At 38.7% G+C, this 72,089-nt stretch overlaps 1 pseudogene; it reads left to right on the forward strand.

Moving 5' to 3' along the window:
- Nucleotides 1–23,117: 23,117 nt before the first annotated feature.
- LOC114105020 (transmembrane protein 50A pseudogene) lies at nt 23,118–54,718 on the forward strand (annotated as a pseudogene).
- The last annotated feature ends 17,371 nt before the right edge of the window (nt 54,719–72,089 follow it).

Raw genomic sequence — 72,089 nt, forward strand, 5'->3', positions numbered from 1 at the left:
GAAAAAGAAAATAGCTCAACTGAACACATGGCCTGGTTCTTCATAGCAACTTTTGTCTCACCTTGCATGTCTCAGCACTTGAAAATACTGCCCAACTACCCAAATTATGTAAATATAACAAATATTGGTCATGGGGCTGTTTGTTGCCACAGCAAAGTCCAGCCTATCCTGACTGATCTAGGGATGCAGAAAGTGACAAGGATTCAACAAATAGTGGAAGAAAACAGGGTCTCTTTTACAAGTCAAAAAATTAAGTTGCTTTCAGCTATCTGTAAATACATGAAATAGACTTATTCTGGAATGTTCTTGAAGTTCAAGACAAAATTAAACAGTAGAATCTAGATAATTTCAAAATAAATAAATTGTAAGCTTCGAGTCTATCAGACCAGCCCAATATCCACTTGAGGAAACAAGCTTCCTGACAGGGGTGCTGCAGGAGGGAAGCTGAGCTAGATGACCTCCTAGGAAATCCCTTCCTACTCTCTGTTCCAGAGCTCACTAAAGTAGCCCATTTTTCTTAGTAGTCCACTGTGGTCTAATATCTCCGGACTTTGAGAGTGGTATAACTGCAATACACCAGCATTCATATGTTCAGCTAGTCTTCATTAGGTGTCCCTCAGGGGAGGGGCAGGGGAAATGTACCTGTGTTTTCTGTCCTTAGGCAGTTATCAGAGTTTACCCTTAGTGATTCTGTCAAAAATTAGAATATTAACAAGGTTCCGATAGTAGCAAAAGACCCCCCAATATATTCATTTTTTAAAAGTACTTTGCAATTGCACTGGGACTCTTCTTGACAAATTTCCTATTAACAAGAGATACAGATATCTTCATGTTAATTCTACAAATTATTCTAAACTCCTATGGTGAGAAATGCAAATTTCTTTCCTGAGAGCTGTGATCTCTTATTTGCTTTAGATGAGACTGTGACTGCGCTGGTGTAAACACCAGACTTGGCTTCTACTGATTTACAAATTTTTTTATTAAGACCTTACCAGTCAAATAATCATTCCCTTATTCATTTCCTGCACATATCCATGAATAGCAAAGTTTGCTTTCCCTCTGTCCATGTTAGTGTAGATTTGTCTTTCCCTCCATCCATGGAAGGTTTACCCTTTCCCCTGAACATATTTTCATACATTAGGTTTTCAAGCAGATACCAGCCCTGTACGTGGTGGGCCCTCAATCAACTTAAAACAACAATATCCACGCACCTCTTAGGGAGCTCCAGGATATTAAAAGTTTTTCATTACTTTTCGAACATTCTCTCTTCCATTCAGCAAAGCCTACCCTATGGGTGTATTTTTTTCCCCCTTCAAAATGTCTTTATGCCGAATCCTTCTCTTCTCTGACTGAAATTCATCTGTGTTTATTCCTCAAGCTCTTGCACTTATATATTTTATTACAACTCCTTCATACCCTTTCCCATTCCCAAACCTAATCCTTTTCTTCTTTACCCTGAGGGCCCCTGCCAATATAACTTCAGGTGAAGCAAATGAAAACACTAGCTTTTGCCCCAGGCTTCAGGCTTCCTCTACCAAAATTAAAACGTAAAAACATTGCAATGATATTAATATTATATTCCCTGCCCTGTAAACTTTCTATAACATTCTGCGGTCTGTCAGTCAACCACAGTTATTGAGTGTCCACTCTGAAATGTAAGGTGTTGCCCTTCTAAGGAGAGAGAAAAGAAGAAAACGGCATTCCTTACTTTTCTGAAAAACTAGAATAAGTTCTAGCTTGCTCTCTGTTTCCCTGTACTTGTCATTCCTCCACCCCAGCACCTTCTTCCAACTGTTGTAGGTATTTTATCCCTCTTGGGTACCCACTCTCCTGGTTTTCCAAAGAACAATCCCTAGTACCTACAAATTGTCCAGTCCACAATAGGTTACACCAAGTCTGCTCTAAAAGGAGGTCATGATAAAGGCAGTGAACTTAGATCTTGTGATCCTCCCTGAGATGCCAGAAACGTGGTAGATACTTTATAATATCCCTTACACCATTGACTCCTCAGAGCTTCTCTGCAAGAGAATTATTGTTCCCATCTTCTGGATCTTAGAACAAAGTCAGAAAGTGGAGAAGGAAATCAGATCTGATTCTATAAAACTTCCACAGGAAACAAATTTATTTTTTACAATGGAGCCAAAGAAAATTGTGTATCTTTTTATGAAAATTCTGACTGAGGATATAGAGATTTAAAGCATGCCATGGACCATTGCATTTACAGCGTGTGTTTATTTAGACAATTCTAAGTGGTGGTGGGAGAAGCCATCAGGGTACAAGGAGGTTAGGTTAAAAATTGGAAATAACATGGAAGAAACAAAATGAAATGTAAGTTTTCAAGTACTGAAGTATTACTGGCAGAGGAATTTTAGTGAAAGAATCAAAAAATTTCATAGGAATTATCTAATAGGGATCCAGCCCACCACCAATCCTGGGTGATCTACTGAAGAGTATCGAAGGCTGTGACGACATTGTTCTTGAGGATGGTCCTCATTCCCATTGGAGATTCCTCTGCATTACTGCCCATCCTGGTGGTTCAAATTCAGTTAGCAGCCACAGCAACACAATGACTTCATGAAAGTTAAGGATTTCCCAAAATTCGGATATCTGATGCTTTTGCTATTAAATTAATCGTGCTTCCTATTTGCAACTTCAGAGGGTCAGTGTAACATCAATGTACTACCTGTCACAGTCCATGTGGGCTACTATAACAAAATAGCATAAATTAGATGTCTTACGAACAATAGTAATGTATTTCTGATGGTTCTGGAGGCCTGGAAGTCAAGGATCAAGGTATCAGCAGATTCAGTGCTTACTAGTTCATATGTAGAACTTTTGGCTGAGTCCTAACCTGGAAGAAAAGGCAAAAGATCTCTCCAGTATCTCTTTTATTAGGGGGCTAATCTCATTCATGATGATCTGCCTTTTATGATCTACTCACCCGCCAAAGACTCTCCTATTACCATCACGCTGGATTAAGATTTCAACACATTTTGTAATTTGAACTTTGAGGGGACACATTCAGGCCACAGCACCGCCCAAAGCCTAGACAGTCCAAGCCATAAACACATGGTGCTGTGTTATGACATAAGGAATTATGCAACAAAGCAGTGAGAACCACTGAGGAAATGTTCACACAGCAACTCAAAAGTGAGGGCCAGTCACCACTAAGCCCTCTGTCGTTTGTACATTCAAATGCTGACAGAGACAGGCAGTCACGGGAGTGGGAGAAAACATACAACAGCAGGGCCTGTGGAAAATGGGTCTTGAATGCCTCATCTAAAGAGAGGAGCCACAACCCAAGGAAGGCAAGTGTTCATGAGTAGGAATGGATGCTCAGTGTTGCCAGATCTTTCCATCCTCTAAGAAAAACAAGAAATACATGGTTTATGTGTATTATCTCAGTTTTTTAATTTAGCAACTAATAAAAAAATAGTCAAAATACAACAATGAGATGATCCATGTGTCCCACAGGCCACCAGCATGACCACCAGCATGGATCTTCTCCAAACTTCTCCGTCACCCTGAACATTCGGGGTTCTGTCACAGGGTTTGTTCTCAATATGAAGAATTCCATCCAGTATAAGGTGAGGGATGTGTAATGTCTGTGTTATAACTTGGATACGAGGGGCCCCCCAAAATTCTCCGTGTTAATGCAGGAACATTCAGTGGTGCAATGTTTAGATTATGAGAGCTGTAACCTAATCAGTCCATCCCAGTTTGAAAGGACTGAATGGGTGGTCCTGTAGGCAGGTGGGGCATGGCTAGAGGAGGTGGGTCACTGGAGATGTACCCAGAAAGGCTTTATCTTCCCTGTGGCCCCATCCCCATTTTTTGTGCCTCCTGGCCACCACAAGGTGAGCAATGCTCCTCCACCATGATGTTCTGGGCCCAAAGCAATGGAGTCAGCCACCTATGGACTGAGACTTCTGAAGCTGTGATCCTCAAATAAACTTTCCTCCTCTAAATTGTTCTTGTCAGGTAGCTTTGTCGCAACAATGAAAACCTGACCAACACAGTCTAGAAGGTGAAAGTAGCTTACTGACTCAGGTCACAGGCCCTTTTCTCTCTTCACATTTCTTCTATCAATGGTCAGTTCTCCTCACCCAAGTACCTCAAAAGTACATGCAGATGCTCCTTAACCTGCTCTGAATTGCAAGCTTCCCAGTTCATTTCGTTGGTAGAGGTGCCTGATTCCCCAAATTTTTGCTACAGCTTCTTTGAACTGTCACTTAGCTTCTCTTATCTACCAAATACAAACATCATCACAATTTCATGAGCGAGCATTTCCCAGGTATCCTCTACTAAGCTAGTTGCCATATGTATCCTACTATCCATATAATGATTACCATGGTGGTATGTGAGTCAGACTGCCTGGGTTTGAATCCCATCTCCTTCACTTACTAGCTTCATTACTATGCTAGTCAGTTAGAGGTCTCAGCCCACAGTCAGTCAACTCCACTGCTCTGGGCCCATGGTGATGCAGAACATTATAGTGGGAAGACTTGGTAGAGGAAATCTGCTTAGCTCTTGGCTAAGCAGAAGAAGAGAGAGAAAAAGACAGCATTCACCAGGAGCCAGGAGCAAACTAGAAAATGCAAGTGAGCTGCTTCTTACTGTTGTTTGTTGTTTGTTTTGACTGTCTAGAGATTGAGTCTCAGGCCGGGGTCACAGGCCCTTAGGAGGAACACTGGAGAACTAGATGAGAATATACAAGGACCATCTGGATCTGATCTCTATAACTCTAAGAGGCCTAGAACCAAATTAAATCAAAGGTATGCTATGCCACCTTCTCCCCAGAACCAAAACTTTAGCTTCAGGCACAGATCTGCAAGTGAACAGGGGGCTCAGATATCCTTTCTCCTCCCCTGCATCTACATACATGACCAAAGACACACACCACACTTCTAGAGGCAAAAATAAACAATAGTTTCTCCAATGTTAGACAACAATTTCTGGAAGGTATTGGGAGGACAGGTGTTCTCATTCCCTCAGGCTTCTAAAAAGGAAGAGAACAACCTTTGAAGGCAGCCCCTTTTATAGCTCTGTAGGCACTTAAGTGTCTTGAAATTTGGTCATTACTATCTCTTTCTCCAGGGAGATGGAGTAGCAAACCTAAATCCTGACTCATCCCCAGAGGAGAAAACAGGGAAGGAAAAGAAAGAGAGAGGAAATATGAGATCCTGCCACCTGTAAACAATAAACAGCCGGGGGGGGGGGACACCTTAACATCCCTGGGGCCCTCAGAGTTCCTTATGTATAAAATGAAGACTGGACTGGAGTTCCTTCTCACCCAAATGCCATATAAGCAATAAGGCCATAAACTCAGCATAGCCTCACACCACTGCTCAAGTGCAGCACCCACATTGCCTTGGCCTTGGCTCGTAGAGAAGCCACCATGAGTTGAGTCCTTGAATTTCATTGGCCTAATTTTACAGCTTGTTCCCTTTTGAGAAGTGCCTTCTCCACCCATGTTTGTGAAGGACTTCCACCCATCTGGGGAGCTTTCAGAGGTGGAACTCTGAGTCAAGAGCAAAGCTGATTTGAAAACTTTAGTTCTCTGGCTGTTGAGGAGCAAGGCTTTGTGTTGGTCAAGGGTACACTGATTTCAGGCACTTGTGACTAGCTGAAAACAATTACCACTTGTTCTGTGATTCTTCATGCTTGTTCTCAGCTTGAATTCCATCTGGACGTTTCAGAGTTAGCAGAGCATGTAAAGGGTGGTGTTTTTCACCTGCTCAGACATTTTTCAGATGTTTTTTGTGATTGGATAACTCAAACCTAGCTTTGTTTTAAACCTTCAAAACATGCCGTGATATTAATGGGAAAAGGAAGTTGACAAGAAAGGGAGATGGTCCCCTCTGTTTCAGCCCTTATGTGAAAGGGTAGGGAACCCTAGAAGGAGGGCTTTACTGCACCACCATAAGCATGTGCCCTAACAAAAGAGGTTGCTCAGAGCTTACAAAGAAAATAGAACTTCATAAGGGACACCAGGGAGAATGGAATCAACAATTAAAATTCTATCTGATAATCCTGGTTTCCACACTAGTGCAGTTTTAGGTTATGCAAAATTTTTTCTTTGCAGTGAAATCAAGAGCTGGCTGTAATTTCTGACACACCATATTGCAATGCTGTTACTTAGAAAACTAAGCATATGTATATATAATTTTTCAAACAAAGATGTTGTTGTTGTTTTAAGTGCAAGGCCCACAGCAGTTATATTTGTTACAAACATTGGGTTTAATCCAGGAAGGGGGGGGGGGGGGAATTACTTTTTCTGCCACAGGAAGTCTTTCTTCCATTAGCTCCAGAACATGGTTTGTCAAAATTACAGTTTCCCTCCCTTTGGACCCCAAGAAAATATGAGGATGGAGAATTGGCTTTGGGTCTTTGCTCACATAAGTTACAACATCTGAAAAAGCAGGGAAGAATTTTGGAATAATCCTTATTAACTAACTAAATTTTCCCTTCCGTGCATTATTGGAAAGTTCAAACAGGAGAGCATTTTAAATTAAATGAAATAGGTTTCAGAAGACAAGTATAGGTATTATAATTTATTACTGCTTCTAAATAGCATTCAGTGCATACTTGTCCCTGATCCATACACATTCACGCCCGTGTGTTAACTCAATCCATCCAACAACCTCTGAGCTAAGTGCCATTATTATAGCCATTTTACAGATGAGGAAACAGAGGTATAGAAAGAATGCATCTCTTTCTTAATATGTATGAAAACTTAAACTTGGGAAACACGGCTCCACAATTTTAACCACTACATTTTTTTATTTTATACCTACTATGTGCAATGCTAAGACTTTACTAAGTATTTTTAAATTTGTGTTTCATTTAATTCTTACAGCATTATGGATTTCCACAGCCCAATTTGCAGATGAACCACATATAGATCAAAGAGACTAAGAAACTAGACAAGAGGCACACAGTGGGCACGTAGCCAAATGAGAATTTGAACACAGGCCTACCAGATTCCAAAGTGTGTATAAAGTTGTGCTAGGCACACTGTGATAGAAGTAAAGAGTCCACAGAAGACTCATGACATACTCCATGTGCATCCAAAGAGTACGTCTCCTCCTGTCTAGAGAACTCTTACGTTGGGTACATTGCAAAAGGCCCTTACATTGTAACATTAGACCCTGAGAATATAGAGTTCCTATATAACTGTCCCACTTAATGTGTGTCCTATGACACCAATAAGTCCACCATGTTTGTTTAGGTGACCCTCTGAGGAGAGAGAACAATCTCAAAGCAACTATGAACCTCCCTTGTGCATATAGGGGCAAAAATTCTAACTATTCCAAATTTCACCATCAAAACAAGCTTAGGTTAAATTTTTAGAAATAAACTCAGAAGTTTTAAGAGATTGGAAGAATTGCTTAAATATGAGGATCTCCAAGAGGGAGAATTGAAGATTGGAAAAAATCACGAGAACAGAACTATCAGGGATACTACCAGTTTGGCTCCTGGAACCCAGTGTTTGTTTCAAGTTTTGAAATTTGGTCCTGGAAGTATAAATGGAATGAGAGTACTCTGTGTAGATCAACACTGGTCCTGCTGACTTCCACGTATGAGAGAGAGGCTGAAAAAAGAGTGAAAAACTTACATGTCTGTCCAGGTGACTGATGGTAGGGGGGGAAATCCCATTTTTCACAAAATTATGGACCTTTTTTTTTTTACTGCTGGTAATGCACAGAAGATTAAAGTGAAGTCTATATTTCACAAATGGGAGGACCAAATGATTTAAAACCCTTGTTATAATGACCTACTTTGGAGTGAAGAATCAATTTCTTTTACAGCAAGAATCTGTTAATTTAGGGAAAGGCAAAGAGGGAGAGAGGAAGCACATGAACTGAGCATAAGAGAAAAGCAGGAAAACGTGGGGGAGAGAAAATAGCTAAGGTGGTTGAGTAGGCTTTTTCTGGCTCTATTTTTATGTATCCAGCAATTTAGAAGTCATTTTGCATAGTGGTGAGAGAATAAACTTTGGATTCCATTTTAAGTCCTGGCTCTTCCCCTCAGGGGCTGTATTAGTTTCCTGTTGCTGTAACAAATTGGCACACATTAGTGCCTTAAACCAATACAAATTCATTACCTACAGTTCTCTAGGTCAGAAGTTGGACAGGTCTCATTGGGTTAAAAATCGAGGTGTCAGCAGGTCTATGTCTCCTAGAGGAATCTAGCAAAGAGCCCCATTTCCTTGTCTTCTCCTGCTTCTGAAGGTCGCCCACAGTCCTAGACTCATGGACCCTTTCCCTCAACAAAGCCTTCCAGTCAAATCTTTTACATATCCCATTGCTTTAATACTGACTCCTCTTTAAGGCCCTTAGAACTACACGGACCCAACCAAATAATCTCTCCCTTTAGGTCAGTCAGTCACCCTAATTCCATCTATAAACTTCCTTTGCTGTGTAACCTAACATAGTTCCATGTTCTGGATATTAGCATACAGACATCTTTAGGGAACCATGATTCTGTCCTCTATATTGATTGTGGTGCCTTGACTACTGACCCCATTTCCTCATCTATTCAAAAATAAATAAATAAACTTGTCTCACAGAATTTCTCAAAAATCAGATGATGGTACATCTATCTATAACTCATCTGTAAGAGTGGGCCCTTGGTAAATAGTGCCTATGATGGTCATTATTAACTCTTAATAAACGTATACCTAAGAAGGCCACAACTATAAAGCCTTTCCTAACGACTCAAGTAGCCATTTAATAGTTAATGTGCCAATTCTATTTTAAGTCTTTTATTCCTTCCTTTTTCATTATATCAAACCTTCTGGAATGTTTCTAGCAAGCTGTACTAAGCATCAGCACATCAAGGTGCTCCTGCAGTCTGGCATGGTCCTGACAGCAAATAACAAACTTGGTTTTCTACTTGCGCCAACGCAGATTTTTCCACCTTTGCTTTTTGCAGAGAACCCTGCCTGGAGTCAAGGGGAGCTGAGAAAATGGAAAAGAAGTTAAAGTGGTGGCTTAAGTGATTTGGCTTCTCCTGTCACACAAAGCAGCAGGATCTCCCTGGCAGGGGCTCCTTCAGATGTCAGTGGGTCCAAAGCCCCTCACTGACCTGCCTGAGCAAATGGCCATGTCTTATGTTGAAAGGCTGAAAGTTCTAACTCTTAGAACATCAAAATAATGGAACTGACAAGCAAAGACCACGTCCTCCTTTCAGTATGATGGTGTTATAGCTCTCCAAAATTGCCTAATTATGATCCAAACACCTGAGCAAGCTCCCCTTTGGTAGAGTGAAGCATTGCTGGAAATTCTGCCTGGTGCCCACCAATTAACCAGATTATTTAACTCATGCCTGCTTATAAAAAATTCAAGGGGGTTGTTCTATGGAGCTAGCCAGGTGTAAGATCTGGCTGAAGATGAAGAGAGTGTTTGGAGACTCAGCCAAGCCTCAGTGCTGCAGTCTGCCTGGGCACAAATCATGAGCCACTAAAGCAGGAACAATCTTTATTTCTGAACTCCACCAGCACACTCCACACACGCTCCCCGGGAACTCTCCTGAACGCCACCCACGTGGCTCCTCCAGCAACCACCAACCGGAAAAATCCTCCTCCGGCACTTCCCCAACCAATGAGAACTCTTCAGGAATCCCCTCGAGAGCTCAACCGGAACTCAACGGGAACTCCTCAAGAACTCAAAAGTCATCATCTTAATGGCTTGCTGGCGTCACCTCTCAACCACTACTTATGGCAAAAATGCCATGCGTCATCCCGACTCGGCTGTGGCCCTCAACACCTCAGCTCATCTAGCATGAGTGAGTGAGAGATTCCTTCATGATATCCATTAAGCCAGGAAACATCTCCAAGAAGCACTAACAAGCTCTTCTAGGTCAGATCTTTCTATTCTGCACAAGCCTAAATAGGAGGGCCAGTGTCTCACACATACAGGCCCAGAACTCCAGGGACCTCAGCTCCCTCACAGCTTCTCCACAAAGGGCCCAGGCTTGTCCCACTAACTCCAATCACAGAGCCTATCTGCAGAGGGGCAGCAGCCTTCCTGTCAAATCATCTCACATTGTTGATGGAAAAGAATGGGTGTCTCAGCCATGTCACAGGATGGAGTGGAGCAGAACTGGGACAAAATTAATTACACCTTCTGATTCTGTAGCTTTTTCCCACCACACCAAGACACCCCTTTGAATAGAAAAAAGGAAAGGAGGAAGAGCCGCCAGAATATGCACAGGCTCGTATAATTTAATATTTAGAATAATATGAGGACAACTTTGTAATATTTAATGTTGTGCAACTTTGACAGGGTAAAAAAAAGTTTTGCATGTTTCCATGATCCCCTGATTATCCATTTTCTTACAAGAAACAAACTCTAAAATTATCTGTCCCTACCCTCATCCTCTCACTTATTTTAGAAGGTTCAGAGGATAACACTACTTCATGGTTGCATCCAGTACCTTGGGAATCCAAGAACTTCCCAAGTGGTGTGGACAGTAGTAGATGAAGGTGAAGGCAGATCCCTCAAGCCAACACTCCAACAAACACACATTCCCTCAGGCAGCCAAACACATACATGGAAAAGGGAGGCAAAGGTCCAAAGGCAACAAGAAGAGTTGTCATCCAGCCACCTGTCCATCAAAGGACAAGTAGCTCTCCCGCTCTGATGCATGCATGGGAAAACAGAGCAGATAGAAAACAATAAATTGTCAAAATGGCATAGTTCTATGCAGTCTAGACAGATAATGGGGCTACAAAGACACACCCACACATACACACACACACACACACACACACACAGATGAGGTGCCATGAAATACAACCTAATGCTTCCTCATGAATTTTCATACTCCTCTGTGATCCATCTCCGCAGATATCACACCCCAAACTCATTCATCACAAAGAGCTCTACAACTAGACAGGGAAGCACAACACTGAGGGGATTCTCAGCCTCTGTTCCCTGCAATCCTTTGCAAGCCATGAAATGGAAACTCACTGAGGAACAAGTACCAAGACTGCAGGCATTTAGCGGCACCCACTCCTGTAGGAGCAGGGTAGCGAGAGCAGTTCCCAGTTTGTCAGGGAATTGGCTTGATCACACACCCAAACCTGGGAATGGAGACCTTCCCCAGCAGATTCCTACTAAACAAAACTTTGTCTTCCTCTGTTTTCTGTTCTTACATCTGAGAGGCCCTGATAATTTCCTAGTTCCAGCTTTCCCTACATGGAGGCTTTACCTCCTCCACCAACAAAACAGTTTTGTTTTTCGTTTTGTGTAAAAAAGTCTGAATTAAGACCCCAATAGTTTTATCAGATTCTATCCAATCAACCTTGGGACCCGGGAGAAATGGTGGGAAAAAGTAAACAGAGTAAAAACAAAAAGAAGGGAGGGCCAGTGTTGTAGTCAGCTTTTTCACTGCTGAGACTAGAAGACCGGATCAGAACAATTGCAGAGGAAGAAGAGTTTATTTGCAGGCTCATGGATTCAGAGGTCTTAGGTCATAGACAGCCAACTCCATTCCTCAGGGCTCAAGGTGAGGCAGAACAACATGGTGGAAGAGTGTGGGAGACAGAAACAGCTCACATGATGATCAGAAAGCAGAGAGAGACTCCACTGGCCAGATACCAAATTTATACCCTTAAAAGCATGCCCCCCACAGCCCACCTCTTCCAGTCACATCTTACCTGCCTTCAGTTACCACTCAGTTAATCCCTATCAAGGGATTAAATCACTGATTAGGTTAAAGCTTTTGCAATCCAATCATTTCTCCTCTGAACCTTCTTGAATTATCTCACATGTGAGTTTTTGGGGGACAATTCACATCCAAACCATAACAGACAGAAAAGAGACTGAGATCTGACAGGCAATTTCCATATACATCTTCTCATTTTATCCTTACAACAACCCTAATAGATAGATTTTTGTATTCTCATTTAAATAAAAATAATTAATTAATTAAAAAATTAAAAACCTGAGACTCAAGAGAAGCTTGCTAATATAGCAAGATTATCTTATGCTTTATTTTCTCAAAGATCAGCTAAATTTAAGGATAATAGTCCACGGTCACTAGTCACCCCCACATTCTCAGGAGGGCCTGCTAGGCCCATGACTACAGGTCTTGCTAAGAAGTAGCCATGCCTGGGTTTGGATCCCTCTGTGTTATTCAGCCCATGGAAGCAGAGGCCAGCTTATTGAGAAAGAGAACAGAGGAAATCATCCACCCAATTAGGATGTCTTCCAGATGAGGGCGCTGAGGTTCCAGGTCCTGGCTGGTGGCTTTGCCCAGTCAAAAAAAAAAAAAAAAAACTCATCAGCCCACCCTGGGGCAGTCATATGCGTAGGAAGAGTTTGAGAACACTAGATATGGCTGGACATTTGTTCCTTGGTGCCGTGTCAGACATGGAAATTTAGAGACTTCTGAAGGCTGCAGATTTCCAGCTTCTGCTCTCAGCATGGGGAATGGCCTGGATATGTGGGCCTTCCACAGGCCCAGTGCAGGCTGAGAAAAAGACTTAGTCTTACTGGTCTTGGTGGAATTCAAGAGGGATTCCTGCCAGGGCAAGAAGACTAAGAGAATTTGGAATAGCCTACCATAGGCAAGATTTGAGGAGAGATTTAAGAGACCAGCACCAGGATATTGTGCAGAGAAGGGATGTACCCACGCACAGCAAGGAGGACTTGAGAGCTGACCATGGAAGCCAAAGAAAAAAACACAAATAGCACCAGACAGCTCCAGGGTTTTCCTCTTTTCTTCCATGCTTTGCTCTCCCTGCCCTAACTCTGGTGAACCAGAAGCATAAAAGAACAAAGAAAGCCAGGGAAGCAAGAAACCATGCCCATTTCAGGGCAGGCCTAAACTGAGAATAGGAGTGGGGAAAACAGGTAAAAGCTTCCAGTTATAAGTGAACTTCATATCTTAATGTGGACTAGAAATTTCTAATGCCTTAAAAGAACTTTAATTATTAAAATAAAATTCTGATAATTGAAGAGCTGTCAACAACTGAAAAAACTCCAATACTAGGGTTAAAAGTGGGGTTCAACATAGCCCCAACACAGGGAGGCTACAGATTGGACACAATATGGATTGAAGGTTATGTGGGGGAGAAAAGTAGAAAAACAGCATTTTCTAACCTGAACCTTTATCAAAGTCAGTCCAGAGAAAGGTTAATTACATGGAATATCACAGATGTTTGCAAAGTTGGAATTTGAACTCTGTTTTACAACCGCAAAGGCAGATCATTCTAGCGCCTCAGGGATAGAAATCAAAGTTATCTGAGGTGGTTAAGCTTTAAGTTAAACAGATGTTTTGGGTTTACTTTTTTTCCATGGTTATCAGCAGCATCATAAATCTGTTTCTTTCAGGAATTCAAGAGATCTGTTTTAAGAATTTACACAGGGGTCTTTGGTGCAAATCAGTTTTGTTCCACATCATTTTGTCCACTTTTTTGTCAATGAGAACACACTATTGGTGGCATGAGATCACTATAGCTGGCTAATTTAATGAAAAACACCATGAAGAGCAAGAACTAGCAAAGATTGAGGTTAGGTACCCTGGACCCTCTCTGACTAGAACTTGTAAGGTCCTTGTTTAGCATCTAGATGGCCATATTAAGTGACAGATTCCATTTTAAGAAAAATTTCACTTTCCCACTCAAGGGCATTTCTGAGAAAGGCTCTCCACTCCCTCTTACTAATCACACCCTTAACCACCAACATTTTAGGACCTGCCGGGCTCTAATTCCTAAGCCTGTCCCATAAAAGTTCCGAACCCCAAGCCTGTTTTGCCTCTCTCCATCTATGGAGAGAAGTGCCTTTATTTGTCAGAGCTGACAAATAAACTCTTGTGTGTATCTCTGCCTGGTCTCCGTTCTATCACCTGCCTCCCAGTTCCTCACTTTCCTTTCAAGAACTTTACCTTGGCCTGCTCTTAGAATTCTAAGTCAGTTTAGTTATAATTCCCCTGTGTGGTATCACCTCTTAGCAAATTTCCCTTTACTCTGTCTATAAATCCTCCCGCCCCCGCATCTTTCTGTATTCAGAATTGAACTCGGTCACTCCTCCCTACTGCATTGTTTCTCCTCTATTGCAATAGGCTTGAAGCAAATCTTTCTCTCCTTTAACAAGTGTCTGTGCTTAAATTCTCTTTAACCGTGCTAACTGCAGTAACCTTACTGAGTAGGACAATGCTGAAAAATGACAAGGACATCCACTACATGTTTGTGGCTTTGCCAAGCCTGTTTTCTTTCACTGTTGCCAAGTACATTTTTTTTTTTTTTTAATCTTCTTTGGTCATTTGAATCAAAGAAAAAAATTGAAAAAAAATTAACAAAAAAAAGTGAAGAAAGTATTTCAAAAAGAACAAATTAGTATGCACGACCAAAAAATAAATGATCCTTCACTAAAGGTTGGGGAGGAAGAGGAAGGAAAGGGATGGGAAAGGGAGAAGAGAAATAAAAAGAGTTTAGTCAAGTCAGGCTTATGTACTAAATGTTATAGCTTTATAAATTCCCAGAAGTGCAAAAAAGATCTCTGTGTATATAATACTTTAAAAAGTCACAGTAGGAAAAAGGAAATGAATTCAACTCACTTGCTTTTGGGCTGCCTTAAAAAAGAAAGAGAGAAAGAAAAGGAGGCAGATAAATGCTGCTAACAGAGCTCTTTGCAATGTTTCAAAATGAATAAATAAAACCTTCCTTGCCAACTTTTTTTTATTATTATGTCTGTCTCTGACTTTTTAAATGCTTTCCTTAAAAATGTTTTCATGCTTCCTTTTCCCTGAACGTTTTACGGTTCGCCTTCTTAAATTTCACTGGAGACCTGCAAATCAAGTTGCATCTTGCTGATTTGATAGCTGCTTTTACGCAGCCCAGCGGAAGGCAATGCCTTAGCATCACTCTTGCTGGGAAGAGAGTTTATTAGCAAGCCCTCCCCTGCTTGGCTGGCAGGAAGACGTACTAGGAAGGCCAGACTAGGCTCAGCTTTGGCCCAGGGGCCGGCAGGCAGGTGTCTGGATCAGGCCACTCAGTGGTGACCTTCAGTCTCATAGTGACAACAAAGGAAATCACCTCTTTCTCCAAACATCATTAGAGACCCTTGCTTCCCACCCTGGTTGGAAGAAGGAAAGGGAAAAAGTGGGCAGAGACAGGAGATGAAAAATCCTTGTTTTGCAATCCTAGTAATTAGTCCTGGAGGATTTCTCCAACTGCTACTGCTGGCAGGAAGGCCAGAGAAGTGGAGTCCTCGGGCTTGCTGTACCGGCCGGCCACCGCAGAGCCAGCTCCCTACTTGAAATTCAAATGAGGGCTGCTCTGACCTTTCCTGTCACATATTTTATTTCAGAGACAGTTTACAAGGCCTCTCCACCATGCAGGTCATGTTTTAGTTTAAACAGAAATACTCTCGTAGGTGTTAGATGCGAGTTAATGATTACACTGAAATCATTCTAATTAGGCTCTGTTGTTACATGCTGCCCTTTGGGGGCTGCCGCTGTTGTCACATAAAGTATTTTGTAGAAAAATAATTGGCCTGAGTTCTCTTCTCCCTTTCTCACACGCCCATTTTCCCTTGCTCTTTCTCTCTCTCTCTCTTTCTCAATAATTATTGATCTTTCAGCCCTTGATCAAGATGATCATTTACCTTGGGGCTCCTATGAACTTTGAAGAAGCCATTGAGCTGTCACCTACAGCCAGGAGGGAAGGAATCTTACCAAGTCTTTACCAGGATGGGCCTGCATCCCCTTAGAGGGGAAATGAGAAAGAGGTTCCTATTAGGGCTCCTCCAAAGCACTCCAACATTTTGTTCTAGTTTGTTCCAGGGAAAGTCCCCAGGGTGAGGGGTTGACTTATCCTAAAGATCTTGTAGCTTCCCTGGGCATGTACTAATGCGCTGGTGCACAGATGGATTTGGGATGAGGGGTGCATGCTGGATCTTCCAGAGAGTTTCTTTACTATTTACCTATATCTATATACCCTACACCATGTACCATTCAATTTAAAGCAACTTTCAGTCTTGTTTCCTCTAGAATAATCCAGTATTGACTTTTTTCTTTCTTTCTCTCAACTTTGTTTCTCCTAATTCACCCTTGTGCCTTATAGAAAAATCACTTATTTTAATAAACCAATTTATTTAAAGGGATATACTTAACATGGAGGAAAAGGAAGCAAAGTTAAAGAATATTAATAGGGTCTATTCTGGACAATGGATGGCACAGAGCATTTGAAGGAGAAACAGACATCATTCCTGAATATCTAAAAGTTAAGGAGTTGGCTGAAAGGTTTGAAAGAACAAGGAGAAGTCTTTGAATGAAGGAGCAAAGATTCAAACTGGGGAAGGTATGCTAACTAATATACTAAATAAGCATAAAGGGTGCTCAATAGCCATGCCTACAACTGAGAGATTTGACTACACTTTCTAAAGTTGCTCCAGTCTTAAAAGTACTGGATAAAAACTATTCCAAGGCTAATCTGTCTTAGCCAGTTTCATTCTATGTCCAGTGCTGTCAGAGAATTTGGAAAAAATAAAACACAAAGACTTTGCAGTAGAAAGCTGTATGAAGCCGATTGGCAAAAAAATTCTCTCATCCTGATAACAAAAAAAAAAAAAGTATAAAAAGAATCAACAAAATTATAAAAGTATTGCTACTGTTTACCTATCTTAAAAATTCAATATCTCTAGGATTTGCTATCTGGTTCAATAATCCTCACTACTCAAAGTGTGGTCCACAGACCAGCAATGCCAGCTTCACCTGGGAGTTTGTTGTATATGCAGAATCTCAGACCCCAGCCCAGACCTATAAAGTCAGAATTTTCTCTGTAAGAAAATTCCCAAGTGATTCACAGGCCCATTCTGAGATGCCCTGTTTTTACTGCATTCCTACCTTCAATAAAATCACAGAAACTTCTTATTCCCCATAGAAGTAAAGGATTCCCTGAGTCTGGAACGTGTGTCTTATGAAATCTCATACTACCAGAAAAAGAGACATGAGCCCCATTCCTTGCTTCGTCCCCCCTCTACCACCACCACCCTGTGAAGTTGAAAAGAATAAAACAGACACATTAACAGGATCTATAACCAAAAAAGTAATAATGAAAACTTCCTTGAGAAGTATGTTGCTATATTGTTCTGTTTTATTTTCTTTGGGCATTGGTGGGGGTAGGGGATGCAGAGGCAATATTCAGAAAGCCTTGAATTGTTTGAAAGAAAATCATAAAAATTAAAAATACTGAGTTGGAGACCTCATGTTCTTTTTGTCTTCTTTTAAGAGCTAAAGTGAGTTGTCAGTCCACAAAATTCTTTGCTATATAAATAAACATTCCTCCAGAGATGCTAAGAATTCAATTAATCTTCTCTGCAAGTATTAAAGCACTGCTTTCTCACAAGTTTGATTTATTTGCACCTTGTTAGGATCTGGTTTTAGAAATTTGTTTTCCTTGATATATTTTAGGTGAAAAAAAATTCTGACAATATATATGTACACACAGTATATGTATGTATTTATATGCATGTATGTATATATGTACTGCATGTAGACAAATATGAATAATAAAGACACTTGCTCTTCTAAACAATTAAGCAAGTTTACTTCATGATCCCATGAACTCTAGACTTCACCCTGCAGCCTGGTGCCTCTCAAGGCCTCTGACTGCAGTGTTTGTTGGTAACACCTTTGTCACTACCTAAACAAGGCATCAATAATTAAATTCCCATTTATAAAGAGAGGAAATTATTCATGCCATCAGCACTTCCCATCAATAACGGGAGGAAACCTAACTATCTCATTACCCCATCACACTGTGTGCAAACAGAACTGCCCGTTGTTGACAATAAATATTTGATAAGTGAGAAAACAGGAAGGATAAACCAAGGATGCAGAGTGGAGCTGTTCAAGAGTTGCCAGGGTATGTGGCCCCAGTGGTACAGTGTACCTCCTATACCTCCTATGCCCCCACAGATTCACTTCTAGACTAAGTGCAAACTGATCACAGCTGACTGGGAGGCAGGCCACCTATCTATTTCTGAATCACCTGAGCATTGTCTATTCATGTCCAAAACACAATAAGAACAATCCTTGGTTTTCTGTTTTCCTCCTTTGCTTATTTGGTAAATTCCTAGAGAAATTTCCCTATCAATCTTTTAAAATAAGTCATTGCATTTGAAACATTCTACTACCTCAACATCTTGAGGGTTTAATGGAAAATGTACTGTCCGTGAGGTGGGAGCTCTGGATTCAGGCCAGCTTTTCCATGGACCTGCTGGGAAGCCATGGGAAGCTGCTTCACCTCTCTGTGCCTCAGTTTCCTCAAATCAAAACTGAAACATTTGGAGGAGCTGAATGCTCTTTCAGTTCATAAAATTAAAATGTTTCCTTTAAACATAAAGTCTTTCCTCTTACCAACAACAACAAAAAAAAAAGCTAGGAAAATCACAAGTGACCCAAAAGTAGAAAGGCAATGTGATTTTCATTTTTGTATTGACTTTGCGGCTGTCCTTGGAGACATAATAACTCCAATATAACAGCAGTCATGTTGGATTAGCGTCTGTCTTAAAGATCCAATTTTAACTTAATTACCACTTAAAGATCATATCTCCAAATAGTCACTGTCTGAGGACTAGAGGCCAGAATTTCAATATATGAATTCTGTAAGGATACGATTCAGTCCAAACAGGTACATTCAACATAATGAAGCCACATTTTGTTTGTTTTGGCACTAAAAATTGAACCCGGGGCACTTTACCACTGAGCTACATCCCCAGACCTTTTTATTTTTTATTTTTATACAGGGTCTTGCTAAGTTGCTTAAGGTCTCAGTAAATTGCTGAGGTTGGCCTCAAACTTATAATCTTCTTGCCTTGGTCTCCTGAGTCTTTGGGATTACAGGGATGTGCCACCTGCCTGGCTATAAAGTCACAAACTTTTAAGAATGAAAATCTGGCTGTATTTCTGGAATATTCTTCAAGTGAGGTCTCTCAAATCATAGACCCAAACCACAACTAGCACCATGCTATTTACAGAATATGTGGTACCAAATGAGAACTCCAACCAATCATTGGTCACAATGTAATACTGGCTTTGCAAACACAATCACAGGAATTCGAGAGCAGGAAAGGAGCACACCATGGTGGGAAAGGCTAACCCGAAGGCACAAGGTGGGTGCTTCTCACTACATGGCCTTGGCCATCACTCAGTGTTTCACTTGTTCCATTTCTGCCTTCATAAAAAATAACAATATCAACTACCTCGTGGGGTTATTTAAAAAATCAAGATGATAGTAGATGTAAAAGTTAGATGGTAGATGTAAACTGTATTATTTACTGTTTTACAGCTGAGTGATTATCATCGTTGTCATAATTAATTTTAGGGGTCAACTTGACTGGACTAAGGAAGTAGTAAAGCATTATTTCTGGTTGTGTCTATCAGAGGGTGTCCAGAGGAGACTGGCAGGTGAGTTTGTGGATTGCATAGGGACGATTCACTCTCAGTGTGAGTGGGCACCATCCAGTAGTCTGTGGGCTCAGATAGAATGCAAAAGGCAAAGGGAAAGCAATTTCCTGTGTCTGTCCCTTTCTCACAGCTGGGATATACTCTCCTTCTCCTGTCCTTGAAATCGGACATCCAGCCTTTGGACTTCAGGATTTATATCAGCACCTCCCCTGGGTTTGGGGGGCTTTTAGATTTGTACTGAATTATGCTACCAGCAACCCAAGGTCTCTAGTTTTCCAAGGGCCTGTTATGGGGCTTCTGAGCCTCCATAATTGCATAAGCCAATTCCTCTAATAAATCCCTTCTCATTTATCTATCTATATTTATATCCTATTGGTCTATCTCTCTGGAGAACACTACTACAAGAGTATTAAGGCTTCAAAGACAGCAAGTCCCTGAAGTAGGACACTTTTGCCATACACTAATTATATTTCTCTCACAGACCTAGCTAGGCACACAGAGGGTTTTTTAATAAGTATTAGTTGAACTAACATCTCAGGAGTAGAGTGTTTATTAAATTCCTTTTAATTAAAAGACAAAATATTGGACAAAGGCACCTAGTTCTGGAAGATGAAACTAGAAATATCTATAGCTTGCCCATTAAGTTGAGCTTATGAGAATTTCCCACCATTTTGCCATCATCCTTTTGTAATTAAAGCACATTGATATACTTAGAATGCATTGAGAAAAACATTTATCAGTATTTTTTTCCAGGGGCATTGGATATGGTACATGATTCTTGTCTGATGATGGGAGAACTCCTTCAGTTTCCTGGTAATTAAATGGGACCTTCAATATAATTCAAATTTGTACCCAATAACAGCTCCATCCTCTAATCAACATATCATGGGTTCATACCTACTCTAAGATCTTATTATAAGGGGGACTGAGTTTCGCATAATTTTTACATTATATTAAGTTATACTGATTGTTAGCATCTTAATTCTTCCTTAAATGCTTAAATGCTGGCAAGAATAATGCAAAATACTAAGAAAATCTAGCTGGAGGTTGAAAACATCAGCTGATGAGAAAGAGGGATTATACATGGGAATTTTGTTTTACTCTAAAGGAATATTTCCTGAGTTTTTTGATCTTCTTCTTGATCTCTTTCTGCAAATCCTTAATCTCAATGTCACCTTAAGTGGAGCATTGTTAATAGATGGTCTTTCCAAGTTAGGGCTGATAGGTTTCTTCCATTTTATTTTATATCAAGATGAAAAGTATGATTTTCGTTGAAGCATAATTGTGACATGTTTCACAATTTATGTAGCTGCTTTCCTATTTGGAACCACTTCCTAATGAATACCATTCCTGTGACATTACTACAAATAGAGAAAGACAGAATTATGGAGAGCTAACCTCCAACATTCCCATTTGAAATGCTCTATATTATGTACCAGCAACAAAGAGGGACCAGAAAGAGTTGAAAGAAAGGGAAAGGAGAAATAAAAACAGCAGGTGTCTCAGTGGGAAAAAGAAAATTATTTTTCCTATTCTTGGATAGAAAAATGTAGACATGGATATGAAGGTGGTACCCAACAGGATGCAAGGATGTAGGCTCTGAGACCAGATTGCCTGGTTTCAACGTCAGCTCTGCCATGTACTACATAGTAATTTCAAGCACATTCTTAACTTCTTCGTGCTCTAGTTATCTCTTTTATGAAATCAGGATCATATGAACATCATATCATAGGGTCATCCTAAGGCTCGAAAGAGCTAACTAACATAAAGGACTTGAGTTAGGGTTGAGCCTGGCAAATGCTGTCTAAATAAGCATTAGTTACTGATGTTGTTATTGCTGTTATAAAAATGTCCATTCCTCCTTTAGTCAGAATTTTGCCTCTAGTTAAGATCACTCCAACTATATCAACATCTGATGCAAATACAGGAGATGTACATTCTGGTCTTTTTATAAGGCAAGAGGAATGGACCGGTCTGCCCTTCCCAGCTCTCACATTCAATGTTCCCATGAGGCCAACAGACCCACAAAGCCCTTAGGCTACACATATCCTAAAACAGGAAGGAACCCAAAGGACAGTTGAACTTTGCATTTCATTTTTTTTTTTTTTTTTTTTTTTTTTTGTGATGAAGACACAAACTCAGAGAGATTATCTCTGGCAGGATTTCTTGCAAGTGACAGTATGTACAACATAGGACTGAGCAAAGAGCAGCCTCTCCCCAGGACGTACCCAGCATGTATTGCTGCCATCCATTCAATCCTTATCTGGAGCATTCCTCAGCTCAAGATTTTATAAATTAACCCATGCACACACTACTAGATAGAAAAGTGATCCAAAAAAGAGAAAAGGCAAGTTTCTTGAGACTGGAACCATATCTTAACCTTTTCCTCTTTCTCCCAACAACCATAGCCCTTTAACTTATACACAGTAGGTCCTGGGGAAAAAATGTTTAAAAATGTTGACTTAGTTAATTTACAATGATATATATTTTTATTCTTTCCTCACCCTTATCATGATTTGACATATAAACAGAAAGAAAAGATGATGAAAGAAATAGCTCATAATAAAATGTTTTAATTCCTTCTTAGTTCAGAATTCCTATCATATTCCATATGCCTGACCAAAAAAAAATAGATACTACTTTCACACAGAACCACTACTATACTACATCAATGTACTGTGATAGTTCTCAAATGTCTTTTGACCAACATACACCACCACTTGCCCATTTTGGAGCATACTAGCACATCTTTATACATTTGGGCTACTACAACAAAATACCATAAACTCGGTGACTTACCAACAACAGGATTGATTTCTCACAGTTCTGCAGGCTGAAACATTATGGTGCCAGCAGATTCAGTGCCTGGTGAGGGCCCCTTCTGTGGTCCTTAGATGGTGTCTACCACCTTCATCCTCAGGTGGAGGAGGGGTGAACTCCAAATTCTTGGGCCCCTCATAAAGTCAACTAATCCCATTCATGAGACTCCATCCTCATGACTTAATTAGCTCCCAAAGGCCCACTTTGGGGCTGGGGTTGTAGCTCAGCAGTAGAGCGCTCCCCTAGCACACGCAAAGCACTGGGTTCAATCCTCAGCATCACATAAAAATAAATAAATAAAATAAAGGTATTGTGTCCAACTACAACTAATATATATATATATATATATATATATATATAGGCCCCACCCTCTAGTACCATCATACAGGGGACTAGGTTTCAACATGTAAATTAGGGAGGAGGGGGACACCAATATTCAGTCCATAGCAAAACATAAAATTATATTGTCAAATCAAAAGGCATTTTTTGGCTTCAAATTAAAAACAAACTTTGGATGGCTGCCAAATCCTATTTATCAAAATAACAAATAATATTTACTGATTGCATCATTTTTCCTAAATTGTTTTCCATCCTCAGGACATGTTGTTTGCATCTTAATTTAGCACTAATTTCTCCACACTAGGAACTTCTCCCATGTGCTTTACCTTGTTCCTGCTTCTGACAAAAGCAAACACTGTCTTGGAAGCTCTGGCAACTCACCAGCACAATGGATCCGTGCATTCTGCCTTAGGCAAAGCCTTTCTTTCCACTCTGGGGACTGCACAGCTATCACATGTAATTTTGATTCTTGATACTTTAGCAGTCATGCATGGGACTTCTTCAGGCAAGTGAGACTGAAATATCTCTCTGACAACATGTTGGAACATGTCCCAGCCAAGGACATAGACACAGTTGGCTCTGAGATGAAGAATGCTGAAAAGGAAGGCATCCGTGGAAGAAGAAAGAGTGCATCATCCCAGAATTGAGGCCTAAGTCTGGGATATAGTTCATCTTCTCCCAATTAGGGCTTGATTTGGCATTTCCATATTGACTGTCACCTAGACATCAAGAATCAGAAACTGTAAATCATTTGAGGTTAAATACAGATGACAGAGAGACCTTAAAATAAAATGAACTCTTCCCTCAAGTAGAAAATAAATATGTTTTATACCTCATGATTAGACAAGAATTCACCCCGGAGTGGCCTCAAATTAAGGTCCTCAAGTGAAATCATGTAAATCATAATAAGGAGACAGCAATATGTGGTTACTCTGGGGACAAAGTCTCTTCTTTGACCAAAACTTTAGTCATGTTCCTTGAATCCTCTTCTTGACCTTGTGTTTCTTGCAGAATACTGTTTGAGCAAGAATGCAACTAAGTTTAGGGAAAATTTTTCTGCTTTTGGTATTTGAGCATCTTGTATCTCTCATCACCCTACCCTGCCTTCAGCAATAATCCTAAATCATTTTAGGCAGAATCCACTTACCCTTGATGTTTCCTCTTAACAATTTCTTCTCCAATGACATCCACACCCTGCTCCTTGGTTACAAGTCCCCACTTATCTTTGTTGAAATTGGAGTTGAGTCTAATCCCCGGCACACTGCAAGACTGTTACAGTGGTTCTGATATCTATCACCATGTCCCACACTTTTCCCTTTGAATAAAGTCTGTGTTACCATTTTTAACAAGTGTCATGAATAATTTTTTCTTTGACAATATCTGGGACTGGGGAAGAGGCATGTCAGAGTCAGACATGGTAGTTCCTTCCTCTAATCCAACCTTCATGTTAAACTCTTGTCCTGAAATCATCCTGTCCATCAGCTTGAGGAGCTCCAGGGCTTTCTAGCTCACCCATCCACAGATACCACAAATACCTCAGCTCAGTGCTCCTCGACATTAGCATCATCAGGATCCCTGTGGAGCTCATCTTGCAGGATGGGGGTGCTGAGTACTGGAGCATGTTGTAAACTTAGTAAGTTTCATATGTAAATCCAATACTGTTGCAATTCACCTTAACATATACCAAAAAACAATGGTGTTGACAGATGTCAAACAACTTGTCCCAGGCCATGAAGTTAATGCTAATTGGATATAGAGCTGGCCTCAGCTCTAGTCTCTATTCACTTCTTTATATCCTGGATGTAGTAATAAGATTCTTAGTCAATGCCCCCACCTGACTTCCAAGGTTTTGGTTTTTATCTTTCTTTGGTCGCTTGTGGTACTGCAGTACTGTGAACCCAGGATGCCCTACCACTAAGTCACATCCTCCAGTCCTTTTAGATTTATTTTGAGACAGGGTCTCACTAAGTTGTTGAGGCTGTCCTCAAACAACCCTCCTGTCTCAGTCTCCTAAGTTGATAGGGTTACAGGTGAGCCACCATCCAAGATCCTTTTTTTAAATATTTATTTTTTTAGTTGTAGATGGACACAATATCTTTATTTTATTTATATTTATTTTTACATGGTGCTGAAGATCGAACCCAGGGCCTTGCAAATGTGAAGTGAACGCTCTACCACTGAGCCATAATCCCAGCCCCTCCAAGGGGGCTTAACACAGCAAGTAAACTCTCCCCCCTCCTGCTATTCCTACAGCCCCTGGACATCATCTTCTTTAGCCAAGAAGCCTCCTTGCTCTGTTTCCCTTCCTATTCATCATCTTCACGTGGAATAGCCTCTCTTCCCCATCCCATCAGTTACCACTTAGTTCCTCAACTTCCTGTACAATACCCAACTTCTTCATAAGGCTATGCCACCCTCACTCTTGTTGCTATTCTGCTGTAATCACACTTAGTCCTTGATGCACCATTTGGCCATTAACTACATATTCTTACACAGTTTCTATGATGGTTAATTTTGTGTGCCCACTGAACTAAGTCATTGAATACTGGGATAGCTGGTTAAACATGATTTCTGGGTGTGCCAGTGAGGGTTTGTTCAGAATAGATTAGCATTTGAATTGACAGATTGAGTAAAGAAGATAACCTTCCCAGTTGTGGGTTAATATCATCTAAACCTTTGAAGGCCTATTCTGAACAAAAAGACAAAAGATGGTTGAATTCACTCTCCACCTGACTACCTGAGCTGGGATGTCATTTTCTCCTGCCCCCAGTGCTTCTGGCTTTCAGGCCTTCCCACCTGGATTGGAGTCTACACCACTGACCCGCCTACTGTTAGGCCTCAAAATACACCTCCAGCTTTCCTGCTTCCAGCTGCAGACAGCAGATCATAGGCCCTCTCAGCCTCCATAGTCACATGAACCAATACCTTATTTTACACACACACACACACACACACACACACACACACAGGAAATACGGAGGCAGGGATACCCAGTCTATTGGCTCAGCTTCTCTAGAGAATCCTAAGTTTCTTTCTGTATTCTTCATAGTTTCATTTAATATTAGGTTATATTATTTATTTTACTGGGGTTTTTTTTAAATTTATTTCCTATATATCATATTGTTTCTTTTACTTCTTTTGTACAAACATATGATGAGTTCCCAAAGTCAGGACCCATCCTTCACATCTTTTCCAGTATCTCTCAAGTACCCAGCAAGGTGATATTTGTTGGTGGTTTGCTGCTATTCTGTCTCATTACATTGTCCATTTGGCAGGTTTTTCCTGTTTTTAAGATTTAAACTTTTTATATGAAGGGTTTTATTCTTATCACCATCATTGTGTTGAGAATCAAAGTCTATGGGGATCTAGGATATAGGACAAATGTCATAAACCATCAGCTTTATGACATGTTCTGTTTGTCCCTGAGAATAATTTAAAAGATGACCATTATTTCAAAATTCAGACAATTCACATAAAATCTGAACTTTCAAGCTTCTCCGGGGAAACCATAAGAACTGGGAATTTTATATTTAACTCACTGCATATCAAGGTAACCTTGGGCTAAGGAAAACCAGTTGCCTCCTTCAAACTGGGTTTGTAGGCTCTAATTTACCTCAGTCTCAAAGTATTCCTAATACTTAGGATGAAGTCAATAGTCATTTAGCATTGTGCTTGACTGCTGTTCCCTATCTAGTAGGAAAACAGCTGCTGGGACTGCCAGGCCATCAAGAGAGAGAAACCAAAAGATATATGAAAGAGGTTGCTCATTAAAATAATAATAATAATAATAAAATATGTGCCTTTGTAAGAAGTATGCCTGTCTTCCCTGCCTGCCCCATTCACTGGATTTCATGGACTCTGACATTTGTAAACCCTGATATAAGCCCTGATGATTGAATGACTGACTGAATTATTAATCCAGCTATAGTGCATCACCTAGGCAAGTTATGTTGCAGGAAGTAAAATACCAATAATAACAAATTTCATTTCTTATCCATCCTCTATGTCCACTAAGGGTCAGCTAAGGGTTCTGATTCAGGTCTCTTCACTCTTACTGATAGAGAAACCATTATCTTAAATACTGCCAGTCACAACAATAAACAGAACAAAGGCTCTCAAGAGGTCTCAGTTTGACCACTCAATGCTCCAACCTAAAAATGACATGTCACTTTATTTTCACCTCAATGGACCAAATTAGTCATATGACTCCACCCAACCATAAGGAAATACAATTTTACCTTGTGCCTGAGGGCAAAGAGCTGGAAATAAAGGATGAACAGGGCTGATGACTACCATGAAGCCAGTAATACCCTGTCCCTAAGAATGTTCAACCTGCCCTTGGAGTGTGAGGACAAACCATTTGTGATCACTTTCCTGATGTGATTCTTTGATTCTCAGCTTGATGGCCAGAGTCCAGCAAAGCTTCCATTGACAGTCTCTGTATATTTAATATCAAAAAAAGCCACACTTGTTGCTTATTGTTGAGAATTCCTAGAGAAATAGAGCAGAGTTGAATAATTCTTCAAAACCGAGGCTATTATGAGGCTAACACTCATTTCTGCACAACTTAGCTATCAATATCATGCCAATAAATATAAGTACCCCCGATACTTTAGGCCACCTTGTTATACTTAGAGCAATGAAGACAACTAGGCAAGATTTCTAAGCCAAAGGGGTCTGAGAGTTTTATCAAGGGGGTTGTAATTTGTTCAGGGGAAGCAAAAGGAGAGGAGATGCAGATGTTCACTCTGCAAAAAAACACATATAATCCAACATTTTGTGCAGCATCATGCCTAGAATTGCTAGAAACTTTAAACAACTTTAATATTCTTGCACCTTATTCTTCTCTAACAGGAACATCATAAAAGCCACCTTCAAAAGTGATGCTAGAAAATTGCACTTAGTGTTCAGTGTTATCTCTGACAAGTATCTGTATACTACTTATAATGTATAAAACGTACTCATTTAATTTGCCTTTTCAATATCACAATGAAACAAATCATAATCAAGGAGTAAGAGTGCATCTTTGAAGCCTAGAATAAGGCCTGACCATTGAGAGCACCCAGTGAACATCTCTTCATCCATCTTCAAAAATCAGCAAACTCTCTGGAACACACTCAGCAAGACTACCTGGATCATCATTATCTTTTTTTTTTTTTTTTAACAGTGTTGAAAATATTCCCATACTCTTTTCTATGCACACTGACACTTCTCCCTTAGTCTCATTGTGCTGGGTAGAAACATTTTAATCAGAACTCAATTTATCATAGAGAATAATGAATGCCTTTTAAAAGCACAGATAAAGATAGCCTTACAAATAAACTAGGTCTTTCAAAAATTGCTACCTGCTGGAAGCACACAATGAGGCCCCTGTCATCAAATCACAGTGAGATAATGACAGTTTTATTTAATAAAATTTGGTGACCAATTGAACACATATATTAAAAATTATGCACTATGAATGCCTTTTGTGTGGGTATTTCCTGCCAGCTACTTTGTCAGAGATTGAGAGTGTGTTCCCGGTAAGCCAATCTAAGATTCACAGTGAACAGTAAGACATTTTGATGTCTGTATTAAAATGTCCAGTTTGCCTGTTTGGTCACTCTCAGTGTGTGGCTTGCAAAGAAAAGACATGTAAAGCTTCCAAACTTTGGTTTAGGATTTATATTATTGTCATAATAAAAAGAAAACAAAATTGCTTTCTATGAATTCTTTGAAAATTAGAAGCCAGATGTGAGCTCTAATATGACCTAAGAAATAAAAATAACAGGACAAAATATAAATGGCTACATTAGGGTCTGAAAACCTCCATTTCTAATATTTTTATGGTTTGGATATAAGAGGTCCTAAAAAAAGCTCTTGTATTAGCCAACGCAGGAATGTTCAGAGGCAAAATGATCAGATTATAAGAGCTGTAATCTCATCAGTGAATTAATTCATTCGATGGGTTAATAATTGGAATGGATTACTGAGTGGTAACCATAGGCAGGTGAGGCATGTCTGGAAAAAGTAGGCCACTGGAGACATGCCCTTGGGGATTACACCCTGTCCTTGACTCCTCATGCCCTCTCTTTCCCCTTCCCAATTGCTATGAGCTGAGCAGCTATCCTGCACCATCCTTCCGCCATGATGTTCTGCCTCATCTTTGGCCCAGAGCAATGGAATTGGCACACTGTGAACTGAAACCATGAGCCAAAATGAACATATCCTCCCCTATGTTGTTCTTGTCAGGTATTTTGGACACAACAATGAAAATCTATGCGAATATCATGAAAAGTCACTTCTCAAAATCACATGCAACACCATCACCACATAGATGAAGTCCCAAATATGCAGGATATTCTGGGATCACTCTGAGATTTTAAAGGACTTGATATTTCATTCAGTTGTCCTCATTCTGCCATCAGATAGCCACATCAGTTTTCTAGAAAGTCTCAACTTGTGATACACCAGACCAGTGTAACAATCCCAGAAGATTCCAAAGGATGATTCAGAGAGGTTTTTAAGCTCAATGATTTGGAACTGTCATGACATGTAGGGCCTCATGAGTAAGTCTAGCAGGGAGAAGGTGGGAAGAAAGGGAGATTGTGAGGCATTGGAGTGTCCCCTGGCACAAAAAGTTGATGCCCAATTAGATTTAGAAAAAGTGACAAAGAGTTGATGCCCAATTAGGTTTAGAAAAAGCTCTTCTCTGTAAACCTCAATTACCTGTGATGCCTTATGACATTCAGCATTTACAAAGTATAATTACACAATAGTGTCTGACATTTAACGTCTATGGATAATTTAAAAGACTTCTACTTCAAAAAGGCTGCTCATGAGCAACAGTAATCACTTCAATTAACTTGGCACCATTACAATGTAACAAGACCATTTGACTGCCTATTAGAACCAGCCAAGCTCTTCAAGTGTGTTAATTTAGCAGTCATTGCTAATTTCTGGGCTTTGCTACATTTGCATAGGAAAACATAGCCCTTTAAGCAAGAGAGGAAGTTTCATTCCTGAACTGGCTTCCTGTTCTTAGAGGGGCTTTTTATATTTTCACATGAAAAATCAAACACTTTTAAAATGTGGGCACCTCTAGATATTATTGGGTAAGATAATAATACTATTACCAAATTTAAACTGGTTCTCCACTTTCATGTCAGATGTGTAAGTGTGCACATGTACACACATACACAAGACAAATATATGATATACAAACATAAATAGGATGTATATAATACTCAACATGTTTATAATACTCCCTCTATTAAAAATGTACATAACAGCCAGAATACAATATATACATTGTAATATATTTTTAGATGGCTAGGCAAAATTGGAAAAAATTCAAAGGCTTTAGCCTCTCAAAATAGTTTTCAATGGCAAATTAATCTATTAGAACTGGAGTTATGGCTGTATAGTCTCCTCTATTATTATTTATTAATTTCTGATTATTGGTATGCCTATTATTGAGAGTAACTTACATAAATAATTTGGGTTTGTTATAAGTCACATTCTTACATGAATATAACGTGCCTCATATCGCAAAAAAAGAAAAAAAATCTCTATTTTACAGAAGAGGAAACTTCACTGAGTTGCAATATACAAGTGACCCAAGTACACACACACACCTAGACATCACAACATAGACCTTTTGACTTAAACCTCAATAAAAATGTATTGAACATTTTCCATAGCTAAATGTTTATGAGCAGAAAAATCTTCAAATAAATATTAAAATAATCTAGACTCCTGATCCAGTGCTCTTTGGAAAGAATGCAAAAAAATCTTTTCCTCACTGGGGTAATCCTTTTTGATTCAAGTTTACCTATCACTGTTCAGCTATTATATCCCTAACATACAATTTCTTGTATTGAAAAGGCTTCCAAAATTCTAGTTTTTAAAATTCATATTTAATTCACATGTCATAAAATTTACCATTGTTGAATCTAGAACTCAGTGATTTTGATGATATTCACAAAGTTGTGCAACAATTACCACCACCGAACTCTAGAATATCCTATCACCCAAGAAAGAAATTCCATACAATTATCAGTAATTTCCCTTACCCTCTCTCCCTAGGCCTTGGCAACCACTAATCTACCTTCTGTCTATGGATTTGCCTATTTTGTACCTTACATAAAAATGAAATCAGAGTATGTGACCTTTTTCCTCTAGCTTTAATCAGGGTTCATCTCTACTGTATCACATACAAGTACTTTGTTCATTTTTATGACTGAAAAATATTTCATGGTATACCACATTTTGTTATCCATTTATCAGGTGATGAACATTTGGGTTGAACCAATTTTTCAGCTATTATAAATAATTCTGCTGTTAACATTTTGTGCATTTCAAGTGTTTTCATTTTCTTGTGTATTACCTTGGAGTATAATTGCTGAATAATATTACTTTATTGTTAACAATTTGAGGAACTGAAACTTTTTTCCTAAATGTACCATTTTACATCATCACCAGCAACATAACAGAGTTCCAAATCTCTACTTCCTTGTCATACTTGTTATTGTTCTTCTTTTTTATCTTAATGAGGGTGGCATTGTATCTCATAATTTTAATTTACATTACTTGATTGCCTAAAGATACTAAGAATTTTTACATGTGCTTAATAGATATTTCTATATCTTATTTAAAGAAATGTTCATTTAAAACTTAGCCCATTTTCAATTAGGTTATTTATCTGTATATTTTTTAGTGTAAAAATTCTTAAGATATTCTTGATGTTAAATCTTTACAAGACACTCACTTGTATTTTATCCTTGACTATGGTTTGTCTTTTCTCTTTTTTTTTTTTTTTTTGTGGGGTGCTGGGGATCAAACCCAGGGCCTTGTGCATACTAGACAAGCACTGTACCAACTAAGCTATATTCGCTGCCCACTTTCTTAATGACACTCTTTAAAGCACAGCAGCTTTAATTTTGATGGAGTCGAACTTAACTATATTTTTCATTCATTGTTTCAGATTTATGTATTTTATCTTAGAAATTATTGCCTAATCCAAGACTATGATTTACATATGTATAGAAACTTGTAGTTTTAGCTCCTACATTTAAGTCTTTGATTTATTTAATTTGAACTAATTTTTGCATTTGGTGTGAGGTAGGGATTTCAACTTCACTTTTTTATATGTGGACAATGACAGTCCCAGTGTCACACATTTACAAGACAACCTCTTCCCCATTCAATTATCTTGACACCCTTTCAGAACATCCATTGTTCAATAACATATGAATTGTTTACTAGATGCTCAATTTTATTCCATTTAAACTACATGCCTCTCTTAATGTCAGTACCACATAGTCTTAATTACTTTTTGTATTAATTTTTGAAACTGGATAGTATGAGTGGTCCAATCATTTTCAAGATTGTTTGAATTATTTAGGTCCCTTAAATGCCAAGATCAGCTTGTCAGTCTTGGGGGCAAGAAGAGGAAGCTAGGATTTTGAAAGAGATTCTGTTGAATCTGTAGGTCAATTTGGGATTAGTGTCATAAACAATATTAAGTATTCCAATCCATGAACAAATGATGTGCTTTCACTTATTTCAATTTTTAAATTTCAACAAGTTTCCGTAGCTTTCAATATACAAGTCTTATGCTTTTTTTGTTAAATTTTATTTCTGAATTTTTTTATGCAATTACATATGGAATTGTTTTATTTGGCTTTTGGATTGTTCATTGCTAGTATATAAAATTATATATAATTTTAGTATATTTATCTTGTATCCTGCAATCTTACTGAATTACATTTTTAGCTTTATTGGTTGTTTGTTTTATAAATTCCTTAGATCTTTCTACAAATAGGATCATGTCCTTTGCAGAGATAGTTCTACTTCCTCCTTTCCAATCTGCCTGCCTTTTTCCCTCCTCATTTTTTCTTAATTATCCTGGCTAGCACCTCCAGTAGAAATGGCAAGAAGCACTTTCTTTTTTAGTAATTGCACTGAACGTTACAATTAACATTTTATAGTAATCTAGGTTGGATTAATACTAACTTAGTTTTAAGAATACACAAAATCTTTGGTCCTAAAAAGCTCTTTCCACTCAACTCCATTATAGTATTATTGCATACAAACTGCATATTTGTACATTAAATGCCCACTGACACAAAATTATCTTTTAACTTTTTTTTTTTCTGTACCATCACCTACATCCCCACCCCTTGTTATTTTTGAGACAGAATCTCACTAAGTTGGTTATGGACTAAGTTGCTGAGGCTGGCCTGGAACTTGTGATCCTTCTGCCTCAGGCTCCCAAGTCACTGGGATTACATGCATGTGCCACTACACCCACTAGAATTGTCATTATTACTCTTTACAATTTCCTTTAAATCACATCATAGAAAAAAGTTACAAAAAATATATTTGTACCATCCTTTATATTTATGTAATTACTTTTACAAACGTTTTTTATTTCTTCATATAGACTCAAGTTACTGTCAAATGTCCTTTAATCTCAGGTTGAAGGATTCCCTTTAATATTTCTATTATAGGAGGTTTGCCAGAGACAAATGCTTTTTGAATTTTTGTCTGATACTTCTTTAATTTCTCCTTAATTTTTAAATGATGGTTTTGCTGGACATAGAATTTCTAGTTGTTAGTTTTTTTTCTTGGAGCACTTTGAATGTCTTCCCACTGCCTCTGGCCTTTTTGTTTTCTGAAGAGAAAATATTTATTTATTTAGATAAACATCAGTCATACATGATGAGCTGTTTCTCTTTTTCTGCTTTCAAGGTTTTTTTCTCTTTCTATAGGTAAGATGTGGATGATTTTTAGTTTGTCCTACAGGAATGTCCTGGAGTTTACTGAATTTGTAGATTAAAATTTTTCATCAGAGTTGGGAAGTTTGGGATCATTTCTTGTTCAAATATTCTTTCTCTTCTCTAATTCTGGGACTCTCATAATAGGTAAATTGGTAAGGTTTAATAATGTCTAAAAGGTCTCTGAGGATCTATTTGTTTTTCTTCATTCTTTTCCTTTGTGTTTTTCATTGAATATTCTCAGTTAACATAACTTCAAGTTTTCAGATTCTTTCTTTCTGCCGGCCCAAGTCTACTTTTAAATCCTGGTAGTAAATTTTTGTACAATTATTTTACTTTCAACTCTATATTTCTATTTGGTTCCTCTTATATGTACTTTTCTTATTATTATTGTTATTTTTTATTTGGTGAGATCATTCTCATGCTTTCTTTTAATTATTTAGACATAATTTCCTTTTGTTCTGTGAACACGTTTTAAATAGCTAACTTGAAGCTTTTGTTTAATAAATCCAACATCTAGGCTGCATCAAGGAAAAACCACTGTATGTGGCTGGTTTTTTATTATTATTACGTTGTAGGTCATGCTGTGTTTCTTTACATGTCTCAATCTTTTCCAGAACACTAGACATTTTAAATTCTATAATGTGGCAACTCTGGATCTTCAATTTAATGCTCTCCTCAGTGTCTCATTTTAAGTTTATGTAAATCATTGTCTACTTAGTGATTTTTTGAACTAATTTTTTAAGTCTATTTTTTGTCATGTTTTAGACCCTGACCTCTCTGTTCAATTAACTTATCGAAAAGCTAATTGTTGGACAGAGTGTTTCTTAAACACCAGAAGCCAAAAATAATTCTCCCAGTGTTGGAGGAGGGATTGGGTGTATATTGAGGTACCTTTTCATTCAGCCAAACAGAGGACAACCCTGCTTTAGCCTTCATTTTCTGACTACACAGAGTCTCAAGTTCAGCCAGGAGTGCGAATTTAGGGCTTCTCGGATCTTCGCTGTTCTTGTGCAGAGCCTTCTGCATGTACATCTGCACCTGCACCTGCACGTGGCCTTATGGATTCAAGGTTACATCAGAGATTTTCAAAGCCTGAAATACATTTCATTCCAAAGCTTTTCCCTTTAAGCATTTGGTTACCCTGTTGTTTTGCTCCACCCCAGGGCGCTTCAAAGTCAAACAAAAGCAGCTTTCAAAACAGGTGTCCTGGGAACCATCAGACACATCAAATGGTGACAATTCTCTAGGAATGGAGCTTTGAAGGAATCTGGCCACATTTGGTCTGCTCTGAAATCCTCAGGTTGCTGGTTTGGGGACTGTGGACTACAGGCTTTCAGTGATAGCATAGAGTTGAAACAGGGGAAGAGAATTAGACAAATTAAAATGCATCAAAGATCATTGTTTACTGAGATTTAACCAATTACTTCAATAAATGCTCCCTTGTTGCTGAAAAGCCTTTGGTTAATTTCCAGAATTCTGAAGGCTAATGATGGCAATTTTTTCTATTTCTTTTTTTTTTTTCATTGCATTTATGGAGAAAAGAATCTAAGTTTTTACTCTAACATCTTCACTGAAATCATTTCCAGATACTTTCCTCTTCTAAACAAGTATCAAATTCCTCAACTAGTTCAAATCTCTCCTTAAATTATGTGCTAGCCAAACTTACCTTCTTCTAATCCTCCCTTAGTTACATGAACTCTCCACTATAGCCAATTCTGTTACTTGAATATATGATGCTCATTCCTACACGTGGCCCTTTTCATACTGCACTTGGACTGTCCCTTCCTTTCCCTCCACCTGTTGAAATCCCATCCATCAGAGTCCTGCTCATTTCCTTCCCCAGCTGCTCCCAAGCACTCCTACCTATAAACATCTGTTCCTTCTCTCTTCTAACTGTCCAGAGAATCTCCTAACATTCAGTGCCTCAGCTGACTGTATATTGTCTTAAATTGTTCTTTTTTTTAATGAATCATAGCTTGTTAAATAAATAAGACTCTAAGCTACCTGAGAATTAATTCATATTTAAGTTATAATTATTCCACAGCAGATGTTCAATACATTTTAACTGAATCAAATGGAATAGAATTAGACCTAGTTCCTTTAAATTGGACAGAACTAAACCTGATTCCTTTAAATTAGACAGAACTAGACCTGGTCCCTTTGGAACTGGCCCATAGCTATATGCACACATTCACTCTTCTACTTGTACTTTGCTAAAAACTATGTTTCTTCTGGGCACCAATTAACCGTATTGGCATTTCTCCTCTGCAAAGAAATGAGAAGTATTTAAAACAGCAGAATTGCCCTGGTTGGACATTTACTAAAATGAGCTTCAGAAAATTACCATGCTAGACAGGACCTAGAAAAAAATATGCAAGTAAGAGTGAAGCTCCTTCAATTTTCCAAGGCAAAAAATATATATATATAGAAAATGGATAAACATTTTCCTTAGCTTGATTTTACCAACCTGGCATAGATGGTTTGTTTAAGTTATGTGGTAGTTTTCTTCTCCTCACTCCCATTATGTATGTCCAGGGATTTATTAATGACTCAGTAAATTCAACCTAATTCTCTTACGCATTCTAATAATGAGTATATGCACATGTGTTGCATATATGTGTGTGTGCATTTAACATCCTGTTAAGCTACACTTACATAATGAAAAATAATGAATGGTCCTCATTAATAGCATCAATAATAACAATGAGAAGTAATTCTCATCACTGAGGTTCCCTGAGTCTGTCACACTCAAATCCCAAGAAGAGTTTAACAAAGAAACAAGGAAAAGAGAACAATTGCTATAGGCAACAATGGAGTGAGCTCTGGTATTATAACTGACAACAAAAAATGATATATGGTGAACAATTATAATTCTGTTATGATATGACCACTATCCAAATAATTACTTGAATATTGGATGCCAGTACACCAAGAAAATAGACTCTTGTGGTGAGAAAAGGAAATGTTTTTAAGAATGGACACTTAGGGCCACATATCAAGAGCCTTATGAAATAAAACAGTGCTCTACAATAAACATATTCAAGTTGCTCTTCCTAAGAGCTAACAAGACCAATTCTTTCAAGTTCCTTTTCATTAGATTTTTAAGATATCAAGTGGTTCAGATGAAATAAGGACATCAATGATCTTCAACTTTCAAGATTGCATTTTCCTAGTGTGATAGTTCAGACAAATCTCATTTTTTCTTGAATTATCAAATAATTCATGAGAATATGTTTTCCTACATTGAAGCACTAAGACTCCTTCCAATTCACCTTGTAGTAGCTCCTTCCAAACTCACCTGGCTCCTCTCTCTGACCTCCTGTGCAGTGGTTCACCCAGACTCTGATTCCAGACACACGTGGGCTTCCCCAGACCTGCCACAAGACCTTTGCTCTTGAGTCCCCCCACCAAAGGCTCTCCCCTTGAGTTTCTGCCAGGTGAGCTCACTCCCGACTGGGATCTATTCCAGTGCTATTCGAGCACAAGGCGATCTACCATCCCACCCTCAGTGCTTTGTATCCTGTTTCCTGGTTGACTTGCTTTCTTAGCCGTCACCATCAACTGAAAGACAATAAACCTTCAGTGCTGTGTTACCTTATGCTCCTCACAGTAGGACGCAAACTAAAAAGTAGGGATCTGGGTCTCTTTCGTTTTCTACTTTATCCCCAACATCAGTATGGTGTCTTACAGACAGTAATCACCTAAAAGATATGGGAATGAATGAACAAATTATACACCACAAAATGCCTATAGACCTAGCATAGGAAAGTGTACCCCAGTGGTACTCAGGATGCATTCAGAAGCCTTCAGGAACTAAGCAGGTTACGTATAAGTGAGCATAAAACAGGAGAAGATGAGGCTGGTTGATAAGAGTATGCCAGGACACTTTCAAATAGCACTAACATGAAAGCACGCACCCCCCTCACCTCTTATACACAGTTTTAAAAACATTGTACTCATCAGCACAGTGGTACATGCCAGTAATCCCAGTGACTTGGGAGACTAAGGCAGGAGGATCACAAGTATGAGGCTAATCTGGGCAATTTGGTGTGACACTGTCTTAAAATTTTTTAAAAAATAATAATAAATAAAGGTTGGGATGTAAAAAATAAATTAAAGTTCTCAGTGGTAAAGTCTGCCTGGGTTCAGTTCTCAATAGCACTGAAAAAACTAAAAGTCAGAACAGTAAGAAAGAACTATAGCAGTCTACAGAGATATAAAGCTACCCCAGGGACAAGAGCATTCATTTTAGATACATTTTATGCACAGATGAAAACAATCACAATAAAAATGTTGTAAAACTTACAGGGCTTCTCTGTGAAGTTATAATTTTAAAAATAAATACCACTCCCACTGGCCTTTCCCTAAGAAAAAGTAACTGTCCATTTAGATCTCTGAATTCCCTTTCAATTACTCAAAAATATTTTATTCAAAAATATGAGAGAATTTCTTATTCATAGATATTTCCTGAGAGAAATATGAAAGGATGTACATGTACAAGAAGAAAAGTGAAACTATACATATGGAATAAGATGTGAGAAGCAGCAGTGAATAAAGAAATTGATCAAGTTAGAAATGTGGAATTCAGGAAAAAATCAATAATATTGACCAGGTTAAGGAGCTTCTTTTTAAATAAAGTGAAATGAAACTAGGCATAAATAATATCCAAGAATGCAAGGAAGATATGGGAATGAAAAGCATTCTAAAGTCCTGGAATTTTCAAGAGAACAATGAAAATATTGACTAATTTGGGGCTTTAAGTCAAATATGTGTGAGAATTTTACCACCCAAATAAAAAAACAAATGAACTAAATTTGAAAAAAAATTTGATTAATGCAATAGAAGGGAGAATAGGACCAAAAATCACTGTAAATAGAGAACACAAAATGGTAGAAAAAATCCAAAATATTAACAGTATTTGCAAAGAAGAGCAAATAGAATTAACTACCCACTTCTAAGATGGAGGCTAAGAATTTTCTTCATCCTGCTATATTCAATTTAACTAGCAACCTTGCAAGGACAGGAGAGAGTACATGGGAACTTTCCAAAGTGGTGAAAATTTCTGTCTTCATCCAAGTGATGGTTACATGAGTAAATACATACATTCAAGGAACTTTACACTTGAGATTTGCATATTCCCCTATTGTTATGGTTTGAATATGAGATGTCTTTTGAAAAGATCATATAGCAATGTGGGAATGTTCAGATGTGAGATGATTAGATTATGAGAGCTTTAACCTCACCAGTGGATTAATCCATTTGATAGATTATTTATTTAAATGGATTACTGGATGGTAATTGTAGGCAGGTAGAGCATGACCAAAGAAAGCAGGTTACTGGGGGCATGCCCATGAGGATTATATTTTGTCTCTGGTTCCTCATGGGTGCACTTTGTCTGCTTCCCAGCTACCATGAGCTGACAGCTTTCCTCCACTGTATGCATCAGGCTCAGAGCAGTGGATCCAGGTCATCATGGATGGAAACCTCTGAAACCATGAGCCCCCAAAAAACTTTTCCTCCTCAAAGTTGTTCTTTTCTGGTATTTTGGTCACAGCAATAAAAAGCTAACATGCACACACACAAATTTTTTTAAACAAACACATCCAAATAAATATAGTGTGTGTGTGTGTGTGTGTGTGTGTGTGTGTGTGTGTGTGTTCCCTCTACTTCTCTCCACACTATTAGATAACTGTTCTTCACCAACCCTGGCAAAGGTCTCCAAGTTCGTTCTCTGTGTAAAACAGAAGATCCCTGAACTGGGAAATACCAGCACAATGGGTGACTCAGTACTATAGTCAATGTATATAGAGTATTTACCACTTGCATGTAATGCTGAGTACCCCCTGACCAGCCCTCTTTCTAGCACTAACCCCCCCCCCCAAGGAACAGCAGCAGATCCTTATTTGACAGGAGATCCATTGATGGTTCTTTAGAAACATAACCTCCCCACAGGAAAGACCTCAAGAAAATGACATCAGGGATTACATGGCAAACAACCTACCCAGACCACCACTTAAAGTTCAAAAGCTCAGAGTCAGTAAGTTCCCTGTTCCCTCCTGCTCAGAGCTCCAATGCTTAGTCCTTCACTATAAATCATAAGTGAGCTACCAAGGATTACCAGATGTCAAAGAAAAACTTTAAAATAGAAGAAAGATTTAAAATAAACAAAAGTTAAACAAAGGAAATGGAGACTTTTGCAGGGAAAATAAATTCAAAGTTTAAAAACCATCATCAGTACCTTCAAAGAGACAAGAGAACCTACTGAATCTGCAATGAAAGGCAGCTCTAACAAGAACCAAAAGAGCCTCCAGAAGAATTTGCAAAACTTTATGTATTAGGGGAACAAGAGTTAATAATCAATTAAATGAGCCTTATATTGTAATTTTTCCTTGAAAAGCATACAAATTTTACAGATTCTTAAAATTCAAGAGAAAGAGCCTTGTTTCCATTGCATACATGTGAAGTCTGGGAATGATCAGAAACACAATAGAGCAAGCATATGTCCCAATTTGTCTTTGACAGTCCTCAATATATTATCTAAACACCCTAGTGATGTGGCATCCCAGTATCCACAGTGACAATCACCACAGGGCCCATCTAGAAACATTCCCACTATTTCCTCAATAAGGATTAAAGTTCTCTTCTCTTTAATGATGTGGCAATCATAAGATCTGACTCTTTCAAAAGTGGTGCCATTTATAAATTATTAACTAAACAATGAAAATCAGGCTCTCAAATTATAACAAACCCATGACAGATTCACAAACTCAAAACATGTTGTCTCAAAACAACCAATATTAACCTCTGAAAAATAAATATCAGAGCTTGGCTTTATGCTGTACACAAGTGGAAGTCACATGAACTGAAAACTGACAGTATCCCTGTTCTCTCATTCCATACTTCCAATTATCAAGGCTAATGTCCTACAACCTCTTCTGTCCAAATGGCCTTTCTTGATTATTATGGTTTAGACCTAGAATGTCCCATTAAAGGTGTATGTATTGAAGGCTTGTTCCCAACACAGCAATGTTCAGAGGTGAGGATTTTAGGAAACAACTAGATCATGAGGGCTGTAACCTCATCAATGGATTAATCCACTTGATGGACTAATGCTGTGAAAGAACCATGGAGAAGTATTGGAAATTGTAGGTGGTATGGCCTAATTGGTCACTGGAGACATGCCTGGAAGAGTTTATCTTTTCCCTACCCACTTTCCCGTCTCTCTCTCTCTCTCTCTCTCTCTCTCTCTCTCTCTCTCTCTCTCTCTCTCTCTCTCTCTCTCTCTCTCTCTCTCTCTCTCTCTCTCTCTCTCTCTCCCCTTCCCAGTTGACCATGGACTAAAACCTCTGAAACCATGAGTTAATAAATCTTTCCTCCTTTTAAGTTATCAATGTCAGATATTTTGTCCCTGCAACAAAATACTAACATAATTGTCCAATTAAAAAAAAAAAAAAAAGGACTAGAGTTGTGGCTCTGTAGGTCAAGCTTTTGCCTACTATGTAGGAGACCCTGGGTGGACATAAATTTATTTCTTATAGTTCTGGATTCTGGAAAGTTCAAAATCAAAGTGCCTGCAAGGTGGGTTTCATTCTGAGACCTCTTCTCGCCCTCATAGGCAACTTCCAACAGTGTGGGCTTACATGAGCTAGTTGGGGGAAAGCAAGCTCTCTGGTGCCTTTCATAAGGGCACCAATCTTATTGGATCAGGACCCCACCCCCAAAATCGCACTTAACCTGAATTACTTCCTTAGAAGCCCCATCTCCAAATACAGTTGGAGGGGATTAAGGGTTCAGCACATGAACTTGGGGTGGGCTAACAAACATTCAGTCCATAACAATAGATAAAATCACATCACAGCACAGCTGAGAACCATTGCATAGCCAGACATAGTCCATGGTTCCAGGCCCCATACCAGATTTCTTTCAGTTAATCATGCATGTCTGTATGCTCTCCTGGTGTTTTTTCTAGCCATGTGACAAGAATCACTCATTTTATAATCAAACTGTTTTTAGCTAGGTTTCTGTTGGTCACAACTAAAAGAGTCCGACTGGTTTAAAAACCCTTAGCAACACTTTCAGTATAAAAGATGAAAATACTGCCAAGCATGGCAGCCCATGCCTGTCACCCTAGCAACATGGGAGGCTGAGGCAGAAGGATCACAAGTTCAAGACCAGCCTGAGAAACTTATTGAGACCCTGCCTGAAAATAAAAAATTTTTAAAAGTGCTAGAGATGTACCTTAGGTAGAGCACCCCTAGGTTAAATCTCCAATCCTGGGGGGAAAAAATAATGGAAATACTAAAATTCTCTACTTTCTCCTTCTTCTTCCAAAGCAACAGCTAAAGATGTTTGAGTTTATGAGTCAAAAGTACCTGTTTTAGTCAGCTTTCTTGCTGTTTTACTGCTGTGACTAAAGAATCTGACCAGAACAATTTTCGGGGAGGAAAAGTTTATTAGAGGGCTCACAGTCTCAGAAGTCTCAGTCCATAAGTAGCTGACTCCATTCCTTGGGGCTCGAGGTAAGGCAGGACATCATGGTGGAAGAGTGGAACAAAGGGAAGCAGCTCACATAATGATCAGAAAGCAGAAAGAGATGCCAATCTCCAGATACAATATATATACCCCAAAGCTATGCCCCCTGATTCCCATCTCCTCCAGCCACACCCTAGCAGCCTTCAATTACCACTCAGTTAATCCCTATCAGGGGATTAATTCACTGGTTGGGTTAAGACTCTCACAATCCAATCATTTCTTCTCTGAACCTTCTTGCATTGTCTCACACGTGAGCTTTTGGAGGACACCTCACATCCAAACCATAACAGTAAGTTCAAATCACGGACATACTTCTTACCATATGATGTTGGTAAGTTACTCAACAGCGCTGATCTTTGCCTTCTTCACCAGAATCAAAGCACTTACCTCTCCATTTTAATTATTAATTAAAATAATAAAATTGAGTAGGGTGTGAAAAGAAAAAAAAAAAGAATATGTGTGAAGTGCCCCCCACCCACCTCCCCTGTGACCAGCACATAGATAACACTCAAGACAGGCTAGTTTCTAACCAATATGCACATTCCACTAGAACTGATGCTGGGAAGCTACAGCAGTTCCTTTTGCCTTGATTTCCTCACAGTCACCCTGTGGGAAATTACAGGCCTCCAAATGTCTCCAGGGTTCACGAGAGGAGGCCTGGCCGGCCTTGGAACAATCGCCTTTTTCTTGCTCCTCCTGGAGGCGCGCACTGGAGCTCCACCCAGAACCTTTCACCCCGCCTCTGTAAGCCAAATCTAAATTCAATTACTGTGAAATTAACTAAGCATTAAACAAAAAATCCCAACCTGGTAGTCGTCACTGCTAATTAACTGGTTCCCACTCACTGCTGCTGCCGTTCAGCGGGTCGGCTGACAAGGAGAGCTGTCAAGAACTTGCCCGCGGGGTGGGCTTGAGCTGCCGTGACTTGATTTGAATTGACAAGACACAGCAAGCTAATATCAAAGCCCTCTTTAGGGGACCACGTGACACTGGAGGCAACTCACAGAATGAGCTAGGCAGGAGACTCGCAGACAGGCCTAGACACAAGACAGCGACAGGTTGGAACAAGGCGTGGGGTCAATGTCAAAAAGAAGAATGATGGTCCTGAAAATCTAGGCTGCAGAAGTATTAGGTTGTGAATGATTGCTATTCATCATTTACCCTTGATAAATTTGTAATTTTTACCTAATAGCAGGAACTCATTGATTGGATGGACAGACAGACTTCATAAAATAGGAGGGAAAAATCTTTCCATACCAATCTTTCATTTTTTAAAAGAGCTTTCTGAAATTCTATGCCCTCTCTGTTCTCTGTCCAGAAACCAACTTGTATAAAGCCTATTGACAAGGGTATTTCTTGCCAAACCTGAAACTCTCAACCCAGGCTCCCCCTTTCCATACCATACAAAGTGGAAGGCCATATTTTGTTACTTATTTGAAGAGACGTGTGTGAATCTGCCTCTGCTCACCAGGTGTAACAGGGCCCTGGACGCATCTGCCTAATTTACTAAGTACGGTGGCCACCAGTGCTTGTCACAGGGGACACAAGCCAACAAGAAGAGGTGCAGTTCGGGCAAAGTACGATGGAGGGGTTTTGCTCATTCGAACAACAAGGCAACTCCATTAATCACATAGGAGCATCCTGTCTAGATAACTATCTTAAACTACACCCATGGGATTCTTTCAATTTGAGCTTCCCAGAGACAGATCAAAAGATTTGTTAAGAAGAATTAAACTAAAACTAAAGAGGGAATGTTAACAGTTTGTTAAACAGTTAAGAAACTACAGAGGCAGTATACAACTGCAGTATAGAGAAAAGCACAACAAGGATTTTGTACTAAATAGCAAACCTTCAACAAAATGGTTGCCACAAAAGCCCTCTTTCTGGCACTGTGCAATGGTAATGAAAAAGATTCTAGAATTATTGGAGGCACACATTGGCCCAAGGTACAAATTTCTCTTTTTCTTCAGAATCTTATTCCCGCCCCCATCCCCTACTCAAAATAAAAAGCAAATAATAACCACCCAATAGTATTGTTCCATGGAACATGCTTAGGGCTATGGATTGTGACTCCTCTGCTTTCTCATGTCCTCTTCTGTGGGAAGGATACACGCTGAATAAAAACTTTCTGGCCAGGATGGTAATGGTACAAAGTCACCATCACAGAGATCAAGAAGTAGGTGCGTTTTGCCCTTACTATTTCCCTCTTCCTGTTCTCCTCCCCCCTCCCCTGCCCAGCCAAAGGTCAAACATCTCACTAATTGCTAATGATTAAATGTATTATGCTAACAGGTGGTAACACCAGTGACATTTCTGTAATTAGTTTGCAAGTCTGAAGTGATATTCAGTGATAGCCAAGGAGGCTACAGAAGTACATCAAGGGCTGCATTTGAAGGTTGAAGTCAGCCTAGTTTTCTAAAATTAGCTGAAGCAGCAGCCAGGAAATATCTGATAATAGGGGCTCCAAGTATGGGAACTCCTTTTGACTTTAGAAATGAGGGGTTAGGCTCCCATGCTCAGAGTTGCCCTAATAACCAACTCCCTAGTATTTCACAAGTCCATGCCAGTCTCTCAATGGATGCCCTTATGGTGAGCATCTGTTACGGTTTGGATCTAAAAATGTCCCCCAGAGAGTTCATGTATTAGGCAATGCTGCAATGTTCAGAGGGGGAAAGATTGGATCATGAGAGCTGTAACCTCATCAGTGGTTTGATTCATTTGATGGATTTATAATTTGAATGAGCTACTGGGTAGTAACTGTAAGCAGATGGGGCATGGCTAGAGGAAGTAGGTCACTGGGGGCATGAACTTGGACTATTATCTGTCACTGTCACTGCCTCCTAACCTTGCTCTCTGCTTCCCAACTACCATGAACAGAGCCTCTTTCCTCTACCACACCCTTCCAACATGATGTTCTGCCTCATCTCAGGCCCAGTCAGTCAAAAAATGAATTGAAACTTTGAAACCCTGAGCCCAAAATAAACTTCGCCTCCTCTAAGTTGTTCTTCTCAGGTACTCTAATTTGGTCACAGACACACACACACACACACACACACACACACACACACACACACAAAATGAATATAGCATTCTCTGAAGGAAAGAATATGAATGGCCCCCAACTTCCACCCCTGAGTCTCTGCCTTCCTAAAATTGGGCAGTGTCCCAGTCTGTAGAAAGCCTATTCAACAAAAATGCTATGAATCTTCTCAAATCAGGGTCCTGCTGCTTTAGAAATTGATTCATAGTCCCAGATGTGCTTCTTTTGACCCACAATATTTTTAAAATGAATGCCAGTGTGTACACCACAAGAGATTTCACCCACATCTCCAACGTTCAACTATGTGCCCAACATCTCTTGAAGACATCCTAACACTATCACACTAGGGATCAGTGTTTCAAAATATGAATGTGGCCATGGGGAGAGAAAAGTATTCAGTCTACAGTGCTGGGTACTTAGGAAAATCTAATGACATTTATGTATGAGAACCACACATTTGAGTGCCTTCTATATATAAAATAAATAGATGCTGAATAAATCTTTGATCCTTTCTTCTTCTTAGGAAATGGGCCTGGATCTTTAATATTCTAGGATAGTTTATGTTGTTTGTCTTCCCCCAGCTTTGTTTCTTTATTCACCAAGGAGAATGATTATGTATGAGCTAAATTCTAAAAACAGTGTCCAATTTCACACATTTTCCTCCCGTTTGTTCTTATTCCTTGACCCTGAGTTCCTTCCTCTCCCTCCCCTCTTTTTTTTCTTTTTACTTTATGGCTTTCATGTTAGACACTGTTCCTATTGCTGACTTGAATTAAGCTTGGCCTAAAGCTGCCTCTACACATATTTTATGTTTGGACTAAATGTTTCTCCATACATCATCAACTTTAAGGTGATAAATAAATAGACCATAATCTACTATTGTAACCTGTAGCCAAGTCTCAGCAAGTCACAGCAACCAAACTTCAGTCAACCACAGGCAGCCCGCTGTTTAGCCTGTGCTAACCAGTAGCACCATCTCCACACCTTACCTCTACTTTCTATCACTTTCTTTTCTCCTGCTATCCATGCAAACTAGAAGTATGATGAAGCAGAGCATTCTGAACCCATTTTTTATCCAGACTGATGCCCAATTCTAATCCCAAATAAAGCTAACTTAAATCTGCAAAACTGAATTTGTTGTAATTCTCTCTTTTTAATGTTGTGCCGACTAGGGGTTCAAGCAGTACATGTAAATATGTGAAGTCACTGAGCTGAGACAGCAGCAAGAGGTCAGGACTACAGTCAACAGCAGCAGGTCACAGCTAAAGTTATTTGCATATGATTTTTAAAAAGAAAGAGAAAAGGCTATTCTGAACAAGTTAAGTCTGTTGCTTGTATTAGAGCAGCTGGCAACCCATTTGTGAAGAGTATTTTGACCATTCCAATGTAAAAATCTGGCTTTCAATCCAGAGTCTGGTCCAGTCAATTTCCAAGCTTTTGAATTCTGATCATTAAAGCTCAGTTAGCACAAATCCCACCATATGTACCTGTGATTCACTTATAAATTAAATTCATCTACCCATACACTAACCAATTTTGAACATCCTAAAAACAAATACAAAGAAGTCAAATTGCTCAAGCATTCTGATGTACCATTTCAAGAGGAAAAGTCACATTCCCCCAACTGCAAGTGACATCCTCCTTGCCCAAGGTCACACTTCATCCAGGAGGGGCCTGCAATATGACACTGATCCCTTATAGGAGCAAAAAGGGTTAGCATCCTCTCGTCAACTCAGGAGGTTCTGAAAAGCTTTCCCACCCTCAGAGCTCCCTGTGAGCCAGTGGAGGTATCTGTTGTGACAGTGCCACAGCCCAACATCTCCTTCTCCTCCCCCAGTCCTTCTTCCTCCATCATTCACTCCAGTTTATACAGCTGTTGATCCTGAGAGAACTCCATAATACATTCCTTGCTTATAAGTCTATCACTAGAATTAAATAGAAAAATTAGGAGTTCTGAAATTTTCTTCTTCCCCCACAGGCACTGTCTTATGTACTCTTTGGGTCACTCTCCTCACACTTTGGAGAGCAATGGTCTAAACCAGCCCAGCGCTGCCCAATAGAGTGTTAAAGAATGATGTAAATGTCTAAAGTGATAGCCACTAGCCACTCCTGACTGTTGGGCATGTGAATGTGATTCAGGAAGCAGACTTTTTAAATTACTTCATTTTAATTAAATTTAAATAGCCACATGTAACTGGCAACAACCTGCACAGGTATAGAAGCTATTTATATCCCAGGTGGGCACAATGAAAGGGTCCAGATTTGTTATTAATCATCCTTTTTTTTTCATTTTGAGAAAGTAAATGTGCAGCAACAAATAAAATATATATGCAGGGATTCATTTAATTTAATCACCACAAGTTGTGGGGGAAAAAACCCTCCCTCCTCATGTTGTATGAAATATTCAGTAGCATCCCCAGACTGCTCCTTTGAGCTGCAGACATTTGACTGTCTTTGTGAGTTAGCCAGGGCAGGTGCTCAAGGGGCAAAGACAAGGCCTGCCATCTGCTTTGGTTTGATCAGTTCGGTTCTGATATAAGTGAACATCCCCCCAATCAGAGAGCAAGTTTTTCTCCCCACAAATGCTGGGCTTTGATTTAAGAGACATGACCAAGAATCTGCTGCTCCCACCCTGCAGCTGTGCTTCTGCTACACCCCAGCAATTTATTCATCAGAAACAGCCTAATAATTCAGGTGGTTCCTGGAAGCACATTTAGGAGGAGGGGGAGACCTCAGTACCTTTGGAATCCAAATCCAGTCATCTCATGATTATAAAACACTAAATGCAAGGTGTACCCAGAAAAAAACTAGTTCCATTTCTGTAGGAACACTTCCTATCCCTATCTCTACACCCTCTCTCACCTGTTTGAAATAATTTCCCAGGATGTGATTATCAAAAGCAAATAGGAGATAGGTTTAGACCTAGGAAATGACAGATACCACTGTGCCCTGGGAGCTGGTAGAGTGGTTTGAGGTGTAAATGCATTATGTACTCCTCTGGAGAAAGGTTAAAGTTTGGACTTGAATCACATGTGAAAATGAGGTTGGTGACATGGTTGTTGCCCCTTGTGGACATTTATCCACAGTGTAGAAGCCTGGCCCAGCTGGTGGCCTCAGCTCATCAAAGCAGCAAGACAAGAGAACAAGGAGGGTGTAAGCCCAGAGTGCTTTAGAAGTGGAAAACTGGTTCACTTTCTCTTAAAATGGCAATTAAGTTATGCATGAGTAAAAATTCCTCTTCCAGGGAGCAAACTACAAGCTTTGCCATTCTCTTTTTCCCAATGGCCTTGGCCTCTGTTGTGTCTGTGCCTCTGTGCATGATAATCCCCTAATCTGTAATGCTGTCCCTGGGCAATTCCAGGAGGCTTGAGGAAGCTCATTTAGGGATGCAATTGTTAAGGCAATGCTTGCTGGATCCAGTCCCTTAACTGGAGGCTCAGTCCACCTTAGTGTGAATCAGCATCCAGTGCAAACCTTCACAATAACACTTCTTCTTGTGTCATCTCCTTGAGCTAGAATCATCTATTGCCTTTTCTGCACATAATTATGTATTCCTATGTATAGTTTTCATGTGGCTGTCCACAAACACTCCATTTGTCCCTTCAGGATTGGACCTTCGACACTCCCTGAAGTATTTAGGCTTTCTTCAGCTAATAGTATGTGAGCAAGAATGACAATTGTCACTTCTGAACAGAGAAACTTTTAAAATCAGTGTGCAATCACCATGGTCCTTCCCCAGTCAAGAGATAACATGAGGATCTCACACAATGGGGCCTCTAAAAGCTTGGGTCCCTGAACACTTGAGGAGTAGAGGCCCCCTGCTGAATTTACTGGAATAAAAATATGAACATGAAATAAGTTTTTGTTGTGTTAAGCCATTGAGAGTTGGGAGAGTTGTTTTCACTGCTCTGTGAGGTATTCTAGTTGACTATCACAAAATGTTAGCTCCTCAGTGAAGAGAATGTGAACTTCTTTAAAACCAGAGTTGCATAAATGTCTTGTGTATCTTCAGGATCTAACACATAGTACATGATTGTTGAATTAATGCATAAGTGTGCCTGGACATTTTTTCTTAAAAGCAGCCTAATGATAATTCATTCAGATGTTGTCTTCAAAAAGTGGTGATATAATCATAACATTGATCACTGCAGATAGTTAAGATAGGAAATGACCATTGCAGAATAAATAGAAGCAACATCATTAAATGTTACATATTGCATAAGCCATGGTATACTATAATGTTTATGAAAACAGCCAGTCATTTGCTTAGAATGCTGACATGCATTGAATACAAATAAGAGCAAACCAAAAAAAAAAAAATAGTTTAATAATGTCCTGGATCACATCCATTATTTTTGTAATTGCATCTCTATCTAACTGACACTAGGGGGAATTAGCTTCAGATTCACAAACCAAGGAGAAAGATCAGTAATTAGGGGAAGAACTAATTCCCCATAGGTTTTAAATTTGGAACCTACTCAATTACTTTCCCCTTGAAAAACTATATCCATTATTTGAAAGCAGTTTTCAAGCTTCTGAGTCATCCTATTTATAATACTTTATCTTCAATTACTTTTCTCATTGTATCTTTCATGGAATACATTTCCAATTTCCTGCTTAATGCCCTGTCTACACCCATGGGTATCCAAAGCTAGTTATTTTAGTTTGGGAACATATGTAAAGTAATAATGCAATATTAAATCCCCCAAATATTCAAGGTACAAATATTTGTTCCTCATTACTCCTTGCATTACCCATTAATTTGGAAATAGATCCTTTGCTGAATGGATAGAAAAAGAATCTGTCATAAATTTAGAAAGGGATGTCCTTTTCCAGAATATCTCCATGAATAGAAGTCATTAATGATGTTAGCCTTTAGTACAGTTTCAATTTACATGTCATCAAGGAAGATGAATCATTGTGAATTGTAATTAAAAGGTCATTATTCAAGCCAGTGTGAAGGTAAGCTAATTGCTGTAATAGACCTACACATGGGATTTTCAAAACAATAGAAATTTACTTCTTGCTCACGTGCTTGACCAGTGCTTAGGCATGTTCAGAATGCGGTGAGCTCTCCTCCATTTGGTCATTCCAGGATTCCTTTCATCGTCTCATTGGCCTTTGTCCTGATCCACATCTAGCCATTTGGGAGGAAAAGGAGGCAGAAGATTTTATGGGAAGGTCCTGAAGATAATGCACATTCCTTCCACTCACATAGTTGTTGATTCGCTCTGATGGTCATATCTGATGCAAGAGAGGCTGTCTAGGAAAAAGGAAGCAGTTGGGGGGGATGTTCAGCAATCTCTGCCACAACACAGCTTTAGGTTTGTGTGTAAAAATAATAATATTTTAGAAAAGAGATGAAAAAGATGTGAATGAATTGGACTTGGTTGTTCACGTAATTGGTATATTGTACTAACAACATCAGTCCTACACGATGATATCAGGTCTGACCTAGTTGATCAAAATCATCACGAGGAGGTGGAGAACACAATTCAATTCTTATGGACAGTTTGATGTTCGTGGCTCTCCACATGTGGTCTGCAGACATCTAGAGACCATGTCAGGGGGGCTAAGAGGTCAAAAACATATTTATAGTAATTCTGTTATTTTCCTTGTTCATAATGTTGACATTTATACTGATGATGCAAGATCAATGGTGATAAAACTTGTTAACATTTTAATACAAATCAAGGCATAGGATCACACTTCAAAAAGGGGAGGTGAGTGAAGGTAGAGAGGGTTTGTTTATGTAAGAATCCTTGATGAAGCAATAAAAATTATTTTTATTAAACATTGACTGTGTATTACGTATCTTTTTAATGTTCTATGTAACAAAATGAGAAATATAAAGTACTTTTGCTGCATGTCCAATGTGACAGTTGTTACATAGAGCACAGGTGCAATGATTTGAATTGCAGTCTGCACTAGAAACTTTTGCCATGAAACAACATTTTTAACTTGAAAGGATGGCTTATAGTCATACCACGGTTCTGACTGGAATACCAGCAGATATCTTACCAAAAATGAGCTAAGTGAGCATATCACTCCCAGTAAAACAAATGACAGTATTTATTGCCTGTGGTAAAATATGAGTTTTTAAGGTGAAAATCCACATTTTGGAAAATTTGGATATTCTACCACTAGCTTTATAACTTCCCAATATTTAAAGAATTATGCTAAAAATCAGTGATAGTAATGACTTTTTGGTTTTGTACCATTAACTATATCAATATCTGAAAGATCCACATAATTCAGTAAAACAGTATTTTCCAAATGAACAATGCAAAATACTTAAAATCATGCTTAGGAAAAATATCCATTCAAAATGAAAGATAGATTAATGAATTTTAATGTAACAGAATGAGAAAAGTTCACTAATATGATTTCAGGTTCCATAAATAAGTAACTTTAAAGAAACTCATTTCTCAAGTTCTAGTATAATTTCCAAAAATAATGCCCACAATTATCTGAGAAATCATTAAAATATTTCTCCCTACCTATATATCTACATGATGCCTACATTGACTGCCTACTTCATATATTTTAACAAGAACAATATGGAACACCAGATTAAACACAAAAGCAGACATGAAAATTCAGCTATCTTCTATTAAGATACATCCTCTTTCAAGTTAAAAATGTTGTTTCATGGCAAAAGTTTCTAGTGTAGTTTCCAATTCAAGTTATTGCATGTGTGATCTATGAGACAACTGTCATACTTGGACATGCGTCAAAAGTACTTTATATTTCTCATTTAGTTATATAGAACATTAAAAAATATTTAATCCACCATAAATATTTAATAAAAATAATTTTTATTGCTTCATCATGCAATCACTTTTATTTTGAGAAAATAGTTATATTTTATAAGTATTTATGCTTTAGCATAAAATAAATATATTATTTGAAATGAACTTAATTTTCCTAATTTTTCATTTTAATTTTTAATATGGTTATTATCAAAAACCCAAGTCCTTAGGGATTCTAGTTTGACACTCTAATTTTATTTATTAAAAAACTTTGATATATATAGGTTTATTAATTCAACCAATATTTTAAGCACAAATAGTGATTGCCATTAAATGACTCACCCAAGTATCAATTTTTATAGACAGTTGTACCAACACAGAAGTTATATAAATACCTGAGACCTATCACCTCAGAACTGAGAAGGCTATCTAGGGTTAGGCACAGAATATTAGACAAATCTAAAAACACTTTTCTGATATGGCTCAGTAGTTCATGAGTCAGAACTCATGACCCCATCCATAGAATGGAGGCACCTACCTTACAGAGCTGACGTAAGGATTAAATGTAGTATTTGTGAAACTCTGAAGTGAGATAGAAATTAAATCATGTTACTATCATCCTTCTTTTTAAAAAAATCAGCCAGTGGATAATGATAGAGTCAGAGGGACATATGCACCACAGTGCTTTCTGTTCCTGCTAACACGTCCCAAACCTCTACATTGTGAAACATATCCCAGGCTTTCAGGTCAGAGATTGTGGACCATTTACCTTAGTTCAAATCAAGATTGGCCTAAGAACAGACCAGAACACTTTTCTTCAACTTGACCATTGAACCATGGACTGACATACTCAGTCACAAACCTCCTCAGGTAAGGGGGAGTGTAGGCAAACATGGTTCTTCCTGTCTCGGATATGAACTTCTGGCAGGAAAAAATTGGCAATGAGCAAAGAAATAGCATAAAGCAGAATTAATTGTACAAATATGGGCAAGTCTGATGTGATGGAAGCACATTTTAAAAGCACCCAACCAGTTTTGTGGAAAGACTAAGTTGTTGTAGAAGACTGTCCTGGAATAAAAGGTATTTCAGAGCCAAGATCTGAAGAATTTGAATGTATCAGCCAGTAGTTTAGTCAGAGGACACAGCTAGTTATCTTCTCTCCCTTCAATTAGGACCTAAAGTTCTCCCATCATCCTCTATTTAATGCTGACTTTCCTCAAGGCTTGAGCCTATGTCATACTCCATACTCTCTCAAAGCAATTGCATCAAAATCCCTGACCTGATTATGACTTTTGGAAGTTGTCTCAAAAACTTGTGCCCCCAGCCTCAACTTCCCCTTTGCTGTCCAAAACGGTGAGTCTTCTCCCCTTGCACAGCTCAGAAGCTCCTCAGACTCTGTCCAACACCAATCTCTCCATCCAATCTGTCTTCCTTCTGCAATGTCCTCTTCAGTGACCGTCTCCACCAGCCATCCAGTTACCTAGTTAGAAACCTCGGAGTTTTCTTTGACAAGGCCTTCTTTCTCCCAACTCCAGTCTAAACCATCAGCATGCCCTATATCAACTCTACCTTCAAAATCTCTCTCAAATCAACCTACCACTTTCTATATCTTCCACAATCACCCTAATTCAAATCAGACCATCAATTGACTGGATTATTGCAAAAGCTCTGTCCCCCACCTGCAGAATACTTTCCTTTGGGGTCTTCTTTTGCCAATTCCAGCCACAGACAAAATAATCTTCAAAATATTTAATCCTGCTTCCCTTGCTTAAAATGAGCTAGTGACTCTCAACTTTCTTAAACACAGAGACAAACCTTCCTTATCATAGCCAACAAGGTTCTGGCATGATCTGACTCAACCCTGCCTATTCACTCTGGACACACTAACTTCCTTTCAGTTCATCATTATTATCAGGTCCCCTCATTAAACAGGGCTTTGCAAATCTTGTTCTGTATGTATGTTGAGAATACCTTTCCTTCTTCTTTCTTCTTCATCTAGTTAATGCCTATTCGTCCTTATCACTTGGGCAGGTGTTATGGTTTAGATATGAGGTATCCCCAAAAGCTTTTGTGTTACTGCAGGTGAAATAATTAGACTGATAGCTGTAACCTCATCAATCCATTCTAGTTTGAATGGACTAGATGGATAGTCATCATAGGCAACTGGGGAACAGCTGGAGGAGCTGGGTCACCGGGGGCATTCCCTGGAAGGGTCCATCATCCCTACTACCCCTTTCCCTCTGCTTTCTGGCCTCCATAAATGAAGTAGCACTCCTCTACCATGCCCTTCTGCCATGATGTTCAGCCTCACCGTGTACCCAAGATAATGAAGTGGGCTGACCACAGACCAAACCTCTGAAATCACGAGTTAAAATAATTGTTTCTTCCTCTATAGTCCTTGTCAGGTATTTGGGTCACAGCGATGAGAAGTTGACTAATACAGCTGCTAGCTACATCTGGGCATCTGACAGCCTGTGGCTATTTTCTTTTCTTGGCTGAAAGTTGGAGAAAGTGAGGCCACCTAGCACAGAGTGACCCTGGGCTCCAGACCTACTGCACCCACAAGGCTATACTGACCTAAAAAAAAATGGATTTCTGGAAGGTTTGAGATGCTCAGAATGCATTGATTTGGGGTTGTGGATAATAATGAACTACTATTTCCATTGCTGCTGATGTTGTTTTTCACAGGCCAGTTGATTATCATAGATGCACCACCTGTTATTTTCCCCACTATGGAAGAGTTCAATCATTCATACTGTGCCTGCGGTGCGATAGCAACCACAGCCTTCCTAATGATTAGTGGACAAGTCAAGGATGGCAGTTACAGTGAACTCTGTTCTGGATCAAACAGTACTCACATTTGGCTATTCATAGGTTTCATGTTCTCCTTTTGATCTCTGATGGCATCTATGTGGATTCTTTTTGGAGGTTATGTTGCTAAAGAAAGATCAATGGTATATCCTGGAATTGCTGTGTTTATCCAGAATCCTTTTATCTTTTTTGGAGGACTGGTTCTTAAGTTGGGTCACACAAAAGACTTATGGCAGTGAAGGCACCAGATTCCCTGCAGCACACAGCTCTGCATGGGTTTTTTACTGTCCGGTCCCAATATTTTGTAATGCCATTACCTAAACTTATTTCTGAGTGTAGTCTCAGTTTCAAATTGTATAATGCTAAGATCATGAAAACGCCCTATGTAAAGAGCAATATCAACAAAATCTACTGCAAGAACTAACTAATATAATGCTAAAGAAAACTGTTTCACATGAACATCTTCTGTCAGGTTTTATCATAGTCTGATCTATCATAGTAAAAGTCAAAGTAAATTACAAAAGAAATTACGGATTTATGAATATGAGAATTTGTTTGATTTGAGGTCCAAAACTGCAATGAAATTGCTCTGAAGACTTAATGTGTTTATTTAACTTTATAGCTTTTTCAAATCTTTAAAAAAATATATAAACATTTTCTTGCTTTTAAAAACTAGAAAAAGAAAGAAAAAAGGTGACTAATACACCAGGTATAATTTTTTTTTACATAGTTTACAAGGTCATGCACTCTTGTAGCACCTTATTTCTTCTTATCCTTGTTATGCTATCATTTATTTGGTTATTTAATGGTTATTTGATTAATGGCCATCTTTCCCCATAAAAATCAGGATTGTTTCGGCGGGGTCCGGGGGTTGTTCTTTATATCGACCTGATTTTTAACACAGAACCTGGCTCAGTGGATACATTTTTTTTAAATTAATTAACACAACAGAGTCAAAAGCTCAACAAAGAAAGGATGTGTTGCATGTATGAAAGATTGGAAGGAGTCCAGCTGAGCTAGAAAGCATATGAAGGTGGAAGGAGAGGGGTAAGAGTGACTGCTGGAGAGACTGATGTATCAGGTCAAACAGCCACAGGAAGGGTGAGATGCAAAAGCCTTGACTGGTTTTGACATTGGAGTGACATGATCAGATCCTCCTCACTTTGGCTTGTGTTCTGAGACTACTTGGATAAAGAAAACTCTAGGGGCAAGAAAAGATTTCAGCTATTCAGGAATCTGGGAAATGGGGACACACTGGGACATAGAGACTGGCTATAGTAGCTACAGAAATGGAGGGAAAAAAAAAAAACTCTTCTTAGATATGAAGAGCAGAAAATAAGAAGGACCCATCCAAAGACTATGACTTCTTCCAATCATCTATCCATTTCAAAAACTTGGATTATCTCTCTTCTGGCCCCAGAGACTTAAATTCACTGAAAGCAGACAAGCTCTGTTTTATAATCCTGGTTTTCTCCTTGACCATGTGGATCTTTGTAGCTCAGTGGAGAACCCAAAGGCGTGTTCCTGTATATCTGTTAGCTCTTTGCCATGTGCTAACCTTATGCCACCTGCCCTAATCATTGCATTAATCATAGTTTACAAGAGTCCTTTTTAAATTTTTAATTGCTTATAGCATTCTTCAAATGTCTGAACTCAATCTTGACAGTATTCTTAAGGGTTCATTCCATTACATTCGTACATGTTATTGTGAACATCAACCCTATTTAATTTCCCCCAATTAAGTTCCACTTTTCATCTGTTCACAAGTTTTTTTTTTCTCTTACCAGAGCTCATCAGAGAGTACCTTTCATGCAGCCTTCAACCATTGATTTAGCATCTGTTTTGTGCTAGACATTTTCTAGGCACTGCAAAGAAAATGACAAATAATACATGGCTCCTAACCTCAATCAGTCACAGTTTAGTGGGAAAGATGGAAATGTCAGGAAGCATATTTAAATGTTGCCCAACAAATACACTAAAAGGTATATAAACACACGTTTTCAAAGCCCCAAGTCTTCTCCCAAAGGATGTAGGAAATGCTTCATGTAAGAGAGAACTTTTGTTCTAAATCTTAAAGGATCAGTAGTTTGACATGCGAAGAAAGCCTTGATGGTGCTTCGTGCAATATTATAATATGTAATGTGGTCAGGTTTGTTTTTAGGAAAATAACCCAGCATTTATGTTGATTTGCTTAGTTCTTTCACAGTTATACAGATAATTTCTTTTAGAACATCTCTCTTCCCTTTTAGAAAACAATCAGTAGGAACAACAGAATATGATGTGTCCACACACTTAATTCACCAGACTAACCCATTTAACTCCATTGGGATTTCACAAATGTGTCCTCACTGAATTGGTCCATTCAGTAGGCACTCAGTTGAGTCAATAAATCTGGCATTAGATCTTCAATAAGAAAAGCCTTCATTTCTGAAAAAGACTCCTCTTTGCTCAGCAATTCCTAAAATCACTTTAGGAGAAAACTACAGCAACTCAAAAGGACAAAAAAAAAAATAAGGAGGGAGGTAAATAATGATTAGGACAATAGTAACTTCATTCTAGCCAGAACATAGCTGGTTTATGTTAAGCTAATATCAGTTAGACACAATCCTGGTGCCAGGGTCTGGTTGTAAAATTCTACATACCACTTTCATGGTTTTGTCTGTTTATAGTTAACTGGAAAACCCTGCAGAAAAACTGACTAGACTTACTCTGGGACAATCATGGCAGTTGTGACTCAAGATAGTGATAGCCATGTCAAGCTGACTATATACAACCCCTAATCTAAAAAGCAATGTGACTCCAGCCTTAGTATAAATCTTCCCAATTAACTTAATTTAGTTGCCACATTTTGTTCTCAAGTACTGTTGAGCTTCTAGAGTCCCTATATTATATATTTGTCAGCATATTTTTTTATATCCCAACATCCCTGCTTTGCAGAAAAACCCTACACACAACAACAGTTGCTCTCTTTTCCTCCACTGGGTGAACTCTGAATTCTCCTAGCTCTAAGAAACACATACCTGTCTCCCATTATATCAGAAATCAAGGATTTCTTAAAGAGCATAGTGCAAAATTGCTCCTTAATGAGACCAATAGCTCATCAGCTACCATCTCCAGGGAAACCTACAAATATGCATCTACCTGATAATCATTCTCATTAACTACAATGAGGAAAACAAGAACTGACAAAGGAGAAGGGTCAAGAGTAGTTCTCTGCCTGTGCCATGAAAAGATAGGGCTTTTAAAAGCTTCAAATGGTCTCTTTCCCCAGACTACAGCTGGCAATACCAAGAGCACCCTAGATCTTAGAGAAAATCACCTAGCCTATTTCCACCCAGGTCCTGGGAATAGCATGCTGCCTGTCAGCTTGCATCTGCCCACGGAACACAGCAGCTGGGTGTCTGAAGCTAGACTGTGCCTGACAGCACCCTCTCTAGAGGCCCTGTATTATTACAGTCTGCCCTTCTGCTGGCGTGGAATTAACTTGTTCTGACTGTGTGACAGTTCTGACGACTACACAGTTTGCGGCAAGGAGCTGGGTCACACGCTGCTACATGCATGGGCTGTCACTAACTGCACCACTAAAACCAGACAAAACCTTGTCAGGGGAGATCAATTCCTCTGGAGACAGAGGTAAGTGACTCAACTCATGGCCTGCTTGTGAGGGTTTTGTTCAGTTCAAGGACAGTATCAGCTGACAAGAGGACTTGATATTGCAGAGAGACACAATCAACACCAGTAAGGGGAAGAAGGCAGAGAGGCAGAAAGAGAAAAACACAAATTCAGGAGTGCTGAAAGAGACAGGCTGTTAGGAGGTGGCAAAAGAACACGATGTCCTCACTTTTGAAAATCGATGATATGCACTTCCAAATCATACCTATTTCACAGTCATAAAAGCTCCACCAAGAAATTAAAGTAATCGACCTTGGTTTTATGTAGTACAGTATCTGCTCTGTGCCTGACACTGTGCTGGGTAGGATAAAGGCTGCAAAAATGTAACACATGATCCCCACCTTCAGCAACCTTACAGTTTAGCTGTTAAGACTCACTTTCATACAAATGTAGAATGTGGCAAAGTTAACTCTCTATCCTCAGGCCCACCCTGCCAGGGGTTATCAGAAGACCAGATCAAGCTCCAGAGAAAGAGGAGAATTCAGAAGAGGTATAGCAGGGAGACATCACATGAGGTTACTCCAGAGTCCCTTTAGAAAATGACCTTGGTTGTCCTTGGATTCCTACAGGAAATCAAAATTTTTTATTCTTCTTCTCTTTGCAGCTGTGCCTCGGGAAAGGCCCTCCAGGTCCCAGGCCAAGGTTACCTTGCATACTCTTTACACTATCGCATTTAATTTATTTAACTTTCTCTTTCTCTGGAAGAAGTCAGTCTCAGAGATTCTAACAATTTTGTTAATCCCCAGGTATCTTCTTCTGTCCCCTCTATCCACTATGCACCCAAACGTATACAAGATAAGTGACAGAAATAACCTGAATATCCATGCCATGGTCCATGCTAAGGAGATAGACTTTGAGATGCAAATATTGGCTCTGAAACACATTAGCTGAATTTGGTCCACTTATTTAATCTTTCTGAATTTCTTTTTTTTAACAGCAAGAATGAATATTAAAAAGAAAAAAAAGAAATTATATGAAAGTATCTGGCCTGGTGTCTGGTATTTGGAGGATGATTAATAAATTTGGTTTCTTTTTGTTCATTTTAATTCTCTATTAGCAACATGGAACACCTAATTAAGCGTAAATTTGTAGGTACAATCCGTAAGTCCTTAATTAGTAGTCAATTCTCATTCACAGATTCCATATTTACAAAGTCACCCAGTCACTACAATTTATTTGGAGCCCAAAAATCAATATTTCCAGTACTTTCACAATAATTTGCAGATACACAGAGTAACCAAAAAAAAAAAAATTGAATCACCCAAAGAACACATTCCTAGCTAAAGCTGAATGAGGCAAGGCTCCGAGCGCCTTCCTATTTCAGCTCTCAACCAGTACACGTCCTTTTCACAGTGGGTTTAATGCCATATGTTTTTACATTTTTGTGTTTTTTTCTTGGTTTTGCTGTTGTAAATGGCCTCTAGGAGTAGTGCTGAAGTGCATCTAGTGTTCTCAGCACAGGAAGTCTGCAATATCTCTTATGGAGAGAGCACATGTTAGATAAGCATCGTTCAAGCACAAGTTATAGTTCTGTTAGCTGTGAGTTTCCTGTTAATGAATCATCATTGTATATTATAATGTCTTTAAATGAAAACTCACATAAAACAGGGTTAGCAATCAATCAGTTGAAGCTAGGTGGCCAGAGGTCCACGGCACCTAACTTCTCTCCATTCACTCTAGGAGCAACAGGTTCAGTAGTCAGCAATTCAGTGACTTCATAGAACATAGCTACCAAAATGATGAAAACTGATACACAATTATGCATTGTTTAATGACAGGAATATGTTCTAATAAATGCATCATTAGGCCATTTCCTCTTTGTGAGAACATCAGCGTATACTTCGACAAATCCAACTGCTATGTGATTTTGGTCACTTGACATGGCCTCTTAATGCAATCAAGAGACTCAGTAAATTCAAAATAGGCAAGACTGCTAATGGTATAACACAGCAGGCTGTTTGCACAGTAAACTGCTATTTTAGAAGTAAAAAGAATACACTCAAAAGTAACAAAGAATAATAGAGTAAACACGTAAACCAGTAACAGTTATTTATTATTATTAAGTATTTTATAGTCTACATAATTGCATATTTTTGATGGACTAGCAGCCATTGGATTTTTTTTTTTTTTTTTACATCAGCACCACCACAAATACATGAGTAATGTGTTGTGCTATGGCATCATGAAGGCTATGATAGCGAAGAATCTTGCAAGGAGGGGAGTGGTGTGCTGCAGTCTGGCTGGGCACAATTCACCAGCCACTTGTCAAGCAGGAACGAACTTTATTTTTAGCACCCAGGCCGCACCACCAAGCTCTCCAGGAATTACTGGAGAGCCCAACCGCCACCTCCAGCACTTCCAGCCGGCACACTCAACCAGAACTCAGGTCATTTTCAATTTTCCCCCGCTCTTAAGGCAGATTGGCTGGGTCCCACGGGCAGAGCCAAAAGAGTCCCCCAATGAGCAGCTCCGTGGTCTGAAAGGGCAGGGAAACAGCCCAATGAGCCTCACTGCAGAGGAACCAATCAGCTGAGCGGGTGGAGCTCGGCCCCTCTATCTTGCCTCCTCCAAGTGTTTTGCTCCTTGCTCCTCCGCCTGTGGACCAGGCCCGCTCTGGCCTGAGCAGGCTCCCAGAGGAGGCGTCGTGGGCAGCGTGGATCCCCGGCCCCGCTTGCTCAAGGCACCGGGACGGGCTAGACGGCCTGGAGGGAGGTGGAGACAGGGCGAGCCACCGCGAGGGAAGGCGGGGACACGGAGGAGGACGCGGGAGGAGCCGCAGCCACCGAGGTGCGCGGCCCTCAACAGTGGTAGGTCATAATGGGACTTAGACATGACTTTTCAATGCCAAGTGAAGGGCTTCACATGACCAGAGTACAAGGTGAACGCTGGAACTTTGTGGGACATTTGTAGTTCCTATGGTTCCCTCAGTGGTATTCATGAGTTATAAAGGATAACTGTATTGATCACATTCATTTTTTTGCCCTCAAATCTCCCTTAATGAGCTCATTGGTCTGTAATTATGATAGCAGTTGACATAAAAAATCTGGGATGAATTTCCAAAACCAAAATCTGATGACACAGATTCTTTTCATTTAGTCAAACTCTCGGCTAATTTTAGCAAGGAGAATGAAAAAGATTCAGTGTGTCTTTATCTGGACATTATCTGTCCTTCACTGTCATCTCCTATGTTGAACACACACCTTCCTTGGACAGCATTAAGAATTTAGACAACTCTAAATAAAATTTCATTATTTCAGGAGAGTTTTAGGATTTATATTTTAGGGACAGGAAGGGAGCTCAATAGCCATCTGTTTCAATTCTATTTCAAATGAAAACTCTGTTCTGGGAGCTAATGTGACAGATTGGGCACCATGCTACTCTTCCATTGTCCACTTGAATGGTCCACATTTTTGTAAGAATTATGTATGCAGATTTTGGGGGACAGTCCTGATTCTTAAGATGTTTTATCCCATCATTGCTCTGAGAATACATGTACCTCTTATTCTCTGGATCTGAACTTTGGGTCAGATGACATGGTCACCACGATTATTATACAATGCTTTCTTCTACAAAGACATTTCCTAGCTCTGGTTCTCTATGGCAACTCTTCCAGATCCCTGGCTTCTATGGTCCCATCTGTAATAAAGACAGAATTTTCATAGCCTAATGGATCACTTAGTCAACTTTCTCATTTCATGATACTAGTGAATTCACATCTCCAAGAGGCCAAATCGTGACCAAAATCACATAGCTTGCAAGAAATAGAATCAAAATGTAATATAGGCGTCCAATAAATATTACAAAATCTAAAGAATTTGGTTAACATACTCACACTTGCTAGTTTCTATCACAATGGGTCTAGAGATCGCAAGAACTTCAAAAGCATCTTAAATATATCCATACACAGCAATGGTAATGATCAAGACCCTTCCTTTGTCTCCCTATTGAGAGGCTGTAGGCTCTGATTGCCTACTAGAGCAATATTTACTGGCCTGTATCATCATGGAAAATGATTACTCTGAATGCCTACCTGCAAAAACAACCCTAAAAGCATTTACCAAGGTTTGTAAAACAAAAGGAACACCTTAAATGAAAAACAAATACTTGGTCTACATCTTATCAGCACTTAAAGGTCAATTATCATTTCATACTAGAAGTGAAAGCAGTAACACTTCAGGGTTTCGCCAAAAGCTTACACAAGTCTAGCTACTGTGACTTTCAGAGAGATTTCTCAGGCTGCTGGGAGACAGTGGATCACAATGAAAGAACAAATGTTCTAAATGGTTAAAAAGGCAAACAATAATTTCCCCCCACTCTGATTCTATGCCATTAGAGAAAAGGATTGTTAAAAAGGTAAACTGGCTTCCAAATTAGGGGGTGCTGGGCAATGAAAGTGTGGGAATTATCATCATATGACCCTCCCCCAAAATGATACCCTGATAACTGGGCTGTTTATCTGTTTATACAAAACAACTGAATGACTTAAGCAAAGACCTCTTGAAGCTCCTTGAATTACCAATTCACAAACTTCTAATCCCTCCTACCTTCTTTTAGACAGTTCTGACTGAAACATCATGTTAATCATGACAGCCTTGCTTAAAGTCCCCCCTGATTTGGAAACTCAAAAAAACAAAAGCTAGGAAGTGTCATCTGAGACATTGTCCTGTGCCCTGATTCAAGGCTTCTGGGAACTTGGAGTCACAAAAAGACAAACACCAACTTAAAAGATTTTATATCCTAGTGTAACCAAAAGTCCAAATGGTTACTGAATTTTGGGTCAATGTTAAACTATTATTTGCCTGTAATATCCCAGTCTGTGCCTGTTCTCATGCCAATAACACGCGCTGTGGCTCTCAAAAGTGTCCTGGTTTGGACATGTGCCTGCCACCAATGTATGTAAATGTTTTTAACCAAAACTTATAGATACCCCTAATACAACTTATTAAGGTCTTCTAATGTCATCCTCTGCCTGACACTGCATCATACATATGAGAATGAGGAGGGACATCATCAAGATCAACAGAATAAATATGCCGGCCAATGCAAACCTCACCCTCTGTCCTGTGGTTACTTCCCATCTTTTTCCTGTGTGCTCTTTGCATCTTGTGATTCAAAGGAGTTGGACCTCACTACACATCTTGATGCTTTCTGAATGTTCAGCTTCATAAGATCAGCAACAACAGAAATGTACCAATCTCATGTATTGTCAGGGGAGAGGTACAAGCCTTCTACCAAACAGGGAAAGGACATTGTTTCCAGGAGACCCTGGCTAATAGATTCAAAGGACACAAACAAGAAGGTGTATCCCTACTTAATCCTGGAACACTTACAACTCTAAATCTATGTGGTTTAAATAGATGCCCTGAAATACTGCTCCTATCTATTTCTATTGAAGTTCCTCTAAAGGGAATTTGGAGTCAAATTCCCTATATAAGGATAGACTCAAATTCCCAGTATTCTGAAAACATTTTCTTTTCGTTTTCTTTTAATATTTTTTTAGTTGTTAATAGTCTTTTATTTATTTATCTACGGTGCTAAGAATCAAACTGAGGGCCTCACACATGCTAGGCAAGTGCTCTATCACTGAGCCACAACCCCAGCCCCTGAAAACATTTTTACTATTTACATTTTTGGTATTCCCTTCCAGTTTTTGTCATATATAAAACATTTTCACAGACTGCATCATATTATAGGTATAATTTTGCATCAAACTTTGATTGAAACTTCTTTTCCAAGTTGTTACATAGAGTTTCCCTGTATGATTATACAAGCATCCCAATCTGTGATATATGACAATTTAACAATTTCCCTGGTTTTAATATTTAATTTCCTTCTGTTTAGCTACTAGTGCCAGACATTTTGCTAAGCATTGATAATAGTAAAGTTTTTTAAAAAATAGATGTTTTAGCTAAATAAAAAAATATTGAACTCAATTTAAAGACCAAATTTGAATTTTTGAGGTATCTTTAAATAGGTGTGTTACCATCTTTGCATGTTAGTCATAAGAATAAAGAAAGTAAAAAGAAAGAGGCTGGGAAAATAAAGGAAAGAAGACAAAAAAAGAGGAATAAGAGTAAAGGGGGAAGGGCAAGAGAAGGCAGTAGGCAGCGAAGGGGGAGGAACGACATATAATTGCAAGGATAAATTGAGGGTCTTACTTCTGTTCTGACATTTGCTTCATGTAAATGATGAAAATACCACACCAATTCATTTAAATACATGTCAAGTCTCTCCATGAATTATAATAAATGTCAGCATCATTCTAATATTTAAAAACAAAAGCTATCTATAATTCAGACATGACCCTTTCCCTATTGTCTACCTCACCGTGTAAAATATCCACTGCCTGGCCTTTCAGGCCTGATGTACGCCAGTCCACACAGCCAGACCAATTCTCCTCCACACAAAACCTCATTGCTAGTCAGGACTACTTACAGGGAAACAAACAGAGACCGGCTGTACTTTCCATGATGGAGGAGTAGGCTTTTATCAGAATCAAACTTCTTACAGCTAAGAATTGTAATCTTCAGACAAAATTTTTTTTTAAATAAAAACTATCTGAAGGCATCAGAGAATAACTAGAAGTCTGCATAGATTGACAGATAGTAGATCCTTGAAAAAAAGAGAAGTAAACTAAATGAGATCCTATTTGCAGTTTTTGTCTCACAAAAACTACCCAGTCTGAGGGATGCTACTAATGTCAGAATTCAAGAACTGCTGTCTTAATAGCTTCAGGTGTCTGAGGACAGAGTTCAGGGCTCCCAGAGTGGTTGGAGAGTAAGAAAGAAAATCTAGGGCCTGGTTTCCATCCCCAGCACAAAAAGAACAGACGAAGGGAAAAAAAGAGGGAGAAAGGAGTGAAGGAAAACTAGATAATAAAGAAGCCACAGAAAGGAGAAACAAAATCTACATCTAGTCTTCCCTCAAATCTCTGACTGGCTTTTATTCTACATTTGCACAAGAAATTTGCAAAGACCTCAGCAGAAAGCAACAGTTTGAAGGCAAAGAGTTGCACAGAAATATCTGGGGCTGACCACTGCAGAGAAGGAAGAGTATGAAGTCTGTTTCCACGTCAGAATGCCTTAGTAAACATTTCATTGAAAGTCTAGAATGGTATGTTTCAGAATTAGGCATTCATCTCTGAATTAACGGATTCACCTTAGTAACACAAAGGGCAAAATCAAAAGATCCACCTTAATAAAACCAAGATTCCATGAGCTCAAAAGGATCAGCCAGTAACTTAATTGCCCAGAAAAACAAAAACTAATACTCTTGAGTGGAAGGAAAAAAAGTATCTGAAGATTGTACAATGTGTCAACTTTAATGTCCAACATACAATATAGGAACCATGAACATGCAAAGAACTGGAAAATGTGACCCATCATAAAAACGAAAAAAAAGAAGAAGAAAGTTAATAGAAACTGATCTTGTGATGGCCCAAAATGTTGGATTAACAGACAAGGATTATAAAGCAGATATTTCAAATATTTCCAAGAACTTCAAAAACACAAGTGTCCAAAAACTGTACAGATAATGAATGACACGAGAGAAGTAGAAATGTGAAAAAAAAGAACTGAAGGGAAACACTAGAACTAAAAAAAAGAGAAACAATTTAAATTTTAAAATTCACTGAAAGTACATAACAATAGATTGAAGACAGATTGAAGACTATAGAAAAGTCATGTTCTAAAAAAGGATTCAAAATGAAGAAAAGAGAGAATAAAGATTTAGATAAATAAAATAAACACAGCCTCAGTGGATGAGGGGCACTATTACACTGTCTAACCCCTATAATGGGAATCCCAAAAGGATAGTAGAGAGAAAATGAGGAAAAATATTTGAAGAACTCATAACTAATAAAAATTCCCAAATATGGTTGAAAATAATAACTTACCATTCCAAGAGTTCACTGAATCCCAAGAAGGATAAATAAAAAGAAAACCACATCGAGAAATATCATAAACTGTTTAAAACCAAAGGTAAAAAAGAAAACCTTAACCGCATTCTGAAAGTGAAAAAGATACATTCCATACAGGGCAACAATAAAAAAATAATACCCAGTTCCCATCAGTAACAGTGGAAGTCAGAAGACAAGAGAATATTTTTTAACTAAAAATAAAAAGCAGAAAGAACCCATCAACCTAGAATTCTCTATAAAGTAAAAATATTCTTCAAAACTGAAAATGTGATAGTCATTATCAGAAATCATAAATTTTTAAAATATTATAAGAAATTATTTGAAAGAGAAATAAAGGAAAATGGAAAATCAGGTCTATAGGAATAAATAAAAAGCATCAAGAAATGATAAATATGATAAATGCTTTTTCTTCCCTTAATTTCCCTCGGTAAATGTCAAATAACAGCCATACAGTACAATGGGTTTCAGAAAAAATCTGCAACAAGTATATGACAAGTATGTGACAAAGAATAAAGTAAATGAAATTACACTCTTGTAAGATTCGTTTATTTTATAAGGAACAATGTAACATTCACTCAGAAGGCTGGGGTAAGTTAAGACCACCACACATTGTAACACCTAAAATTAAACCTATGAAATGTAGTTAAAGAGCCAGTAAGGGAAGTAAAATGGGAAATAAATACCTGATTAACCTAAAAGATGACAGGAAAGGAAGAAGAGAGAAACAAATGGAAAAAAAAACAGAAAATAAATATAGCTCTCTATACAATCATGTTGACAATACAATCACCATAAAATAGTAGACAAAATCCAACGACATCAATAACTGTACTATAAGTAAGAGAACAGGGCTTCCGGTGTAACATGTACAAAGCTTGGAAGTCATCAACCCGGTTCTCATAGTAAGAAAAACTGAATATCAACAACTTGGATATCCCAGAGAACTAAGATTACTGAACAAATTGTTGCCCCAAAAACTAGGGAGAGAAGTTGATGGTTACAAAAACACAGCAGCCCAGATGCAGAAGCTTATGTCTGAAGGCAGTATCAGTGGGAACACTTCAAACTGCGACTGACAAGTTATTGGATGCTCAAGGTGGACTAACTTGAGAATTTAAACCTTCAAGAGGCTAGACAGATGGCAGACCCCACACTGAAGTGAGTTTTATCTCCAAGAGCCATATTTGAGTCTCACTCAGCTAGATCTGAAGTTCTGAGAGAAATTGTCTTGTCCCTCAGGCAGGAAGAGGGGAAAAAATAATCATTTTGAAATGATGTTTAGAGATCTAGCTCTCCCTACCCAAGGCCTACCTGCAAGAAAATCCATCGTATCAGAGTTCAACTGGCTGGGGTTTTAACCTAAACATAACTGATCTGGGAAAAGAGAATAGCCAACTCCAGCCCCCTTCAATCTTTAATGTGGCAGAAAGAGAATATCCAACTCAGACTCCCATAAATAAGACTTAGACCTACCCAGTTACAGGATCTAGAATACTTCCTCTCCTCCCGTGACTTCCCACCACATTAGTAAGCCTCCTTTATGATTAAAAAGGGGGTTAGAGTTGGAGCTGCAACTCTAACACCCTTATTAAGGAGTGCCTTATTTAAGGAGTCTGTGTAAACATCAAAAAACAAGGGAGACAAAAACAAGCCAATTTTTTTATATATGAAATAATATTTTGCATCTTTATTTGTTTATTAATTTTTTAAATACACAACAACAGTGGAATGCATTACAATCCTTATTACACATATACAGCACAATTTTTCATATCTCTGTATATAAAGTATGTTCACAGCAATTCATGCCTTTATACATGTACTTTTTTTGCATTACAATTCTTAATACACATATATACCACAATTTTTCATATCTCTTCGTATATAAGGTATGTTGGCACCAAATTCAAATCTTCATACATGTATTTTGTATAATGATGACCATCACATTCCACCATCCTAAAACAAACAAATTTTGAGGAAATTCAATCCCAATAGCACAGCTGCAGTAAACAGTAAACACATTGAACCCCAGCCATAAAAACAGCTCCTCATTTTGTGGGCCTATTTACCTCACTTTTTTTTTTAACCAGTAACTCCTATCCAGCTTTCAATAAAAATTCCAAAATAGACTAAAATAAACCACAAACTGAAGAAGTCAAGAAAGCATCCAATGGAACTGGAGAATATCATGCTAAGTGTTATAAGCCATTCCTAAAAAACCAAAGGCCAGATGTTCTCTCCAATATGTGGGTGCTAACTTACATGGGTGGAAGGTAGAGAGGGGAAGAATTCATTGGATTAGAATGAATCTGTTTGTATATGAACACATGACCACTGAAACTCCACATCATGTTCAACCACAAGAATGGAATTCTAATTAGAATAAGTAATACTCCGTATATGTATAATATGTCAAAATATACTCTACTGTCATATATATCTAAAAAGAAGAAGAGGTGATTAGACTATGAGCATTTTTCCCCCAGGAATAGGATTAAAGTTTTATAAAGAGGGGAAAAAATAAAGACAAAAGAAGAAAGCATCCAAACCAGATTCAGATATGACAATGATTTTGGAATTGTCAGACCAAGAATTTTAAAACCACCATTTATATTCTAAGGCTCTAAAGGAAATGGTGAACAACATGCAAGAACAGATGGTTAATGTAGGCAGAGCGAGAACTTCTTGTGGGCAAAAACAAACCAAAAAAAAAAAAAAATGCTAGCAATCAAATATAAGTGAATAAGATGCTTATAAGGCAAAAATGTTTGAGCTGGATTTTTTTTTTTAATTTTTGTAATAATCTGACACTATTTTTTTACATTAAAAGACAAATGTTAAGGGTGTATCACAATTTTTGTTTCTGCTGATAAGAAAGCTCCAGGCTCCTCCCTTTGGTACTGGTAAAACATTCAGACCAAATGAGCCCCAGACCTTCGCTCCAGCTTCACCTCCTACTCATAACAAAAGCCAAGTCAGCTTTTTATTTGTTTGTTTTCTGCTTGCTCAAGCCATTTTCAAACCAGTCTGAATACCAGCCCTGTTCTCCCCAGAAAGCCTCATATATGAGTAAGAAGCCTTTTCACACCCTTTTGCTGCATGTGTAGCATTGTGGCTTGTGATCCAGCTTAATTAGGGATAGGAGATGCCCATCCCACCTATGTTGGGTGATCATAAAACCACTACTCTCTGATATCTACTAGAGATGTTGGTGGCTTTTTTCTTAGCTCTTTTACTTCCTTCACTTTGATCTTCAAGTTTTGGTTTTAAAAACCCAGTAGGCCAGCTTCACCAATCTTTAAGTGGGTATAAAGGATTTTAACTTTGTTGTTTTTAATTTTACAACTACCCCTTCCAACTATTTAGGGTCCATATTAACTATGGAAGTCAGCATTATATCCTATCTATCCTGTAGGTGATGGCTTATTGTCTTAAATTAATTCATGTGTTCTTCAGAAGGAGTACTTCTGCAAAACACTAATAGGCAATAGTTAAAAGTGTAATTATCAAGAATAAAAACTTTATTTGAATAACAGCTCTAAACCAAGAAACAATTTTTTATCACTAATGTAAATTTATCAACTCAATCATATATGAAATTCTTTGTAAGTTTAGGAAACAGTGTTAATGATTAGAAATACACTTACTATTGCCGCAGTCTGGCTGGGCACAAATCACCGAGCTGCCACAAAGCACTTGTATGTTCAAACAGGAAACTTTATTGCCTGAACTCCAACAGCATTCCACGCACACTCCCCGGGAACTCCCCCGAACGCCACTCACACGGCCCCTCTCCTTGGAACACCACACACCAATCAGAACTCCCTCCACCGGAACTTCACCAACCAACGCAAACTCCCCAGGAATCCCCGCGAGAACTCCAAAGTAGGGGTCTATATACAGTTGAATACACAGACTGTTTCAATCCAGCATCATCTTAATGGCTCGCCTCTCAACCATTACTTCTGGCAAAATGCCAGGGGCCATTCTGACTCGGCTGTGGCTCTCAACATACTATCTAATGTATAAATGCATCTCATTTACATAAAACATTTAGGTAGTCAAAAAAGACAGATATAATCCAGATTTTTAAATAGCAGTGTGGCCCTTTAAAAATGTCAGATACAATGTATTTAAAAGAGTCATTTAATATAGGTCTCTGGTTAATATAGGCCTCTATTAATCCTACATATCTCTCATGTTACAAACTTTTTCATTAACACTTATGCAAAGCTTACAGAAACATATTTAGTCCTCAGTTGTTTGTTTAACCAGAGATAGAAAGCAATCATTCAAAAGACTTAAAAATAGGTATGATTCCCTAATTCCTTTAAGACTTAGTTTCCCTAAGTAGTAAAATTGGATACAAGAAATTATCTTTGTAGAAAAGAACAGATTAATGTTGTTAGAGACCTTTGTTGTTTTAACAGAAGATTCAATTCTGGTTTTTATATCAGCGCATCAAAATTTGACCTTAGAAAAACTAAATTGAACACCACTGAAACCTTCTGTACTCTTTACATATAGAATTACATCTGTTAGTTGGAATCTTAACTCAGTAACCTTGCTTTTAGTGAAGACCCAGAAACAAAGTAAACTTAACTGTTTTTCCATATACCAACAATTTACAAAAGATGTAGAAAAACCTTAGAAGCAATGGACATTATACTTCAAACATTTTATAGAAGCCAACACTCTTTTAATTGGCTGACCACCAAAAAAAAAAAAAGTGCATGTAAGTAATTTTAAAGACATCTTTACTTTTATCTTTTTACCCAATTTCAACTCACTTTTTTGTTAAAGGTTTAAGTCACATGAACTAAAAGGGCATTTAGATCCATTTCTTTTGAATTTATGATGGTTTATTTATCTATAAATCAATTTTGGTACCATGTAAATAATATACAGACATCAGCACATATGTAGACCCACAGGCAAAAGACAAAAGAGCTAGAGATGTTTATTACACAGACTGTCAGATTTAACCCTTTGGAAATTAAAACAGGCTGTCATAGATGTCCTTTGCATGACAGTGAGTAACAGATTATCAAATAGAGGACATAGACCTGGGAGAGGCCTGTACAGTTGGGGATGACTGGGGCAGGTTCTATAATCATGTCTGGATGCTGAATCAATGGTTCAAGTGGCCACTGTTCATCTGTGATACAGATCCGTATCAATCATCACCAAAGGGGACAATCTCTCTTCATTTCCAGAGTTTTTGAAAGTTAACCCTTGATTAATTGGCCTCTGAATACAGATTAACACACACACACACACACACACACACACACACACACAGATAGAGAGCTCTAAAACTTCAATTAGACAAAAAAAAAAATCAGAACAAAAAATATGTATATTAACTCAGTGCACAGGACCAAAGGTGAATTCACTAGAAAAATCAAGAGCTCAAAAAAGGCAAAAGGCTTTTTGTCTGTTCATTCGTTTGTTTTTTAATGACATAGCCATAATAACAGTAGTAAAGGAGCATATAGAATATCTATGTCAGACTGGAGTGCATTTTAGATCAGATTAGAGTCAGTTCAAATATTTAAAGAATGAAGGAGACCATGAGGTCAGAGACAGGGTGGACCTCAGGAGAAGGTTCTCAAGAAAAAGAAAATGTATAAATATAGGATTTTCCACTTTCCTTCCCTGCATAATCTTAATTTAGTGGGTAGCTTACTGAGAGAGCACAGAGTGTTAGAGTACAAGAAAAGAGAAAACATTTATGTCCCACAACAGATTGGATTTAAAAGTGACACTTTCCTTTGCTGGGTGATATGGAGGGGATTGTTGGTGGTCCCCTGAGAGACATGATGGTTTAATAATGGATTACCCAAAATATCCAGGTTTGGGGAGGTTGCCTTAGGGGCACCCTATAAGGTCTATCTTCTCATAGGACACTCATGTATAAGGCCATGAAGAACTTGGATGTATGGGACTTCTGATCATTTTCCTTATCTTTTGCAAAACAGATTCAATTGAAAGATGGTATTAAAATTCTAAGTCTT

This window comes from Marmota flaviventris, chromosome 13, assembly GCF_047511675.1.
Source record: "Marmota flaviventris isolate mMarFla1 chromosome 13, mMarFla1.hap1, whole genome shotgun sequence".
In the NCBI taxonomy this organism is placed as follows: domain Eukaryota; kingdom Metazoa; phylum Chordata; class Mammalia; order Rodentia; family Sciuridae; genus Marmota; species Marmota flaviventris.